The sequence below is a fragment of the Dasypus novemcinctus genome, chromosome 22, assembly GCF_030445035.2.
Source record: "Dasypus novemcinctus isolate mDasNov1 chromosome 22, mDasNov1.1.hap2, whole genome shotgun sequence".
Classification (NCBI taxonomy): domain Eukaryota; kingdom Metazoa; phylum Chordata; class Mammalia; order Cingulata; family Dasypodidae; genus Dasypus; species Dasypus novemcinctus.
This window is the reverse complement of record NC_080694.1, coordinates 19,655,009-19,727,097: the sequence shown is the minus strand read 5'-3', so window position 1 is coordinate 19,727,097 and position 72,089 is coordinate 19,655,009. Positions and strand designations below refer to the sequence as shown.

General features: G+C 40.0%; 1 long non-coding RNA gene across 4 annotated transcripts; it reads right to left on the bottom strand.

Moving 5' to 3' along the window:
- Positions 1 to 16,248: 16,248 nt before the first annotated feature.
- Positions 16,249 to 40,583, bottom strand: LOC131275199 (uncharacterized). 4 transcript variants are annotated; one of them, XR_009182606.2, is made up of 6 exons: positions 40,384 to 40,583; positions 23,104 to 23,245; positions 21,017 to 21,154; positions 20,650 to 20,717; positions 19,555 to 19,668; positions 16,249 to 16,556 (listed from the first exon to the last, which is right to left on the bottom strand). It is a non-coding gene; the product is annotated as an uncharacterized lncRNA (long non-coding RNA). The 4 variants fall into 4 exon arrangements; XR_009182609.2 differs by having other exon boundaries at positions 21,039 to 21,154; XR_009182607.2 differs by lacking the exon at positions 40,384 to 40,583 and adding an exon at positions 38,727 to 38,784.
- Between the last annotated feature and the right edge of the window lie 31,506 nt (positions 40,584 to 72,089).

Sequence of the window (72,089 nt, the reverse complement as noted above, 5' to 3'; positions counted from 1 at the left end):
ACGTATCTGGGGATCATGGTGCCCAGGGACACCACCACACAACTGACAGTTCTCAGGGAACATTGTGGCCACCAGCCTTAAGTGGAAGGGTCCCGCCTCCCCACAGCTTTCAACCTCTGTGCTTGTAACCTGCAATTCTACCTTTAGCAAGCACTACTTCTGTCACTGTCTCTAAAAAACAGACTTCCATACACCACCTGCCTTGCAAGGTCCTGAAACAGCCTGCTCCGGCAAGACTCCAACACCACTTTGCTGCTTCTTTGCAGTTGCACTCACTCAGACACCACCTTGCCCTGCCTCCTCCTGTAGAAGGTTTAATTAACTGGACTTAAAAGTGTAGTGATGGATAGAGTTGATAATAACACAATATAGTGAGTAGTAACTGGATTATAAATGGGATTGTGGCTGAAAAAGTTAGTCTGGGGAAGTAAATGTCAATAGAAAGAAAGCTAAAGAATAACTGAGAGGGAAGCAGACTTGGCCCATTGGATAGGGCATCCATCTACCACATAGGAGGTCCACAGTTCAAACCCCAGGCCTCCTTGACCCATGTGGAGCTGGCCCATGTGCAGTGCTGATGCACACAAGGAGTGCCCTGCCACGCAGGGGTGTCCCCGCATAAGGGAGCTCCATGCGCAAGGAGTGAGCCCCATAAGGAGAGCCGTCCAGTGCAGAAGAAATTTCAGCCTGCCCAGGAATGGCAGGCAGCACACAGCAAGATGACGCAACAAAAAGAAACACAGATTCCCGTGCCACTAACAACAACAGAAGCGGACAAAGAAGAGCACACAGGAGATAGACACAGAGGACAGACAACTGGGGCAGGGTGGGGGGGAGAAATAAATAAATAAATCTTTAAAAAAATAAAAGAATACCTGAAGGACTGAAATACACAGTAAACCCAGAGGCAGTTGAGAATTGTGGTTAAGGGTGCAAATACAAGCAAGTTCTTCTGTGAACTAGAGCAGATGTATATCACTATTGTATATACATGGAAAACTACAATTAGTGTGACCTATAGACTGTGGTTAACAGCAATACTATAATATTCTTGCATAAATGTCAAGCTGTACTGTGTTGATAAAGGAGGTGTATGGAAAAAGTGTGCTAAATGTATCCTATGGGCAGAGGACGTGGCCCAGTGGTTAGGGCATCCATCTATCACATGGGAGGTCCGCAGTTCAAACCCTGGGCCTCGTTGACCCATGTGCAGCCTGGCCCATGTGCAGTCCTGATGCACACAAGGAGTTCCCTGCCATGCAGGGGTGTCTCCTATGTAGGGGAGCCCCATGCACAAGGAGAGCACCCCAGAAGGAGAGCTGCCCAGCGTGAAAGAAAGTGCAGCCTGCCCAGGAATAGTGCCACACACACAGAGAGCTGACACAATAAGATGACACAACAAAAAGAAACACAGATTCCTGTGCTGCTGACAATAACAGAAGCGGACAAAGAAGACACAGCAAATAGACACAGAGAACAGACAACTGGGGTCGGGCTGGGGAAAGGTAGAGAAATAAATAAATAAATAAATCTTAAAAAAAAAGAAAGATAAAGGTTTGCATGACTCTAAAAAAAAAGGATGCTAATCGACCATGATTGGTAGTAATAGTCTGGTCATATTGTCTCATAATCTGTAACAAATGTTCAACAAGGGTGTGGAATTGTATGGGAAATTTACACATCTGTATGATTGTTTTGCAAGTTCACAATATTTGTAATAAAAATATATTTAAAAAATAATATGGGTTGGGGAAAAAATACACCAAATGTAAGATAGGAACTATAGTTGGTAGTAATATTGTGATGATGTTCATGCACAGTTTGTAACAAATGTTTCACAATGCAAAGAGTTGGTGAAAGGGTGATGTATGAGACACCTGTGTGATGTTATGTATGTATATTTTGTAAGATCACAATCTTTAGTGTACATGTTAATGTATGAATGATATACTTCCATAAAATATAAAAAGTTTTTTAAGAATAGAGTGTTCAGAGATGATGAAGAAAGAGTTGTCCTTGCTGATTCTGAAACTTCAAGATTCAGAGAGCCACTTATGCACACATTGTTGTGACTGGCAATGGAAGAAATTGAGCATTGATGTGGAGTAAGTGGCCACAGTAGTTGCTGAGGGCAGGGAGAGAGAAGAAAAGAGGTGATGTGGGGACAATTTTGGGAGTTGGAGTTGTCCTAAATGATATTGCAAGGAGAGATGCTGGACATTATATATCCTGCCATAACCTACTGAATGGACTGGGGGAGAGTGTAAACTAAAATGTAAACTATAATCCACGTGGTGCAGCAGCGCTCCAAAATGTATTCACCAAATGCAACAAATGAACCACAATGATGAATGAGGTTGTTGATGTGGGAAGAGTGGGGTAGTGGGTTTATGGAAACCTCTTATTTTTTTGATGTAATTTGTGATCTATGTATCAATACAATTAAAAATGATGCAATTGGGGTGGGGAGTGGGGTGTAAAGGAACTTCTTATATTTTTTCAGTGTAACATTTTGGAAAAAAATCTACTCATTCCCTATAAATGTGTATTATTTTCATAATTAATTATCTTTAAAGAAATTTTCAATGATATGTTTTAAACTTTAAAAAAAGAAGTAATATTGGATATGAATGGACTCTGTAAAATAAAGCCAAAAGAAACTATGAAAGTACAGTTCTATAATTAACAATGTACCAACCCACCATGTATGGATTAACAATTCTAATACTTCTATGCATTTGCACTGGAATCAAGTTTCATAGATAGTTGACAGATGAGGGAATATTTTTCACACTGTGAAATAGGTGATTATAGATAAGCAAGGGAGGAGACTAGAATGTTCTATATGTTAATAGTTTAGATTTATTAACTCATGTATCAGTAAATATAGAGTGTTGTATGTAGGCATATTTATAAACATGTATATACACACATATGTTTCCTCACACTCTCTTCAGAGAGGCCTTAGAAGGCACAGTACCATGGAACTCAGAACATGGAATTTATCACCATTATCCAATAAGTGTCTTCTTGGAGAAATTGTTGACTCTAGGAGAGAAACATGCAAGAAATGACTGGCACAATTTATAGTACCATAGAGTAAATATGTGCTAAAATAATACTCTCAATGATGGGGTTATACTACAGATAAAGAGTACAGCTGACATTTTACCCCCATGGCCAAAAGTGGAACAAATTAAACAAGAAAAGTAATATTGTATCACTACTAAAAGTATCATATAAATTTCATGAGTTCATCCTGATATTAATAAATAATTGATTAAATAAATACGAAGAAACAAATCTCTCTTGCAGGAAAAAAATCAATAATTTATGTAGATATTACTTTTTCAAGGCCATGGAGAAAAATCCCACTCTTGAAGTATGGGTTTCACTTAGTGACTTCTTCCCAAAGGTGATATAAGGAAGGTTAAAGAAATGAGGAACTTTATGCTGGCGAACCACAAAACACTGCTGAAAGAAGTCAATATCAACAATGATAAGTCATGTTGATAGGATGCACCCTGGTTATGATGGTATGAAAATGATACTTTATTTCTGGTGCATTCTTCCAAAAACCCATAAGCTCAGTCTAATCATGAGAGGAACATCAGAAAATTCAAACTGAGGGAAACTTTACAATATATCTTACCTACACTCCTCGAAAGTATCCAGGTTATCAAAACCAAGAAGAGTCTGAGAAGCTGCCACAATCACAAAGCGACTAAGAAGTTATGACAAATAAATAAAAGGTGTTATTTTGGATGGCAGATGGTACAAACAGGGGAAAGGGGGTAAGAGGTTCTTGGAAACTATCTATAACATCCTTACAGGATTTCTGCAACTCTAAAACTGTTCTAAATATTAAGTTTATTAAGAAGTAAAATTTTTAGTGAAATGCAAATTCCTGGGATCATAAAACTCCAAGATTCAATACCGACACAATTATATGCATTGGAAAATTACTCCGATTTCACAGAGTAATTGGAATAACTAAATAAAATGATAAACATGAAATGACTGACATTATGCCAAGCATTAATAGTGAAAACTTTATGATTCAACCCCACATATGCTAACTCATCACACCTCCTTCCATGCATCCACTCTTCTATTTTCATCCCTCATCATCTTTCCAAAGTTTTTACAACAGATAGAGTCATATTAACCCAGAGAAATCTTTCTACTTGGCAAGGGTTTTCATGAACATCACTCTCTCTAAACCATACACAGACTCCAATAACCTCAAACATAAAGATCCAATTTGTGGACAGAATACAAGGCTCTCTTTTACAAGGCTCATTTTCAACTTTTCATGAATGCCCATCATTGTTCATCAGGTATTCAGAATTATTTCTAAAACTGCACCACATCCTATGGTTATACTGAACTCACATTTGTGTCCCTCTTATCTCTTTTTGTTGTGCTTCTACCTCCACATCCTCATGGAATTATTCCAATTCCTCCTTCAAGGCTCAGTTCAATCATGAAGTCCCATATGATGCCTTCATTAACTCGCACAACACAGGATGAGTCCAAAGTTCTAGACCCTCTTCACTAGGAATTCAGAGCCAGCTCAGGATATTGCATGTACTCATTTCTATGTCCCTTAAATTGTTTAGATATAATCTTTTATAAAAGAAACAATGTGTCGCTCAATTCTTCATTCCCAAATTCATATTTAGTTCTTCATATTGTTTGATGACTAAATGTCATGTGTTGAACCGGATTCTTCCCAAAATTTTAGAAAAAGAAAAAGCAGTGAAAGAAAAATCTCTATCTATGAAATTATGTTCCACTGTGTGTCTTCTCCAGTGTATCTTCATGAGTGAGTGTTCATTTATATAGGACACCAAGGGGGCAGGGACTCAACCATGAGTACCGCCAGTGATATGATCAAATCAAAGCTCTAATCTTGATTTAATTAAGTAAATGTAAAAAAAATGAATTTAAATCAATCAAAGGGTATCATATACAGAGGAACAGACCAGTTTACAAACATAATTGAAATCTCTTCTTGGAATTCATAAATAGTATCAACCTGCCACAGAGACCTTTAGGGATTTCATTCCCATGAAACTCATTAATGAATTATTCTTTTGTCTCTCTTCTTGATAAGATACATACTTCTCTGGAGGGAAGAAAGAAAACCACAAAGCAAACTCGTGCCAGTTTTGAACCTCAGAAGACAGATAAGGAGAATCATGTCCATCTCTTATCCCACTGAACACCTTCCTTCCCTGTAGGAAGTCACCTTTCTTTAGATGTGAACTCTAATATTACAAGGTTTCCCAAAATGGTTTCTCTATCACTGATAGTAAAAAAGATTCTGGGTACACTAAAATATCTTGTTTCCAATCTGTCTCCTTTGGAGTCATGGGACTTCCCTCTCTCAACAAGATTTCCTTTTCTCTCACTTCTTCTCCATTCTCCCGAAAACTTAGCAAAATATGTGCAAATCACTTAATCATTTATTTCTTAATCATTTGACAAATATTTATTCAACAATACTGTATGGTAAATAGTAAGTTATATTCTGGGAATGAATAGAAGAGTGAGATATTTTGCTTCTGCTCAAACAGCTCACAGACTTTAGAAGGCATGAGATAAGCAAATAAGTAAATGCAACATAATAAGATGGTACTGGAATCCTCCTGGAGTATATTTCCATATATCAGGATCAGCTTTTCCATTTCTGCTAAAAAGGCTCTTAGGACTTAGATGGGAATTACATCGAAGCTATAGATAACTTTGGGTAGTACTGACATCTTAACAATATTAATTCTCCCTATTCATGAACACAGAATACCTTGCCATTTACTTAGTACTTTTATTATTTCATTCAACTCTTTTTTTGAAGTTTTCACTGTGCATCCTTTTTAGTTAAAGTTATTCCTATGCATTTTCTTCTTTTAGATGGTATGGTGAGTGGATTTTTTTTATTGTCCATTTAAGAATGTTCTTTCTGTTGTATAATATAAAACTTTTTTTTCATGTAAACCTGATAGGTTTCATTTGGTTGAATTCATTTATGATCTCTAGGGTTTTCTTGGGGCAGCTTGTCATGATATAGATAAGGATCACCACATTTCTTAAAACAGATGATTTTACTTTTTCTTTCTAAATTGGGTAGACTTTATTTAGTTTTATGGCCTAATTTCTTAACTTCCAGTACAATACTGAATAGCAATATTGAAAGCAGTCATCCTTGTTTTGTTCCAGATCTCAAAGAGATAACTTCCACTCTTTCAGGATTGAGGATAAGATTACCTGTGTTTTCTTATATATTTTGTTTATTCTGTTTAGGGAGTTATTTATATTCTTATTTTTCTAAGTATTTTTATCATGAAAAGGTGTTGGAATTTATCATTCACACTTTCTTCATCAATTTAGATTTTCATGTGATTTCCTTTTCATTGGGTTAATGGGTATATTACATTGATTTTCTTAAGTTGAACATTCATTTTGAATCCCATTTTGTCTTAGTGGGTAATTCTTGTAATATTCTCTTGGATTTGACATGCTAGTATTTGTTAAGTGCTTTGCATCTATATTTATGAGAGAAATTGCTCCTTGCTTTACTTTCTTTGATATGCTTTATGTAGTTTTGGCATCAAAATAACTTTAGTCTCATAGAATGAGTTTGGAAGCTATATGTATCTTGACTTCAAGTTGGAAGGTTATGAAAAATATTGTCATGAATTCTTCTTTGAATATTTCATAGATTTCATTTTGGAAGATGTCTGATCCTAGACTTCTAGTTTTGAGAAGTTTTTGATAACTAATTGAATTTCTTTACTCATTATGTTTTTGTTGAGATCTATTTCTTTTCAGTCAATTTAGATAAATTGCATGTTTTTAGGAATTGGTCCATTTCTTCTATTTTCTAGATTTCGGTAGACAATTATTCATAGAATTAATTCATAATCCCTTTAATGTCAGCAATATTTAGCAACATCCCTGATTACATTTTTTATTTTGGTAATTTACATCCTCTTTCTTGTTTCTTTTTCAATCTAAAAGAACCTTTTCTATTTTATTGATCTTTTCCAAGAAACAATTTCATTGGTTCACACAATTGATTTTCTATACTCTAGTTCATTTCTCTTCACTGAAATCTATATTGTTTTTCTCCTTCTTCTAGATTTAGGTACAGTTTGCCCTTCTTTTTCTACTTCCCACAAATCTGTAGTTAGGCTTTTTAAAAAAAATTTTCTCTCCCCTTCCTCCCTGCCCCCACCCCCCAGTTGTCTGTTCTCTGTGTCTATTTGCAGCATGTTCTTTGTCCGCTTCTGTTGTTGTCAGCAGCATGGGAATCTGTGTTTCTTTTTTGTTGTGTCATCTTGCTGCGTGAGCTCTCCGTGTGTGCGGTGCCATTCCTGGGCGGGCTGAACTTTCTTTCACACTGGGTGGCTCTCTTTATGGGGTGCACTCCTTGCGCATGGGGCTCCCCTATGCAGGGACACGCCTGCGTGGAATGGTACTCCTTGCATGCAATAGCACTGTGCGTGGCCAACTGGACACAGGTCAAGGAGGCCCTGATTTGAACCGCAGACCTCCCATGGGGACCTCCCATGTGGTAGACAGATGCCCTATCCACTGGGCCAAGTCTGCTTCCCTGTAGATAGGTTTTTGATGTGTTATTTTTTAAAATATGAGGATTCACACCTACAAATTCCCCTGAATATTTCAAATTCATCCCAAATCTGGCCTAACAGAATGAATTAGTTTAGCCACAAAATAAATAATAAAATGGACTGTGATGTGTAGTGGATTTCAAATGCCAGCTGCAGTTTTGAGAGACTGTCCACATTAAGGAATTTGAGATTCCATATTACTAAATAAGTTCTATATGAAAATGAATTAGAAAATTATCCTAAGTGGGAACTCTGGTAAGAGATTCCTGTATAAAAGATGGATCCTTAGAATTATAGTTGCATTGTAAAGGTTAACAAAGTATAAATACATTAATCAAGTATGTGTATGAAGAGACACACTTCTCCTGACCATGGTGCTACAAGTGCCAAAGCTCTCTGAATGAGGATCCAGCATGCAGTTTGAAATCACAGAAGCTTTGTGACCTTAAAGGCTCAAGGTGCACAACTTAACATTAAATTGTTTTAGCTTGCTAATTTCCAAATAATGTAAAATGTGAATCCTCTCTTTTCCACTGAGACCTCCAAGAATTCACACAAATATGTCCTCAAATTAAACAGCAGAATTTTAATACTCAGTATATCAATGGATAAATTCTTACATTGCTAGAATCACAATAAGTCCATAGTAAGATACCAGTAAGTCTACTTTAGTCCAAATTTCATTCCCCAAACCAGAGGATTCTGGGATGGTGATGTCTACTCCACATCTAATAGAGAGGGGCTGTGATCCTTTAGAGCTCATGGATGGGAATATGTTGCTTGCAGTTTTAGGCTTTCTTTGTTACTTGTTATGTAGTTGTCCATCATCACCCCCTTGCCTGTTGTCTTGGGTGAAAGCAATGAACTGGAGAGTAAGTGTTGCAAATCTATTGGGGTTCAGGGCCCAGCTGGCACATGGGCAGCCCCCAAACTTAAGTCACTTGTACATAAACCTACAAACTCTAGTACTAATTACAAGTACAAATGAAAGGACAGAAAAGCCACATGTAGGGAATCTGAAGGTAGTGGTCACTGGAGGTTCTGAGGGTAGGAAACAGTAAAAAGTGTTATAAGACAGGGGCATTTTTTGGAATTGGGAATTGTCCTAAAAGACATTGCAATAACAGATGCAAACCATTATATATCTTGCCATAACCTATGGAATTATGTCGAAGAGAGTGTAAACTACAATGTAAACATTTGTCCATGCTTAGTGGCAATGCTCCACAGTTTGTTCATCAATTGCAATGAATGTACCTCACTAATGAAAGATGTTGTTCATGTGGGAAAATGTGGGAAGTGTGGGGAGTGGGGCATATTAGAATCCCCTATCTTTTTCATATGATATTTGTGTAATCTAAGTATCTTTTCAAAGATTAAAAATATCTATACAGACCCTAAGAAAGCAAGTTATCATGACTAAAAGACAGAAAAAAAGACAGACAATAGGAATAAAAGCTTTTAAGTTTTTCAGATTTTGAAAATATTCAGAGAATATGAAACAACACTTTTTAATGAGTTTTAGAAGATTAAAAAGAATATTGCAATTATATTAAATGGTATATTTCAATAATTAAATTAATAGATCCTCTGAAGCTAAAATGTACAATGATGAAAATGTAAAATTTCCAAGTAGGAATGGGAGAAATTTATCTACCATGGGAATCAAAGACCCACTAATCCTGAAACAGAAATGGAAAATAAACCAAATTTATATCTGTGGACCTACTACACTTGACATTTTATCCATGTCCCTCCATTTACTGCCAGTAAAACATTCCCTTTCATATTTTCTTTGCACAGTGAAACAGATCTACAGGTTGATTTCAGTGATTTATTGTTCCACTGATGTTTTCCTTCTTGGATAATAAATAAATACAAAATATTTTCATTCAGGAAATGAAAAATATATATATATATATATATATATATATATACCACACTTAGGATGATGTATCTCAGAGCTATTACTATGCAGGTGCTTCCAATTCTTCTGAGAGGGATGATCTGGAAATGAGGAGAAATGGGAAGTGTGACATTGGAGAAAGACATTAGAATGTGAAATCCAGGACCTTCTCATTCAATACTGTTACTCTAGAATTTGCTTCTCTTGCAAACTCAGTTCTTGGCAGTGGAGGGAGGAGTAATTGCTCCTATGTTTGAAATATACTCACTTAGGCATGGGCTACCTTATTACAATGCATTATAATAGGTAAGCGTTCTGTTACAGTTTTCTACTTTCTCTTGGTTTAAATGATGTTCCTTGGACCTGGGTGTGTTTATTCTCACTTCCCCACTCTGGACAGTAAATCTTCAATTGGCAGTATTCATCTTTTCTAAATTTCTCATGTTAGGGTCCCAAAGTATTTATTCTACTCATAAAACATTCAATTAAACAGAACACAGATCACTCAAAATATATCTTGCCCTCCTTCTATGTAACATATATTTCATGGTTTTCAGACAGCAAATAAATCCCCCACTTATCCAGGAAAAAAAACAGTTTTTCCCTCTGTAACTTGGTGTTTATCTCTCACTGAAATTATGGAAGTGTCTTTCGATTAAATCTATATTTTAGGAACTCTCTGCAAGGTTTCCCTTTTTAAAAAAACCTAACTGTACTTAAGTTTCACTGATAAAAACAATATGATGCTTTTTTTCCTTTATAGCCATTTATAGACTCTTAAGGAAAAAACTTTCTTTTACATGAGAACAAATTTTACCCTCAGTTTAGAGTGAATCATTGTTTTCACATATTTTAGGATCCTGGAGAAGAATAAAATTCTACTGACCAAACCAGGAATACTTTTTTATTTTAAAGGAAAAGAGAAGATGCAGGAATGGGGAAATAAGAAAAGATCTTTGTAATAACATAAGTTCGAGGAGAATATAATAGAGTTGAAAAGGTCTCCATCACTCACATATGATATTTGCTTAATAAAAATGTTACCTTATGAATCAGTGTACCAGCTAAATATTTAGAAAGGAAACAGGAAGTTTCTTAGGGGATTTTGAAAGATACCAATCACCTTCTCTTCATAAATACAATCAAAGTGTAAGTTTGGCATCCACAACTGAGTCTTCTTAGGGTGTGACTTCAGTAGGGTAGGTTATTCTTAGCAGTCTTTTCTCCCTCTTTCTGGTTTGTATTCCTGTCCTCCAGATGGGGAAACTGCAGGTGGTGGTGCCTATTTAATCAATACTGAAGACATGAGCCTCCTTCTCCCTGACTGCAGAAAGGGGGCATATTTGTGTGGTCAATAATTCCAGTGGAGTCTTCTTGATTATACAGTGTTCCTGATTATAACAGAAGTATCACCTTTCTTAGCTGGACTGTTTTTCACTCTTTTCCATACTTCCAAATATTGAAAGACATAACTCTAGTTTCTTCAGTAACATGAGTGTTCATGACTACCACGTTTTTTCTCAAGATTCTTTTTCAAAATTTTCTTAATGTTTTTATTTTTAAAGAAGCTTTAGATTACATAAATGTTACATTAAAAATACAGGAGATTCCCATATGCTCCAGCCCCTCAAGATCCCACACTTTACCACATTAACAACTTGTTTCATTAGAGTTGTACATTTGTTAACATTGAAGGACACATATTGAAGCATTGCTACTAACCATGGACTACACTGTAGATTATAGTTTACCCTCAGTCTCAGACAATTTTATAGGCTGTGACAAAATGTATAATGGCCTTGTTTCCATCATTGAAAGGTCATGTAGGAGAATTCTTATGTCTCCAAAATGTCTCCATATTACTCCTTATTCTTCCCTTTCCTCCCCTCAGAACCTCTGGTGGCCAATGCCTTTATTTCAATGATAAAATTCTTTAATTACTATAATAACACATCTATAGTAGAATAATAATATCTAGTTATTATAATGTACAATGGACTAAAGTAAAAATTCTTAAAAGCTTTTATTTGGAAAGAGATTTCTGCTCAAAAATAAGCCTTTCATGTAAACTATTTTGTACCAGAACTGATTACAAAATAGCAGTCTTGCAGGGTAGCAATTGGGAACTGATACATCAAATTGTTGGGAGTGAGAAGACCACTGACACTATTTCCATGTGGTAAATGTACATAATTGCTCTTGTATAGCTTGGAAAAAATGATTCACAATATATTGTTTGCAGTAACATTTAAAGAAAGCATGTAGGAAAGGTATTGACAAACTGGTTTATGTGAAAAATGATTTTACTGAGAATCCTAATTCAAGTTAATATGGAATAAGGTGGGGCTCTTACTTGCACTGGAGAGAATTCCAGAAAAAAGTGACAAGGTGAGGATTTTTAATTTTCAGATTAAGGTGTAATCAAAACATAGACATTTTATAAAACTGCATGAATGAAATATCTTTTCCTGAAAATTTCAGTTCTGATAAGTGTATGACTCACATCAGAGACTGAACCTGTGTGTCAATAAATTACAAGTGAAAATGAATTCACAGCTTTGCCGAAGAATTTGAAGTGAATACAAATATGTAAGCAATTATTAACATCTTCAAATATGACCATTAGCTCAGAGAAATCATTACCTCCAAAATGCCACTCTGGTTTGCCATTTGTAGTGATGGCAAGGAAATCAGTTGATGAATGAAGCATTCACCTTAGTCTACCCAGAAGAAAAGAGTAAGCCTACATAAATGTCTGAAATTATGTCCTAATATCTGGGTTTAATATTAGAATAAGATATAGTAGGAAATGCAGAAAAACACATATTAGCTTTTTATGACCCATAAATGAGGACTATTGTCATATGGAGTGCTGAAAGAAATTTCCAGATAATATCCTTCAATATGGAAATATTTTTTAAAGGGCAAATTTATGTCCCTGAAGAATGATAGAAATTATTGGAACCAGCATTGTTTGAAGAATCAGGGATTGTGTTGCTGATTACAACCTCACTTGAATTATGATTTTGAAGGTGCAGGAGAAAGGCACATTTTGGAGATGGATTGTGGATTACTATAAAGCAGTCAGATGACATCGCCAGTTCAGGATGTGACCTTTCAGGAACTAATGAACAAGCTTTGGTAGCTGGTACAGAGCCTTTGCTAGGAGAGCTTACTTTTCACTAACACCATAAAACACAAGCAGTTTCTTTCATCTGGGAGTGACTGCAATACGCTTTCATCCCTCCAGCACCTGCTATAATTTTATATATACAGAATAAACTGAATGAAATATTTTACTGCTGAAAATCCAGGCAGCAGTTTCGATCTTCAATCCTGATTTCAGGAATACAATGAGAGAACACATGATGTAAAATAATACAAAAGAAATAGGAATCCATGATATACAAATATGAAAAAAATATAATTTTTTTTAGGCAAATGCTGGATTATCTCTCTATACACTTAAAAGTACCTAGATTAAGATCTTCTCTAATCCATATTTTATTCCTCTACCTTGTGTACCCTGGGATGGTGATGTCCACTCCACCTCTAAATTGAGAGTTGGCTTAGATCTCACATGGCTGAAGGGTGGAATTCTCCTGCTTGCACTTGTAGACTTTCTCGGTTCCCTGGTATGGTGGTTGACCATCCTCACCTCTCTGTTAGCTGACACTGGCAAATACAATGAATTGGAGAGCAGGTGTTGCAATTCTGCTGAGGCTCATTCAAGTCTCCTGACCATACAACAACCCCAGCACCAACAACAGGTCAAGTAAAAGTGACAGAGAGGTATGTGTAGAAAGATCACATCTGAGTCCAACTCCATCACACTTCAGAGTACAAATTCCAAAGTAGGGCCTACTGGCAAGGCACAGAACTCCAGAGCCATCTGCCATGACCATAGGAATGAGGTGTCTCTGTAGTCCTCAGGAAAACCACTACCTGGGGTAGTATCTACTTAGGCTGTCTCTGAGATTCTGCTGAAAGATGCATAAGCCCAATTCATCTGATGACCTCCTGACTCATTTTGAAGTCTCTTAGCCATATGAACTCATTTGCCTTTCCCATTTCCCCTTTTTATTCAAGGTATTTTTCTAATTGTATCACCAGCTCGTGCTTGGTAGTAATTCCTCAGCATCAGGGATTCTCAACCCAGGGGATATGTCCCATGCTGGAGGGACGGTAATGTTGAGTTGACCTAAGGAGTGGTCACATTTGAGCAACATGGAGGCTCTCAGGAGGTTACTCTTAGGCACCTTGCAGCTCTAGATCTAGTTGAAATTTCAAGCATACAGGCTCATAAGCATAGTCATCAGTATCAAGGGCCCATCATTGGACCATCCTTCTTCACTGGTCTTTGTTCTTGCACTTGGGGAATAGTTGCTCCTCAATTGGGGAGTGCAACAGTTTCCCAGAATAGGAACTCAGCACTTCCTCAGTTTTCATGTCATTCTCTACCTACTATGACAATTAATATCCAAAATATATTTATATACGCTGTATGAATGTCCTGAGGAAATACCTCCTACTCATGCATCCCCCATCAATGACATCCCACACCAGTGCTCCTGCCCTGCAATTGTTGAACCACTCTCTGATCCAAAACTTCTTCAAAACTGTATGCTAATATATTTCTTTTTTTAAAAAGATTTATTTATTTATTTAATTCCACCCTTCTGCCCCCATTGTCTGTTCTCTGTGTCTATTTGCTGCATCTTGTTTCTTTGTCCACTTCCGTTGTCATCAGTGGCACGGGAAGTGTAGGCGGCGCCATTCTTGGGCAGGCTGCACTTTCTTTTGTGCTGGGCGGCTCTCCTTATGAGGCACACTCCTTGCGTGTGGGGTTCCCCTATGTGGGGGACACCCCTGCATGGCAGGGCACTCCTTGCATGCATCAGCACTGCATGTGGGCCAGCTCCACACGGGTATATTTCTAAACTCAATTAATAGGAAAATGAAATAGTAGTGATAGGTTTAAAGATTAAAAATAGAATATTTTTATTCTATATATATTTAAGAAAAACTAAAATAAAGTAAAAAATAAATCGGGGTATTAAAATGCAAAATATCATAAAATATATTTGACATTTTGCTTTCCTTTTATCACTGTAATAGGTGTTGCTATGTATGTACAATAGAAAAGCTATCTCTCCCATTCTTTTCTCAGGGTCTTCATCCTTTGTTTAAAAAAATTATTATGTCTTCAAAAAAGTTTTAGATCACAATAAAGTCACATATACAATATAGGGGAATCTGATATGCCAACATCAAACACTTTTCTCTCTTCCCATGCAATTATCTTTTTAATGTGCATATATTTGCTATAGCTGATGCACAGATATTGAAACATAGATACAAACCATGGTTTCACTATGGTTTACATTATGGTTTATAATTTAGATTGTACAATTTTATAAAAATTTGGTTGTATTATGGTTTACATTATGGTTTACATTTAATTTTTTGGTGAAATTTAACAAGGCCTATATCCATCACTGCATGATCTTGTGGAACACTCCCACTGCCCCCAGTTGTCCCCTCTTCCATCTATTCTACTCCTCTCTCCCCCACCCCTTGGGACCCACAGTGACAACCAAGCTTCACTGCTTGGAGCATAAGATTCACAGATACTTGCAACAATGCTGAGGATTTGACACACTAGTCTGTCTGGAGACAGTGGCCATGGGAGTTGCTGAGTGCTGGGAGAGGGAAGATGTGTGATATGGAGGCATTTTCAGGACTTGAAGTTGCCCTGAATGATATAGTAGGGATACATGAAGGACATTACATATCATGCCATAAGCCATTGAATGGACTGTGGGAAAGTGTAAACTACAATGCAAATGATAATCCACACAACCAGAAGTTGTTGGTGTAAGAGGAGTGGGGGTGGGGTGGGGAGTGGTATATATGGGAACCTCATATTTTTAATGTTACATTTTGCATTATCTATGTATCTTCAAAAAAAGACAACAAAATATTTCATTTTCAAAAAAAGAATCTTCTAGTGTTTGATCTCTGTTAATCATGAGCACTTTTGTAAACTTGAGACAAAGTATCCTTTTATAGACAGAATGTTTCCCAGCTTTTTAAAGGCCTGCTTTATGTCCTTGTTTCTAAGACTGTATATAAAGGGGTTCAACATGGGAGTGACTGCCGTGTACATCACTGAGGCTATTGCATTTGCCCTTGAGTTTTGGGTAGCAGCAGAGCTAAGATACACTCCAAGACCTATACCATAAAACAAGGTCACTACTGAAAGGTGAGACCCACAAGTAGAAAATGCTTTATATTTACCACGAGCTGTTGAGATTCTCAAAATTGAGGATATAATTTTATAGTAAGAGAAAAAGATCCCAGTGAGTGGTATAACCCCCAGAAGTCCACCTGCAAAATACATCACAAGCTCATTGAGGAAGGTGTCAGAACAAGCATATCTGACTACCTGATTAAGTTCACAGAAAAAGTGGGGCATTTCCATCTCTGTACAAAAAGACAATTGCAAAACCATTAAGTTATGCAAAAGAGAGTCCAAAACACTCAATAACCAGAATGCCAGCAGTAGGAGGCCACAGAGCAAGGGGTTCATGATGACAGTGTAGTGCAGGGGGTGACAGATGGCCACGAAATGGTCATAGGCCATTGCAGTGAAGAAGGAGTTATCTAATTGTCCAAAAAGCATGAAAAAATACATCTGGGTGAGACAGTTTTCAAAAGTTATGATCTTGTTGCCTGTGTGGATGTTCAGCAGCATCTTTGGTACTGTTGTGGAGGTGAAACAGATATCAGTAAAAGACAGGTTGGAGAGGAAGAAGTACATGGGTGTGTGGAGATGGGAGTCCAAGATGACAGCCAGGATGATGAGCAGGTTGCCAGTGAAGGTGACCAGGTACATGGACAGGAACATCCCAAAGAGGAGGGACTGCACCTCTGTATCTTCTGAGAGTCCCAGGAGGATGAATTTTAAAACATATGTTTGGTTTTCTGTTTCCATGTGGATGATAAATTTCCTGGAGGAGATATTCAAAACAATGCAATTTAGCCTCAAGCCGTAATCAGAAAAATATAATAAATGGTACTGTTTGTATTGTAATTACATTAAGTTAATATTTTTATGGATTTTATAGAGATCTAGTACCCTTTTCTGAAAATGTCAGGGAAAACATATGTTCCTGCTTCTCTTTGATAGTTGTGATGCCTAGAAACTCTTGGCCATAATGGAATACAGTTTGCTAAGGCAATAATTTCTATGATAAATTCTCTCAGACTTTATTTTAAGCAGCAAACATTATGACCAGTTTTCTTTGTACCCTGTGACAAAACAGAAAAGAAGAACAAAGTTGTAGGAACCATGTTATTTGGTTGTAACAGTTATTATAAAAACACAATAATTTAAAAAATTCCTTTTGGTGAAATGGACAAATGATCCCACACAAATGGGTTCCACTGATGTTTCAGAGAGGACTAGGGTAATTCAGTGTAGAAAGTACGATATTTTCAAGAAGTGGTGTTGGAACAGTAGTGAAGCAGGCTAGTAAGATAGGGAATAGATGGATCTGGAACCTGACAGAGGCCACATGGACATCAAAACCCCCTAATGATGGCTGCTGGAGGAATCTCACCCCTAGGATTCTGCTACCCAGAACAAAGACTCCTTCCTGAGAATATGGAAAAGCTCGGATGTTACCTGGGAACTTTATCATTGGGTCCTCACTAAAGAATTGATGGGCAGGGTAATCAATCCAAAGAGCAAACAACTGAAACCCCCTCCCCTGCCATTAGCAAAGTGGTGGAATAATTAGCAGTTTAAAAGCAAACCGTGAGGCTTGAGCTTGCTCTTGCCTAGCTTTTTGCCTAAGGTGTGTCTTGCCCTCTGCATGTCGCTTTCATCATTTTTCCTCTGCCATGTGGCCATGCACGTTACCCTAGGGATTTATAATCTATAATGGGAAATTGTAGCTTGTAAATTAGCCCTCTTCATCCCTTTTCAGCCCCTTCCTCACTACCTGGGACCCTGCTCTGTTATTTTCTCCCAATTGTCTTCCCTCCTTACCTGAATAAATTACTGGCCTAACTCACCTGGCGTGCTCTAGAAATTCACCTCTGCAGCATAGCCAAGAACTTAGAATCTGGTAACAACAGGATGCACTCATGCCAAACAAAAAAGGTACTTAACACTGATTGAATTCATTTCACAAAAATTAAATCAAAATGAATCATACCACTTCAAAGTAAAATGCATTGCAAAAGTGCTAGAGTGAAATGTGAAGAAAATCAAAGGACCCATAGGATGGAAATGAGTTTTTAGATATAGCAATGGAAGCATGTTTCATGAGAGATTAAAATTTATAAGTCAGTTTTTATTCAAATGTAAAATATCTGCTCTGTGAAAGACATTGATAAGGGGTTGTAAGAAAACATACAGATTTGGAAAAACACAAAACATCTGATAAATGATTTGTATACAAATGTAGAAATTAATATTAACACTACAAAATAAGAAAGCAAATGCTGAATTTAAAAATCTGCAAAAGGTATGAACAGAATCCTAACCTAGGAAGAAATTCAAAATAAAAGTACAAAACACAAAATATAAAAAGAAATTCAACTTCACTGGCACCTAGGTATTACTATGAATTGCCAACTAGCAATGCATCTAGCAAAGACCTTGACTAAAAAGGGGAAATATTCAGTGCAGATGAGATTTTATGACTAAGAGATTTCAAAGTGAGTTTGGAGGTCATTCCAGAGGTTATGCTTATGCTGGTCTCAGCAGAATCTCACTAACTGTTATAGTAAACAGTGCCTCATACAGCAGGGATCCTGATGGTTCTAGAGATATCTAGACACTACAAATAGTGCAGAGACTCTCAGGAATTTGGCACCCTGTCAGTAGGACTTACTTTTGAATTTATGTTCCCCAATATAAAAGAGTTAGACTCATTTGTAGATTCCCAACATGTGGCTCTTCTCTACATGTTATTTACATAAAGCCATGCATTGGCACTATCCTTGTTAAATACATGAGTCAGAGCCTTATATTTTTGGTCTGTTCATGTGCCAGTTGAACCTTTAATGTAAGCAGAGTTTCAACTCTTACTCTCCAGTTCATTGGACCTATGCAGCACAACAAATAAGGAGATGATAATGAACAACACCTATCCCAAGGAGCAAAGAATGTCTGCAACTCTAAGCAACAGTTCCACCCAAATACCCCAAGGGATCTAAGCCTGCTCTCAATTAGAAACAGTGGGCATCACCGTCACAAAATCCTCAAGATTGGGGAATCAACAATGGACTAAAGTAGACTTATTATTTTTCTATTATAGATTTATTATTCTAGCAATGGAAGAATGTTTATCATTGATATAAAGGCCACGGCCACCAGAGATTCTGAGAGGAGGGAGCAGGCAGAATAGGTGTAATATCAGGGCATTTTCAGGACATTGGGATTGTTCTGCATGACCTTACAATGATGGATACAGGCCGTATGTGTTTTGTCATTACCTAAAATTGTGCAGGAAAGGCTGTTAACTACAATATAAACTATAGTCCACGGTTAGTAGCATTGTTTCTTTATGTGTTCATCAATTGTAGCAAATGTACTATACTAATGAAAGATGTTACTATGGGAAAGAGTGGGAGGGAGAAGAGGTGGGGCATATGTGGCCCCTCTATATGTTATGTAATCTACATGTTATGTAACATTTATGTAATCTAAATCTACTTTAAAATTTTAAAAATTTAAATAAATAAATGAATAAATAAATAAAAGATTAAAATCTTTTAAAAATTAAACATCATTTGTCATTAGGGAATTGGAAGACTATGACCATAATGATATATGATCACATGCTTATTAGAAGAGATAAAAACTTAAAACTGCGAATACCAATTGCTGTTGAGTATGTGGAGCAATACATCTTTCATTCTCTGCTAGTGAGAATACAAAATGGTTCTGCCAGAAGACAGTTTAGCAGTTTCTTGTAAAACTAAACATTGTCTTACCATACAATCCAGCAGTTTTGTTTTTAGGTATACATATATGTGATATGAAAATTGGAGTCCACACAAAAGTCCACACATGAATGTTTACAGCAGCTATATTTGTAATCTCCAAATCTGAAAGCAAACAAAATGTTGGTCAACCACCACACCAGGGAACAGAGAGAGTCCACAATTGCAAGCAGAGTTCCATTCATCAGACATGAGGGATCTAAGGCCCCTCTCAATTTAGAGGTGGAGTGGTCATCACCATCCCAAGATCCTCAGGATAGAGGAATAAAATAAGAATTAGAGTGGATTCAATGGTATTCTACTATAGACTTATTGTGACTCTAGCAGTGGAAGAAATTGTGTCCCTGTTTAAGAGACAGTGACCATTGGAGTTGTTGAGTGCAGGGAGAGGGAAGAACAGGCTGTGATATGGTTGCTTTTTTGGGACTTGGAGTTGTCCTGAATGATATCACAGGAACAGATGCAGGATATTATATATCCTACCATAACACACTGGACGGACTGGGAGAGAGTGTAAACTATCATGTAAACTATAATCTAAGCTTCGTAGCAATGCTCCAAAATGTATTCATCAAATAAAAGGAATGTGCCAACTGATGAAAGAGGTTGTTAAAGTGTGAGGATTGGGTATTTGGGGAGTGGGGTATATGGGAACCTCATATTTTTTAATGTAAAATTTAGTGTGATCTATGTATCTTTAAAAAAGAAGACCATAAAAAATTTTGCTTAAAAAATCTTATAGCCCATTTATAAAAACATACAAGGAAAACCTTTACCTCTCAGTGAAAATACTCTAATAATGACTGAAGTAATGAATGCACACTTATGTCATTATGGCAAATACAACGAATTTTACGCATCAGAGGAATTGTATGCTTTATTAATATGTACCAATAAAGTTGATTTCTTTTCAAAAAAGAACTATTTTTAAAACCTCACCACAACTTATGATTATATTGACTCCATATTTGTGTTCATGTCATTTCTTCTTGGTGTACTTCTATCCTTTTTTCCTCCTGAAATTACTCTAAATCCTCCTTCAAGTCTTATTACAATTAAAATCTCCCTTGTGATGCCTTCACTAACCTCCACAGGATGAGTCTTTAATTTTTGATCCACTTCACCAGAATTCCAGAGCCACGTATATTGAATGACTAAAAGAAAAAAAAATAAATGAATGCAGTTAAACAGATGATTTCTAAAATTGTAGAGAAAGAAGAATGAGTGAAACAAGGAAACAATGCTTCTGAGAAAGGGAAGACCCACGAGTGAGAGATCAGAGGAGACAGATTGGAAAAAAATCTATCTTAGTTTATCTGCTATTTCCACTCAGGCTTTTTAATAAGACAGACTTTGTGTTTTAAGCTTTCTCTATAATCGTAATCTGTTGATTTCCTTAAAGCTTCTACCAATAAAAGGTGTCCATGGAGCCAAAAATATATTCCCCCAGTACCTGTGATGATTCTGTAACTCACTCTGAAGTTATCAAGGCAGGGTCTAAGTTCATCAATGCAGGTTCTTCCTTGAATGATGAAAGAAGTTGGAGGCTCTGCTCCCAAGAAGAGAAGTGAGATGGAATGAGTCATGAGATCTATAGAAGACAAATTATATTTCTTTGATATAGTGAAGGAGAAGCACATAGAGTATCTGAACAAGTAGGGATTCCATTCCCATGAAACACATTAATGAAGTATTCTTTTGTCTCAATACTCCCTGAGATAATTATTTCTCTGGAGATAAGAAAGGAAAGCACAATGCAAGTTTGTTCCAGTTTTGTCCCTTGTGACAGCTTTGGAGCTCCATGTTCATCTCTTATCCCTGTGGACACCTACCTTTCAGGAGGAGGTCACCCCTATCAAGCAGTGGGCTCGAGTATTGTCAGGTTTCCCATAGTGATTTTCCTCTTGCTATTTTTGTAGAAAGATTCTGAATACACTAAACTATCTTATTTCCAATTTTTCTCCTCTGGAGTTGGCTGTCATGAATGGAGACACCCACTCACAAGAGAATTTCCTCTTGTCTCACTGCTTCTCCTTTCTCCCCCATAATTAGCAATATCTGTTCAACACACACAACCATTCGGTTTCTCAGTCATTCAACAATATTTATTCAGCAATACTATATGGCAAATCCTAAAATACATTCTGGGAATGAAGAGAAGACAAAGGTACTGTGTTTCCTCACAAACTGTTCAAGTTTTAAAAAGCTAAAAAATGAGCACTCACACACTCTCTAGAAGCCTGCCCCTGGTGCACCTTGTGCCAGATGTCCACCATCCAATATCCTAAACCAGTAACCCTTCCGTATTATATTGTCTAAAGTGTTTTCTCAATATTATTCTTTCAACCACGTACCCACCAATCCCCCGTGTTCACCTTTTCCACCCCCAACATACCCACAATTCCATGGACCATCTGACCCAGGGTGTTATATTCATGGGTGTAGACCAATACAATGAGCAGGAATTGTACACCGATAATGGAGAGGACACATCAGTGTTGTCGAATAGAGAGGAGGGTGTCTCTCAAGAGCAAGGGTGCCTCCTAATGGGAAAGGACAGACCAGTGTGTCAAACCCTCAGCATTGTTGCAAGTATCTATGAATCTTGTCCTTCAAACAGTGAAGCTTGGTTGCCAATGTGGGCCCCAAGGAGAGGGAGAGAGAAAGATAGAATAGATGGAAGAGGGGGTAATTGGTGGTCAATGGAAGTGTTCTGTATGATCTTGCAATGATGGATACAGGCCATGATAAATTTCAACAAAAATTTATAAAAGTGTATGGTCTAACATGGTTGGTAGTTATGTTTTGATATTTGTACATGAGTTGTAGCAAATGTAACATTCACATGTAAAAACACCATTGGTGAGGAAAAGGGAGGATGTTGGGTACATGGGAGATACCTATATTCTGTGTACGACTTTACTGTGACCTTAAAATTTTGAAGACATAATGAAAAATAAAAAAGGTGAGACACTGAGGAAGAAATGGAAGAGATTGCCTTGCCACTATATATACAGGACAACACCTATTAGGTGAAGAAAGGCAAAACCTTAAAAAAAATTTATAAAAATTATCATTTTTTTCTTTTTTCTATTTTGTCTTAATTTTTAAAATTATACATTAGGGAAATGAGGTCCCCATATACCCCCCACTCCCCTCACCCCACTCCTCCCCCCATAACAACAATATCCTCCATCATCATGAGACATTCATTGCATTTGGTGAATGCATCTCTGAGCACTGCTGCACCTCATGGGCAATGGTCCACATCATAGACCACACTCTCCCACATTCCACCTAGTGGGCCATGGGAGGACATACAATGTCTGGTAACTGTCCCTGCAGCACCATCCAGGACAATTCCAAGTCCCAAAAATGCCCCCACATCTCATCTCCTCCCACTCCCTACCCCCAGCTGCCATCATGGCCACTTTCTCCACACCAATGCCACATTTTCTTTGATTACTAATCACAATAGTTCATGAATAGAATATCAGTAAGTACAATCTAATCCATACTCTATTCCGCCATCCTTTGTACCTTAGAATGATTGTGTCCACTGCACATCTATATCGAGAGGGCTTAGATTCCACATGGATGCTGGATGCAGTTCTCCTGCTTTCAGTTGTAGGCACTCTTGGCTCCCTGGTGTGGTGGTTGACCTTCTTCACCTCCATGTTACCTGAGTGGGGTAAGTCCAATAAACCAGAGTGTAGGGGTTGCAAGTCTGTTGAGGCTCAGGGCCTGGCTATCAGATGGTCAGTCCAGAGAGTCAGGTCCCCAGGTTATACACTAAAACCTAGCACCAACTACAGACTGGTAAAAGTAACAGGAGAGGCTTGTAGACAAAGATCACATCTGAGTCCAGCTCCATCAAACAGAAACACAAATTCCAAAGTAGGGCCAACTGACATGGCACTGAACTCCATCTGCCATTACCATAGAACCTACGGATCTCTGTAGCCCTCAGAAGAACCAACACCTGGGGTTGTATCTACTTTATCTGTCTCTGGGACTCTGCTGAGGAGTGCATAAGGGCAACCCCTCTGATAACCTCCTGGCTCTTTTTGGAGACTCACAGCCATATAAAGTCATTTGTCCTTTCCACTTCCCCCTTTTATTCATGTCAAAAGCATTTTTAACACCTGGTATTATATGTAGACTGAGATATTCTGTTGATCCGAGTTGACCCTTTTATTTAAGGTCATTTTCTTTTTACATCATTAGCTGGTACTTGGTAGTAATCCTTCGGTGCCAGGGAGGCTCATCCCCAGGAGTCATGTCTCACGCTGGGGGGAAGGCAACACATTTACATTCTGAGTTTGGCTTTGAGACTGGCCACATTTCAGCAACACAGAGGCTCTCAGAAGGTAACTCCTAGGCACCGTGGAGTTCTAGACCTTGTTCTTATTTCAGGTGCACAGGCTCACAAGCATAGTCATTAGTATCAAGGGCTTATTGTTGGACCTTCCTTCTTTTTTGGTCTTTGCTGTTGTACTTGGGGGATTGTTGCTGTTCCTTTAGGGACTGTGATAGGGCTCCCCTGGCTAGGAACTCAGCACTCCCTCAGTTGTTTTTAATTGTAACCACTATGAAAATATTCAAACATTTTTATGTACCCTGGATATATGCCCTGTAGAACTCCCTTCCAACCGTGTGTCCCCTGTCCATAACATCCCACACCAGTATTCCTCCCCTGCCATTGTTGAGCCTCTCTGTGATCCAAAACTTCTTCAGAAATGAAGCCCAATATATTGCCAGGTTCCATTAATAGTAAAATGGAATATAGTGATGAGTTTAAAGGTTAGATATAGAATACATGTTAATTTAGAAAAATTAAGGTAAAAATAAATTGGGGAATAAAAAAATTTAAAAATGCAAAAGCTTTTTTTTTAATTAAAATTATTTATTTTTACGAATTACATTAAAAAAATACGAGGTCCCAATCAACCCCACCGCCCCCACCCCCATTCTCCCCACAGCAACACTCTCTCCCATCATCGTGAAACATCCATTGCACCCAGTAAATACATCTCTGAACATCACTGCACCCCGTAGTCAATGGTCCACATCATAGCCCACACTCTCCCCCGCTCCATCCAGTTGGCCCTGGGGGGATCTACAATGTCCCGTAATTGTCCGTGAAGCACTATCCAGGACAACTCCACGTCCCGAAAACGCCTCCACATCTCATCTCTTCCTCCCATTCCCCAAACCCAGCTAAAGCTTTGTTTTTGATGCTTTGTCTTCCATCACTGCAATAAGTGTTGCCTTGTATGCAAATTGTCAAGGCAACTTCTTCTGTCTTTTTCTCGTGTCTATGTTTTTTTCTTTTTTTCCCTAATTATAAGCTTGTCTTCACAAAAGTTTGAGAGTACAGTAATTCATATATACAATATACAGTACTCCAACATATCCAACAGAGAACCCTTTTCCCTTCCACAGCAATAATTTTTTTTTACATGTTCATACTATATTTACTGAAACTGATGTACAGATACTAAAACAATAGCTTTCAAACAAGGTAACATTTCGGTTCACATTGTGGTTTATATTTTAGACTATACAATTTTCTAAATTTTTAGTTATCTTATGTTTTACTTTACAATTTACATTTTAGCCTATCAGCCCCTATACATTTTTGGTGTAATTTAACATGTCTTATACCCATCCTTGTGTAATCTAGTGGAACACTTCTATTGCCCACACAGTTACATTGATTCCATCTATTCAATATCTCTTTCCCCTCCCCTCAGGGTCCACAGTGACAGTCAACCTTCACTGCTTGAAGGACCATGTTCAGAAATACTTGCAATAGTGTGGAGGGCTTGACATGCTCAACTGCCCTAGTGCCCTGGGAACCACCATTTCTCTTGAGAGATACAATTCCCTCTATTTGAGGGCATCAGTCCCCCCAGGATGTGGGTATACCTTCTCTCTCATTATATGTGTCTCTATCCAATGATATAACCCACTATGGCAGAATGAGCACTCACACACTCCCCCAAAGCCTGTCCTGCATCAGATACTCCCCTTTAAGCATCTTAAAGAGGTAACCTTCCTTATTATATTTTGAAAAAGTTTTCTCAGCATTATACTCTCAACCAAAATAACTGACAATCTCCTATGTTCATGTGTTGTCCCACTCTCCCCCCAATTTCTTGGGCAATATTACCCATCCTCCCATCCCTAGCCTGCCTCAAGCACACAAAGCCCCACCCAAAGGTAACACTATGCCCCATTTTAACTCTTATTTTTACAAATACCTCCACCTTATCATAGATTTCACCCATGTAGGTGTCAGCTTACATCCTTCCTCTACCCCCCAATTTCCTTTAGGCCTATCATCCAGTCTCTAGCTCTCTGAGGCAGCTTGGTTTACTTATTTCATATCATTGAGGTCATGTAGTATTTGTCCTTCAATGCTTGGGTTGCTTCACTCAACATAAGATTCTCAAGATTCATCCATGTTATCACGTGTGTTTGTAGTGTATTTGTTCTTAAAGCTGAGTAGTATTCCATTGCATGTCTATACCACATTTTATTTATCCATTCATTTGTTGATGGGCATTTGAGTTGATTCCAACTTTTGGCAATAGTGAACAATGCTGCTATGAACATTGGTGTGCATATATCAGTTTGTGTCCTCATTTTCAGTTCTACTGGGTATATACCCAGCAGTGGAATTTCTGAGTCATATGGTAAAACTATAGCTAGTTTTTTGAGAAACCGCCAAACTGTCCTCCAGAATGGCTGGATCCTTCTGCATTTCCACCAGCAATGGCTGAGTGTTTCCATTTCTCCACATCCTCTCCCACACTTGTAGTCTTCTGTGTTTTTGATAGCTGCCAGTCTCATGGGAGTAAGATGGTATCTCACTGTAATTTTGATTTGCATTTCCCTAACATCTAGTGATTCTGAGTATTTTTCATGTGGTTTTTAGCCATTTGTATTTCTTATTTGGAGAAGTGTCTGTTTAAGTCTTGCCACTTTTTAAGATGGGTGGGTTGTCTTTTTATTTTTGAGATATAGGAGTTCTTTATATTTGAAGGATATTAGTCTCCTATCAGATATATGGTTACCAAATATTTTTTCCCATTGGGTAGGCTCTCTTTTCATTTTCTTGACAAAGTCCTTTGAGGTACAAAAGGCTTTAATTTTGAAGAAGTCTCATTTATCTATTTGTTCTTTTGCTGCTCGTGTTTTGGGTGTGAAGTTCATGAATACATTTCCTATTACAAGATCCTGTAGATGTTTCTCTACATTGCTTTCTAAGGTCCTTATGGTCTTGGCTCTTATATTTAGGTCTTTGATCCATCTTGAGTTGATTTTTGTATAAGGCATGAGTTGGTAATCCTCTTTCAGTGGGTTTGGTGGCCTTGTGAATATCATATGACTGTATCTATAAGGCTCTATATGAGAACATTCAAATTGGTTCCATTGATCAGTGTGTCTCTCCTTGTGCCAATACAATGATGTTTTTACTAGTGTGTTATGTTTTGGAGTCAGGTAGTATGATTCCTCCAATTTCATTTTTCTTTTTCAATATGTCTTTGGATATTCGTGGCCTCTTTACTTTCCAAATAAATTTCATAGCTAGTTTTTCTAGTTCACTAAAGAATGCTGTGTTGATGTTTATTGGGATTGCATTGAATGTGTAGATCAGTTTTGGTAGGATAGACATCATAATAATTAGCCTTCCTATCCATGAACAGGGAGTATTCTTCTATTTATTTAAGTCTTCTTTGATTTCCTTAAACAGTGTTGTGTAGTTTTCTGCATATAAATTTTTTTATATCTTTAGTTAAATTTATTCCTAGGTATTTGATTTTTTAATTTACGATTGTAAATGGTATTTTTTTTCTTGATTGCCTCCTCAGATTTTCCATTATTGGTGTACAGACATGCTACTGATTTTTGCGCATTGATCTTATAACCTGTAACGTTATTGAACTCTTTTTTATGTTCTAGAAGCTTTGTTGTAGACTTCTTTGGAATTTCTATGTATAGGATCAGATCATCTGCAAATAGTGAAATTTTGACTTCTTTCTTTCCAATTTGAATGCCTTTTATGTCTGGTTCTTGCCTCAATGCTCAGGCAAGTACTTCTAACAAAATATTAAATAGAAGGGGTAATAATGGGCATCCTTGTCTTGTTCCTCATCATGGAGGAAAGATTTTCAGATTCCAAAATTGTAAATCATGTTAACTGGGGGTTTTTCATATATATCTTTTATCATGTCCAGAAAGCTTCCCTCTACTCCAATCTTTTGCAGTGTTTTTATTAAGAAATAGTGCAGTATTTTGTGAAATGCTTTTTCTGCATCTATAGATATGATCATGTGATTTTTTCCTTCAATCTGTTTATGTGGTTTTTACATTAATGTATTTTCTTATGTTGAACCATCCTTGCATACCAGGAATGAATTCCACCTGGTCATGGTGTATAATTAATTTAATGTGCTGTTGAATATGATTAGTAAGTATTTTGTTGAGGATTTCCACATCTATGTTCATTAGAGAGATTGGTCTGTAATTTTCCTTTCCTGTGGTGTCTTTGTTTGGCTTTGGTATTAGGGTAATGTTGGCATCATAGTATGAGTTATGCAATGTTCTTTGGTTTCAATTTTTTGGAAGTTTCAGCAAGATTGGTGTTAGTTCTTTATGGAAAGTTTGGTAGAATTCACCTGTGAAATCATCTGGCCAAGGGCTATTCTTAGTTGGGAGGTTTTAAATGACTGATACTATAATTTACTTGTGACTGGTTTGTTGAGATTTTTTATTTCTTCTTTCATCAATGTAGGTTGCTTATGTGTTTCTTGGAATTTGTCTATTTTCTCTAAATTGTCCCTCTTGTTGGAATACAGTTTTTCAAAGTATCCTCTTACGATAGGCTTTTTTTCTGTGGGTCGGTGGTGATATCCCCTTTCTCATTTCTTACTTTCTGTATTTGCCTCTTTTCTCTTTTTTTCTTTGTTAGTCCAGCTAAGGGTTTGTCAATTTTATTGACAATTTTATTGTCAATCTTATTGAACTGGCTCTTGGTTTTGTTTATTTTTTTCAAGTGCTTTCTTATTTTTTTTTCATTTAGTTGTGCTCTTTGTTATTTCTTTCATCTTTCTTTGGGTTTAGTTTGTTGTTGTTTTTTAATAATTCCTCTGACTGTGCAGTTAGTTCTTCAATTTTAGTTTTCTTTTATCATGTGTTAATTTATGACTATAAATTGCCTTCTCAGTACTACTTTTGCTGCATCCCATAAGTGTTGATATGTGTGTTATCATTTTCATTTGTTTCAAGGCAGTTATTGATTTCTCTTTGAGATTTCCTCCTTGACCCACTGTTTTTCTAAAAGTGTGTTATTTAACTTCCATATCTTGTTGCCACATCTGGGTCTCTGACTATTGCAGATTTCCTGCTTCATTCCTCTGCAGTCAGAGAAATTATTTTGTATGATTTCAAACTTTCTGAATTCATTGAGACTTCCTCTGCAACCTAGCCTGTGGTCTGTCCTGGAGAATGATCCATGTGTGCTTGGGAAGAATGTATATTCTGCTTTATTTGGGTATAACGTTCTGTATATGTTTATTAGGTTCAGTTCCTCTAATATGTTGTTCAAAGTCTTTGTTTCTTTACTGATTCTCTTTGAGATGTTCTGTCCAAAGGTGATAGTGGCGTATTAGTCCCCCACTATAATTGTAGAGACATCTATTCCTTCCCTTAGTTTCTCCAGTGTTTGCCTCACATATTCGGAGGCACCCTTGTTAGAAGCATAAATGTTTATAACTGTTCTTTCTTTTTGAATGATTATCCCTTTCACTAATACGTAGTGTCCATATTTGTCTCTCATAATTTTTTTGCATTTAAAGTCTATTTTGTATGATATTAACATAGTTACTCCTGCCCTTTTTTTGGTTATTATTTGCCTATAAGATTGTTTTCCAGCCATTCACTTTCAACCTCCTTGAATCCCTGGGTCTAAGATGTTTTTCATGTAGACAACATATATATGCATCATACTTTCTTATCCAATCTTCCAGTCTGAGTCTCTTGACAGGTGAGTTTAATCCATTGACATTCAGTTTTATCACTTTCAAGGAATTATTTATATTAGCCATATTTTCTTTGGATTTGTGTTTGTTATATTTTGTTTGGTTTTTTACTTTTTTTGTCTTTTTAGCTGTTCTTACACTCTCCTCCAACTGTCTCTCCTGTGTTTTTCTTTCCTCCTATAGAACTCCCTTTAGTATTTCTTGAAGGGCAGGATTCTTGTTGGCATACTCTATTAATTTCTGTTTATCTGTGAATATTTGAACTTTCTACCATATTTTTTGTTAGTTTAGCTGTATAGAATATTCTTCTTAGGAATTTTTTTTTTTCTTTTAGTATCTTGACTTTGTCATACCACTTCCTTCTTGCCTCCTTGGTTTCAGATGAGAAATCAGCACTTAACCTTATGAAGTCTACTTTGTATGTGATGGTTCTCTTTTCTCTTGCTGCCTTTAAAATTTTCTCTTTGTCTTGAGCATTGGATAATTTGACAAGTATATGTCTTTGGGTAGGCCTGTTGGGATTTATGCTATTTAGGGTGCATTGTGCTTCCTGGATGTGGACGCTCATCTCCCTCAATAAGTTTGGGAAGTTTTCAGCCATTATTTCCTCCAACACCCCTTCTGTTCCCTTTTCCTTCTCTTCTTTTTCTGGGATGCCTATAATGCATGTCATACCACTGCCTTCTTGCCTCCATGGTTTCAGATGAGAAATCAGCACTCAATCTTATGAAGCCTCCTTTGTGTGTGTGGTTATTTTCTCTTGCTACTTTTAGAATTTTCTCTTTGTCTTGAGCATTGGATAATTTGACAGGTATATGCCTTTGGGTAGGCCTGTTGGGATTTATGCTATTTAGGGTGCATTGTGCTTCCTGGATGTGAACGTTCATCTCCTTCAATAGGTTTGGGAAGTTTTTATCCATTGTTTCCTCCAACACCCTTTCTGTTCCCTTTCCCTTCTCTTCTTTTTCTGGGATGCCTATAATGCCTATGTTTTCACATTTTGCATTGTCATTCTGGTCCCAAAGTCCCTGTTGAATTTTTTCCCTCTTTTTATCTATCAATTCTACTATCTGTTTGATTTCAGATGTACTGTCTTCCACATCATTAGTTCCTCTCCCTCATAAAATGTGCTGTTATTTGCTGAGAGTGTGTTTTTGATTTCTTGGATTGTGCTGTTACTCCCCATCAAATCTGTTGTCTTTTTTTTTTTTTTGCATGATTGCAATTTCTTCTGTATGCTCCCCAAGTCTTTTCTTCCTATTCTTATTTCTTCTTTCACCTCATTAAATTGGCCCCTATTAAATGTTTTGAGAGCTTTAATTACTTGTTAGATATTCTACTCTTCTTCCTATTTTTTAGTTTGTTCATTGGATTGGGTCATGTTTTCCTGATTATTGGTTTGTTTTGTAGTTTTTTTTTTTGCTCTCTGGTCATCATTTTATCTTGCTAGTTTGATTAACTTCTTTGTCTAGTCTCAGGGATAATTAGTTGTTGTTCTTGCATACATGTTAAGTCTTCTCTTTGCCATTTTGTACTTCTTATTCTATTTCCTTGCTGTTGGCTCAGTTCACTTGAAGGAAAATATTAGGGCAATTGAAAGCAAAACAAGTAAGAAAAGAAAAAAGTAGAATAGTAGTATTGATAGTAAATGTTAGCAGAAGAACCTTGTAAGATCTAGGAGAATGGGTATTAGACTCATGTAAGCTGTGTAGAGTTAGAACAGTAAGAAAAATGGAGTATGTATAATGAGACAGTAAACTGAATATGGTGAGGAATATAGTATGAATTAAAAGAGCAGTGTGGTCAGGAAAGTGGGAAAGAGAAAGGAAAGGACAATAATATAGAGAGTGAATAAAAGACAAAACAGCAGAAAGATATTAGAAATAAAAATTGAGGGCTAAATTAAGAGCAGTGGAATGTAAGAGAAACACTAAATGATGGAGGATAAAAAGATGTAGAGGAAAGGGGTTAGCATTGGAGGCCAAAGTCAGTACACACAGAAAAGAGGAAATCGAGGATGAGGAAACACAGCAAATGTGAATCAATTCCTGCCATACCTAATATAAAAAAAGAAGAGAAAGGGAAAAAAGGGGGTGAAGGGGGAAAATGGGGGGTAGAAATGCAAGCAAGAAAAACAGGAAGATGAAGAAGAAGAAGAGGAGGAGGAGGAAGGGGAGGAGGAGGAAAGGGCTGTGGGGGTATAAAGAGGAAGGAAAAAACGAGAAAATAAACCAATAAAAAAGACCAAAGTTTCAAGCAAGGAATCCTTTTTGCATTTAAATAAAATGCTTAGGATTCTGACCTTCCCCCTTTCTCCCTTTCTCACTTCCCTCCGAGGGCAGCAGTGAAGCTGTTTGAGGTGTCCAGTAGGAGATTCAAGTGGGCCTTGGTTAAACAAATCACCAGAGAAAAAAAAATGTCTTAATTTCCAAAGACAGAGTGCCCACACCTCACCAGGAAACCCAAATATGCTAATGGAAGTTTTCAAAACACATCTTACAGTCCATCTCCCTTAGGTGTGCTACAGGAGGGCTAGTTGATTTTCTGACTCAACCTTCTCCCAGACCAAGTTTTCTATCCCAGCACTTTTAGGTAAATTGGGCTTTCTAAGCAGATTCACCTCTTCTTTCTTCCCCAGCTTTCCCCAAGCCAGCTGGTATGCTCCTCCAAGCTCAAAAAAAAAAAAAAAATGGGGGGCACGGGACCTGAAAATTGAACCCGCACTCACTTGGCCCCTCTGCACCTTCCAACAAACCCTCCAAGTCACAGAGTCAGTCCAAAACTGAAGGGCTAGTGTATTCCCTTACCACAGGGAGTGCTGGATTTGGGAGTGGGAAGTCTGGGATATTGCAGACTTGGGGTATGTGGGTCTGTGGAACGTCAGCTGTGGTGGCTTAGGGGTCATGGATCTGGGGACCATGCTTCTGGGGAACACAGGGCTTGGGAATGCCACCACACTACTGACAGTTCAGGGAACGCCTTAGGGGGAAGAGTCCCACCTCTCCACTTCTGACATCAGTGCTAGAAACCTACAATTCTACCTTTAGCAAGCATGATTTCTATTGCAGTCTCTCCAAATCGATGTCCAAACACCTCCTGCCTTGCAAGTCCCCAAAACAACCCACTGCAGCAAGATTCCAACCCTACTCAGCCGGTCTTTTGCAGGAGCAATTATGAAGTACATTCACTCAGATGCCATCTTGCCCCACCCATCACCTATCATCTTTTAATATCTCCATTTGTTCCTCCCAGCTTGTCCTTAAAGGGAGAGTACATCTGCCTCATTATCTAATAAAAGATGAAGAAATGCACATGCTAGTTGTTCTTTAATCCTCCCCTGGTTAGCCATGTATATCAATCTGACTGCTTAGATCCTCCCAACAGTGAACTCAGACACTTGGTCTTACTGGATTTGGGGAGTATCAGGTCTAGAACCTAATGCCAGGTTGCCTAAGTTTGTTTTTGCATTACTTTTTTCCTCTGGGTGGTAACACTAGGAAGCATTTCTACCAACAGCAAAGCACAAGACAGAAAGTACAGTGAAGAGAATGCAGCACATATACAGAGTATGATGGAAATCCCAGGAACCCCCAAGCTCACTGACTCCAGGAACTCAGACTGGATGAAAGCAGCTTCAATTGAGCCTCTACAAACCCTTCACACACCTTCCATCCTGTGCAAGACACCTGGTTATTCTGGGAGAGGTTTGAGGATAAGTCAGCCTGGTTGTTGTCCACAGCCACACTGCTAAGGCCAACAAGGCAATCCTTAATATTGTCTTAAAGTTCTTGAGAATTCCAGGGGTGCCATACTAAAGAACTTGTCAAACAGCTGCTGGAAATCCTGGTGTGCCTGTGCTCCAAGTCACTTTACAGGATGGGAAGGACAGAAAACCTCCCAGCATGGGCTCAGGGCTCCTGCTCCCACACCACGACTGGCCAGAACAAGCCCACCACACCTGAGCTTCCTCCCACTGTGGCCCTCAAGCTTGTCCACTTCTGGTGTGGGCACAGGGTGCCCTGGTCCACTGTGACCTTCACTTCTGTGGAAAGCATCACCTCCAGTATGGCTCCTACACTCCTAGGTTAACAAGAAGCCCAAACCATGGCCAGTGATAAAGTTTTCAGGGTTTGGTACTGTGAAAATTGGATAGCTCTTTGGGTTAAAAATAAACTTGTATCTTCCCACTTCATTGTAGACAAAAGAAAATTCTGGATGGGTTTTAAAAGGTAAGTGAAAAAACAGCTCTAAGGGCTTTCTAATCATCAAAGCAATGGGGAGAAATCACAAAGAAAATAACAACCACTTTGACTATATGTATTAGTCAACAAAAGGGGTACTGACGCAAAGTAGCAGAAATATGTTGGCATTGACAAAGGGGGTTTATTTTGGGTAGAAGCTTACAGTCACAAGGCCATAAAGTGTAAGTTACTTTCCTCACCAAAGTCTGTTGCCACATGTTGGAGCAAGAACGCTGCTGGTCTCTGTGAGGATTCAGCCTTCTTCAGACTCCATGGTCCCAGCTTCTTCTGGTCTTAGCTGTAGGCTGGCATAAAGCTTGTCTCTCTGTCTGGGGCTTGTTTCTTTATGGGCTTGGCTGCTCTGGTGTCTCCACAAGGTCAGCTGTAGACCATCAGGTTCTCTCCCCAGGCCTCTGCCAGGTCTATGGAGCCATCTCTATTCCTCTGTGTTCTTCTCCTGTGTGTTTACTTCCCCAGGTTCCAGCATCAAAACTCTAACTATTTCTTTGCCATGTCTTTTTCTCAGTGAGTACCTGCCCACCAAGGGAGTGAAGACTCAATGTCCTACTGATATGGGCCATTTGAACCCCTGATCATAATTTAATAAAGTAAAAGTGAAACCTCTGAAGTTAATATAATCTATTATGCCCACAGGAAGAGACCAGTTTACAAACATAATCCAATATCTATGTTTGGAATTCATAAACAATATCAATGGCTACACTATATAAAAATTAAAGATATTTGAATTAAATCAAATAAAATCCAACACTTTAAAATATATAATACACCATGGAGAGATCACATTAACTTTAACATACATAACATAGGATGTTGATTGGCCAAGAGTCACCTCTTGCTGGCAGTGTTATGTCCTCTTGAAGGAAACTTTGTAGGTAAGCCCCTAGACCAGAAGGCCCTTCAGGAACCCAAGGAAGCCCAAACACCCCACCCACTCTCCTGGGATGATGGAAGGTCAATTCTCCAAAGGAGGAACTTGGTCTCCTGTCAGGGAAAGTTCTGGAATCCAGACCCTCCCCTCTGAGGTTCAGAGTTACTGCCCAGCCCACTTGAGGCCAGCTGGCAAGAAAGAAAGATAACATGCTCCCCATCACTCACACCACCTCCATATGCCCAGTAAATTAAGGACTTTCAAGGAAGCTGGGCTCCTGGTCATTCTGTGGCTTAAGTTCCTCCTGACCAGCCCACCAGTGAAACACATGTGTGGCTGGAGAAGAGCCACAGGGTCCAACACATAGACCAGGCCTCCAGACACCTGGTGGAGAGGTGGGAGGCACCTTCCTCTCTCACACCTGAAAGCCTGGTGCCAAAGGGGATAGGGCAGCAGGTCAGCCAGCAGAGGGCAGCGCTAACAGCAGGGGAACAGGGAAAGGGAAGAGCCTCATGGAAAAGGCCCACTTGTGCTTTCCTCTGACCCTTGTGAACTGAGTAAGTCCCTAAGGATCTTATTCTGAGAGGAAGATCCTAAAGGGTAGGAATGAACTCAAGAACAGAACATGCAATCACCCTACACTGAATGTGAGAGCAAATGGCACTTTATTTTGTTCCCTAAGTTGGAGAAAACCAGCATAATAGAGTTTGATACGCAACATGACAGAAAAATGCCCATTTCTTCTCCTTCTAATCAGTCCTAAAACTCTCTTTAAAGTAAGGATGAGTAAGCAGCAATGCCTGCCTCCCAAGCCTATCATAGCTCAGAATAATCTTCCTTAGCAATGTTGGTGGATGTTATCAGAATCTTAGACAGCTTTTCTTTGTGGGGATTTCATATACTCAGAACTTTTGCAGAACAAAATGAATTTTTCAATCACAGAAAAATAAAGAAAATAATTATTCATCACCAGCCAGCCTAGGTTAGTAACATGGCTATCCATTTCCAACAACTAATCAAACTGAATAATCTGCTTTTCCTTGATTTGTTTCATCAATTTTTCTTCTTTCTTCTTTTTTTTCTTTCACTACTTTATGGATTGAAGCAGAATGTCATTAATAAAACTGATCCAGATTTAGATGCTACCACACAATGGAGCTTCTGGGTTTATTGGTATTTCATTATTACCATTCTCAAGAGATTTCTTGTTTCACACAGGGTGTTGCTTTTAAAACACAAAGCAAAACAAACCCTATTTACCTTTCTCTCTGGATGTTCATTTGGCTCTTTTGTGTTTTGAGTATTGTTGAAATTCAGTGTTTCCTGATACTGGTTTGGCCCTTGCTGTCTACCATCAGTTTTCCCTCAGGAAACAGCTGAGGTGTGAACAAAGTGGAGGGCGACACAGAAGGAGGGTTGCTGAGGTCGGTGGGGCTGGGGGTAGGAAGGAGAGGTGACAGCAGAGGAGATCTTCCTCCTGCAGGTAGAGCTGCTGGCTGAGAAAGGGCACTTGGTAGGAGAAGCAAGGGTTTCCCAGCAGTGGAAAGTGGAGCCAGAGACCCAACCCCAGAGGGCTCTTCAGGATCAGCTGAGTAGTAGAGGGCACCAATAGTCAATTCTCCTCCACTCCTGGCTACCCACAGAAGTAACCATCCCTGCTCCTCTGTTAAGTGCTTGCATGTGACCAAGGAGCCATGTGCGACTCTTCAGGCAGAAGCACGTAAGCACCCATGGCCAGCAGCTCCAGAGACTTCACACTGAAAAGACAACAGCCTGAGTGGTGGCCCTCCCTCCAGCTGGGCTCCTGAGACTGGACTGAGAAGAGCCTACCTGCCACATAAACACACAGACAGACAGACAGACAGACAGACACACACACACCCCTTGGCATGGGAAGTCTATCTTTACTTTTAGCCACTGTCTCAGTTTGTCAGGGCTGGTCTAACAATGCCCCAGAACCACTCATTTAAGCCCCCAGGTTGAAGGTTCTAGCATGTGCATCTCTGACAATGACCAGATCAGGAAGGAAAGGCTTGGCCCTGTGGATGCAATCCTTAGCAAAGGGCACTGACCATCACTAGCCAAAACTAATTAGTCTATGGGGTGCAGCAGTGCTCCAAAATGTATTCACCAAACACAATGAATGTGCCACACTAATGAAAGAGGTCGTTGATGTGGGAGGTGTGGAGTGAGGGGGGTGGGGATATATGGGAACCTCGTATATTTTTTGAATGTAACATTTTTTGTGATCTATGTATCTTCAAAAAATATAACTAAAAAATGATTGGGGTGGGTGGTGGGGAGTGGGGTATATGGGAACCTCTTATGTTTTTTAATGTAATGTTTTGTGTGATCTATTAACTTTAAAAAAAGATAATTAAAAAATTAAAAAATTAAAACAAAACAGTAATTAGAGCTCCACTGACCCAGGGCTTATTGTGAGCCACTGTATGCATGCTAATTACATTCATTCTCATAAGTGGTCCATTAGGTCAGTTCTGTTTGATCTGTCCTAGAATGCCAAAGTGAGACAGAGAGGCTGTGACTTGTGAAGGCTCCACCGCTAGTCACCATAGAGCTGATACTTCCACTTGGGGCTCCTCACCCAGGGCTGCTAACCAACACACTGACTACTGTTAACCGTGCTCCAAGGAAATTGACTTAGGAAGTAATTTGATCAGCTTTGGTAGGGCCTGAAATAACTTGCAGTGAATTTTGGGGCAGTTTGGTCCTTCAGCAAACCTGTAGTACAGAATTCACCCTCTTTATGACCAATGATCCCAAGGTCAGAGGAACTGCTCCTGGAGCCCTGGAGCTGATCAGATACCATAATCCCAATATTATGGTGTGAACATTGGTTCAAATAGACTTTGAAATGCCTTTTGCTGTTCTTGTTGCTTTTAAGGCTCTTTTCTTTAGATTTTAATTCATATTTATTTCGGTTGCATCATTTCCTTTTGGCATGTACAAAGCTCCAGGACTTGAATTTGCCTGTAACCTCAGCTAATCAAAACTGCCCTGAAATGCTTTAAATACAAAATCCCATTTGAATGAAAGTATTCTAAAGACAATTCCCATATTCTAGGGGGCAGTAAAGCATTAGAGCAGGAGTCAGCGACTTTGTCTGTGGAGGGCCAGGTGGGAACTCTCCTGGCCCTGAGGGCTCTGTCACTATCACTCAACCCCAACATCCTAGACAGAGATGATAGAGAAATGAATGGGTGTGGCTGTGTTCTAATAAAACTTTGTCAAAACAGACAGGGGCCAGGTCTTAGTTTGCCAACCCTGTCATATAGAAAGGCATGCTTATGTCTCATTCCTGATTTCCCTCCAAGGGGCAGAGCCCAGGTCACTTCCTACCTCGAGTCCCCTCTCCAGCCCTTGTTCAGTCAGCGCTGGAAGGTGGGGCCACTTATCAGACTGCCAAATTCAGGAAGGAGACACTGAGTCTTCAGGCTCACTCTGCCCTTCTCCCTCTTGGGCATGGCCCACAGGGTGCAGGGGTTCTGCTCTGCTTTTCCACCCCATTTGGGCTTCAGAAGCCACAAGCCCCACTGTGCAGTCCTCAGTGGTACCTTCCATCAGTGGCACCCCATCGAGAAGCAGTCTACAGTCCACCTTAGGGTGCTGTGGAAAGGGACTCCTCAAAGGTACAAACAAAATGGTGTAGCATGAACTCTCTTTGTTATTCTGAAAATCCAGATGAATTTTATATTCTCTCAATAAAGAAGCATTGAACAACTTCACACACAAAGAGTCCTGGCTTTTTTACTATTATCTCACGATGGCCATCAAGTCACTGGTAGTATCATAGGTACCGTAGACTCAAAATGTAAACCCCACTTAATAAGTGAAACTATTTACATTTGTTCAAAAGCTATTGCTCACAGGAAGAAAACAGATGAGGTGTGTGTTGGGAGAAGGTCGGGATCCCTTCTGTTTCACCCCCCTCCTGTTTTAATGGCCAGCAGAGACAGGTACCTTGTCAGATGGCCCCGGAAGTCCCCTTCCTCCATCCAGTCCTTCCACACACTAGAAGCCAGGCAAAGGGGTACCTCAGATTCAAGAGACATCCCGGGGGGCAGGCTGAGGGCCATGGTTGCTTCAACTGGAAACTACACTTCTGTGTGTGAAGTGAAGCTCATGAGACTCAAGAGGCCTCCCACCAGTACTCCAGCGAGAGTTGACCAGAACTGGGGACTTATTTGGGCACCACTAATTGTGGGTGGCTAGGAAAAGAGGAAGGAGGCATTTTGTGGGATTATTTTATACACCATTAACTTCCTTTCCAAGGGAATCTGTGTTCCACGTTATGGGTTGAGCTGTGTACCCCAAAAAGATACCTTGAAGTCCTAATCCTGGGTACCTGGGAACACGAACTTTTTGCAAAAGCGTTATTGCAAGCAGAATCATTTAAATTGAATGAGGCTGACTGCAGTGGGTGGACCCTTAGTCCAGGATGGCTGGTGTCTTTAGAAGGGGGGTGTGGGCACAGACAGAAGAGGGGGGTGCCATGGGAAGAGAGACAGAGCAGGCCATAAGGTGCCTGAAGAGACAATGAAAACCCAAGGCTTGCTGGCTAAGGAAGAGGCGCCCCAGAGGCCAGGATTGACCCACCAGCAGGGCCCACGCATTTGCGGCTTCAGCCTGCAGGGCTGAGAGAGCGGTTCCTGGTGTTTTTAGCCACCTAGTTCATGGCACTTGTGACAGCAGCCTGAGAAAAGTGAGGTGTCCTTCTTCTGGCAGCCCTATCCCTCCAGGAGGGCTGAGGGATAGCCCAGGTGCCCAGCTGTCCGCAAGGCTGAGGGTCCCCAACCAAGGCTTTTATCTAATCAGATGCCCTGAGGAACGCCCTGGGGACGGACAGAAACCATGTTGAAAAGAAAGGAATGGGTGACCTGGACAACTGTGAACACCCTTCTCTTCCTTCCTTCCGCCCTCTCTTGGGGGCTTCGGCTGCTCAGACCCTCGCGCTCTTCCCACCAATCACATCTTCCCAGAGGGGCCGGCCCAGACGATGCAGACCTATTCCTGGTTCTCCCTGGTGAGAAGGAAGGCAGCCTGAAGGTTCCCGGGGCCCAGGAACGTCCACCTGTCTGCTTATTCACTGCCCCGGGAACCACCGCACATACTGCTCAGGGGGCTGCACCCTGCACACTGGATAGCCTCGGGGCGCCCTTTCTAGATTGTCCGCGGCCGCGAGGCCCCTCCGGCTCCAGCGGGGACGGGTGCATCTGTGTCTCTCAGTACTAGAAGCTCTGCTCTTTCGGGGTCCAGGTGACCGTCCCACAGAACCCGGAGAGCAGCCTCTGCCCTCTGCCCCCTCCAGCCCCGTGCGCTCCCTGGAGTCTTCCTCCCTGGTGAGCACTCCCCCCCCCCCCCCCCCCCCCCCCGCCACTCGACCTTCCCAGTAGCCCTTTCCCACTATGATGTCCTGCTCCCACCCCCACAGAAGCATCCCCCACCCGGGCCCACCCCCACGCCCTCCTTGGCCCCCAGACCCCTTCCACGCGGTACCGCTGGGTCTCCAGTCCCCGCTCCGGGTGGCACAGCCCCGCCCCAGCCCCTCCCTGGCAGGGGACCCCTGCCCCCAGCCCCGCCTCACCCCCGCCGCGCGGTGCCGCCCGTCCCGCCTCACCCGGGCCTGGCGGGAGAAGTAGCTGCGCTCCTTGGGGTCCAGGCGCCGTGGCGGGACGTAGCTGAAGGCGGACAGCGCCGAGATGGGCGGCGGCCGGGGCTTGCCCCGCAGCGTGGCGGAGGCCATCTCCTCGTCCCCCAGGCCGCCCGCGTCCACCTTCTCCTACGAGGCCATGTCGGTCCCACCCGGCCGGGGACCCTGCCCGAGTCCGCCTCCTGGTTGCCCGGCGCCCGCGTTAGGCAGTTGCCGGGGAACCGCGGCCTCGCGTCACAAAGCAGGGCGGGGGCACAGGGCTGGGGCGCAGGGCCAGGGGCGCAGGGCGGAGGGCGCAGCCTGGCTGGGGATGGGACCGTGCCCTCCCGTCTCCTTGCGGGTCCCTGGAGCGCCCACTTGGGACGGGAGGAGCCGCGTCCGCTGGACTGGGGGCCTGCGCCGGATTGCCCTTGCCCTTGCCCTTGTGCTCGCGGAGGGATCCAAGCGGGCTGTCTGGGAGAAGTACAGGCCACCCCAGCGCAGCATCTGAAACCCTCCAGGAGCCGCGGAACAGTAGTGGAAGACTCGGGTGGAATACGTTGCCATCGTAAATTAACTCAGTGTGTCCGCAGCAGCATCGTGTCAACGTGCAACGAGTCGATTTTCAGCGCCTCGGTCACCACGAGGGGCCACCGCTCAGGGTACTGGCAGGTGCGAGTGTGCAGCGGCACGAATCGAATCCAGCCAAGTGGTATCTGGGAAAACTGAGCTGTTCCGCAGCGCTCTGCTGTTTCTTGATGCAAATGCTGGTTCAAGAGGTGCCTTCCTTTTGTCGAAAATCCACTTAATTCTAAAGCCTGGGATGTGTGTGTGTATCAGTAAAAAGGAGAAGGAGAACTAAACAGGCCTTGGGAATACTTTAACCAGGGCGGCTCTAGGAAGGCTGGCTTGAAACATAAATGATAATGAGGAGCCAGACTTGTGAAATCTGGGGAACAGTTGGTCATTCCAGGCAGAGGGAAGAGCATCTGTGGTGACCCTGAGGCCGAGCCCATTGATGTGCAGGTGGCAGAACGGGAGGACAAGGGTGGTGCAACTTTCAGAAGGGGTAGGCAGCAGGGAGTGCAGGTGGACAGGCAGGCAGGGGAGGGGTTGCTCTCAGGCCGGGACCAATGAGCACCCCTCTCAGGGGGCTTCTTGCCTGCAGGTCCTTGATTCAGGCAGAGGTTTTAGAGATTTTTCAGTACCATGTCCTTGATGTTAATTAACAAAAACAATAACCACACGTTTACAGTGGCACCCCTAGAAGTAGAGCACCCTAGAAGTATGACACCCCTAGAAGTACAGCACACACCTAGCAGTAGGGAACCCTAGAATTATGGCATTCCTAGAAGTATGACCCCGCAAGCCAGTCTGTGCTCCTCCTACACCTCCTTACACAGGGACACAACCATTCTAAGGCCCACAGGACTGAGGAATAGAGTATGGATTGGACTGGACTTACTGATACTCTATTCATGAACTATTGTGATTAGTAATCAAAGAAAATGTGGCATTGGTGTGGAGAAAGTGGCCATGGTGGCTGCTGGGGGTGGGAGTGGGAGGAACAGATGTAAATGTGGGGGCATTTTTGAGACTTGGAGTTGTCCTGGGTGTTGCTGCAGGGACAGTTACTGGATATTGTATGTCCTCCCATGACCCACTGGGTGGACTGTAGGAGAGTGTGGGCTATGGTGTGGACCATTGGCCGTGAGGTGCAGCGGTGCACAGAGATGTATTCACCAAATGCAGTGAATGTCTCATAATGATGGAGGAGGTTGTTGTTATGGGGAGAGGAGTGGGGTGAGGGGGGTGGGGGGTATAGGGTGGGGCAGGGAGGGGCAAGAGAGCTCACAGAAGGCAGAAGTGACACTGGGCTTGATCTCAGTAGCGAAGAGGGACTGTGGAAGGGTTTTTGTGACATAGTATGATCCAGAATGGGGCTCAGGCTCAAAATCATGAACCGCTCTAAGAATTGTGAGACCACTTCACAGGTTTCCAAGAGATGTGAGAATCCTTTTTGCCTGGCCCCCAGGTGAGCGGCAATTCACTTGGGTATATGAACACATCCGAGTCAATTGCAGCTCTCTCCTGGTCAATCTTTCATTTGCTTCTATTTATCTCATTCCTTCTCTGCAAAGAAGCATAAAATTTAAAAGTGAACTTGGAGCTCTAGAACTCATAGAGTTTCAATAACCTATGCTAAAGATTAAAAAACCTTAAAAAGTAAAGATAAAGAGATCTAAAAAGTTACAGCATGATAGGGTCATGTCATGGTTAATTACCGTCCAGTTGGTGCTGAGTCATTGAATGATGCAAGCCCTGGCCTGCCAGTGTGAGGGCATTCTGTAGGTAGCTTTAGACCATTAGGCAGTTGGTTGCAGCTATGGCTAATTACATCCACAAACAAGGGTGACTGCCTTCAGCAAGGAGGGGAGTCCCATCACCCCAGCAGCTGAAGGTCTTAAAGCAACACCGAGGCTCTCAGCAGTCGCACACACATAAGAATGGAAGCTCCTTGAGGGCAAAGTCACAGCTATCTTACTCAGGTGCTCCCAGAGCCCAGAACAATGCCAAGCACATAATAAGAGCTCAATAAATATTTGTTGGTTAAATAAGAGGGATATTTAAAGAAGTATCAAGCATGATTCCTGTCCTCAAAGACACAATCAATACTAGAAGTACGCAACAAGCCAGAGCAGAGTGTGTGAAGAAAATCAGTGTTCCAGCCCTCAGAGGGGGTCAGGGTTTTAGGTGGTGGAGAAAGAAGAGACCTGGGTGGGGTGCTGCTGAATGGACAGAATTTAGTCACGGGGAGATGCTGTCTGGAGGGAGAAGGGACACCTGGGCAAAGGGAGCAAGGCAAGAGATAATGGAGTGGGTTAGGTGGGAGGGAAGAGACCACCAGCTTGGAGCCAGGTAACAAGGTGCAGCCTGCAGGGGTCCCAAATGTCAGAGCAGAGGAGGTTCTACAGTATCCTGTGAGTAGGAAAGAAATAAGGTTTCTGATCACAGGCTGGCATGCTGAGGGTTTTCAGAAGATTAGTCTGGGGTGTGCAATATGAACTGGACAAGAGTAAGCCAGACAGGAAACCAGGGCGCAGACTAGCACCAAAGCTTAGAGAACTTGGGAAACTCATCTACATTCTAGTCCCTCATCATCATAATGCCTTATTAAGTAACTTACAAAGGAAACAATAAGGTCTTAGGTATTAGGGAGTGATGAAGATAATGGTTTTAGGGAGTCATCTTGTCTATTCTTACACTTACATCAGGAGGAAATTAAAACAGATATTCCAATAATTTAATAACTATAAATCAGAGTTGAGCATAAATTATGAAGAATATAGGCATATTCTGCTTTTGGAAAACTGAAGGTCAGAAAATTCTGTATTTCAAGGGAAGCGGACTTGGTCCAGTGGTTAGGGTGTCCGTCTACCACATGGGAGGTGTGCAATTCGAACCCTCCCGCCTCCTTGACCCATGTGGATCTGGCCCATTTGCAGTGCTGATGCACAGAAGGAGTGCCCTGTCACGCAGGGCTGTTCCCCACGTAGGAGAGCCCCACGTGAAAGGAGTGTGCTCCATAAGGAGAGCCGCCCAGTGCAAAAGAAAGTGCAGCCTGCCCAGGAATGGCGCTGCACACACAGAGAGCTGACACACAAGATGACGCAACAAAAAGAAACACAGATTCCTGTGCTGCTGACAACAGAAGTGGACAAAGAAGATGCAGCAAATAGACACAGAGAACAGACAACTGGGGTCAGGGGTGGGAAGGGAAGAGAAATAAATAAAATAGATAAATGTTAAAAAAAAAGAAAATTCTGTATTTCAAAATATAAGCCAAAGATTTATAAAAAATATCAAGTACACTGAAAAGCCTAATGAACAAAGTGGGTACTTCAATTAGAGATATAAGATTCTCAGTCCACTGGGCTAGCAGACTACTTAGGACCCTGGAAAAAGCAAGTATGAATTAGGGATTACTTTGGGGGGTGGAGGGAATGGAACCATACCTGGAAAACTTGATAACTAAGTAAATGGAGTTGCCATTGTTTAATAGCCTCTTTTCCTAGTAAATTTTTGCTGTTAAAACAAACTCTTTTGGGGCCATTAATGCATGGTGCCACTCTGAAAAAAAATCAAAGAGAAATAAACTTACTTTTTATAACAATCCAAAATATTCTTATTATTTTTTTGGCCAAAGTATACTCAAGATTTGGCTTTTCCTAATGGCCAATACTCTCACATCAATCATGAATGTGTTACTTTTTAGTCTACTGAAAAAGTACTTGGCTTAATTAATGATGCTGTTAATAAAATCTTACAAGGAATTTCCAAAAAACATATCCGGAAATGTACTGTTAATTTCTGGAATCATCTATTTTTCTCACCTTTTTATGAAAATGATCCTTTCCTAGTCACCTCAACAGGCTTTTAACGTAAAACTACAACAATTTCTTTATCATTTGTGTACATCTTCATCAACTGTAAAAGGTAATACAAATCCTTCTTTATCTAATTTAATTTCAATATTTGATGAGATAAGAAAAAAATCTTCATGTGATACCCTCACAAACACTATCTTCCTTTACTTCTTTGTAATATTTTTATTTCTTCCAAACTGTATTTGTCAATAGGACAGAGGGCTGCAAAGTAATGAACACAACCAAATGAGGGTGAGGATGTTCACTCACTCAGCTTCAGGAACAAGCCTGTCAGCCTGAAATTAGGGAGGCTTCCTGGGCTAAAGCAAGGAGTAGGACCTCAAATTAACAGGGGAGCAGTAGGAACCACACACTCTCTCCTTCTCCTTACAAATGGCAGCACACTTTCAATTCAGACAGTGAAGAAAATGTTCTAAGTTCAGAAAAATTAGGCAACTAAGCAGCTCAACACATCCATCTCTTCCAGTGCCTCCTAAGAGCTAATGCACCCCATATCCGTGGCACCCCATGACTACAACATGTGGCCAAGGGGCATGGCTAGAATTCCCTTCCCAGCCCTCTGGTGTATGCCATTCCTTCTGTATAAAGGGCCATGAGAGCAGGAGAGGTGGTACATGTGACCATTTGAAGCCTATCAAAGATGGTTCTCTTTGAGATGACTTTTTAATTGATGAAAGGAAGGACGTGGACTCTAAGTCAGCATAGTCCAGCAGCTATTTCTGGAAGGATTTGTGTGCTTATATCTGTGCTAATGTGGTACCCACCAGCTATGAGAGGCTTTGGAGCACTTGAAATGTGATATATGATTAGGGAAATGAATTATAAACTTTACTTATGTTTAATTTAAATTTAAGTAGCCATCTGCACTAGTGGCTACTATACTGGACAATGCAGGCCTAGACTATAAGAGCAGCTAAACAGACATGAGCACTTACTGTGTTATTCCCTCATTTATTCCTTCTTACCATAGGTGTTTGAGGTCAGTATTCTTCTTACTTACATTTTACAGATGAGGAAGCAAACAGAAAAAGGTTAAAAAGGGTAAATACACTGTGCAAAGACACTCTGCTAATCTGTGACAAGCTGGATTCAAATACGGCTGTATATTCTATTCTACCATCTACACTCTAGAGCCTCATGCAGGGCAGGGAAGATTCCATTTTGCATTCTGTGGTTACTAAGCTCCACCTGTCTCCCAAAGAGATAACAACCACTAAGGTTCTGTAAATAAATCCCCTGGTACTTACCTATTATATACCAATAGGGTATTAACATTTTGGAAGCAAAGTAGCATCTTGCTCCTAAAAGGTCGATCAATTACATTACCACAGATTTATGAAAGTGAAAATCCACGGGGGTCTCCAGGGAATGGTATGGAGTAAAAAATGATTTCATTTGATATTTAGGAAGGAGTTTGGGCTCCTAAAAATCATATATTCAAACATGAGAGAGAAAAATAAGCTACAAAACCAGAGAATAAAATGAAGGTAGTGAGTTACCTATGTATAAAAGTTTGATACAAAATTCCTTTAAAAAATGATATTTTTCTAGGACTTAGGACTGATATCATTCTTAACACAGCAATGAAAAATATTCTTGTTATAGTTAAAGTCTAATAGCTCAAAATATCTTTAAAATGTGTTTTAAAAGTAGTCACTGTAAAAAAGAACAATAAACATCATGACAATGCTGTCAAATTCAAGAAACATCTCTGAAACACTCAGAATTGCTTTAAGGACCTGAAGGACACTCAGCTAAAATTTTTAATCCAAGAAGAAATGATAAAACTGACATCTCAATTCAATAAATAAAGGATTGCAATGGAACAAATAGTGATGGAAAATTGCTTATCTATCTAGTAAAGAAGAGTTAAACTCCTACCAAACATCAGACTATGGGCATATCTCCTTTTACTGTGTTTTGCTTTATTGCACTTTGCAGATATTGTGGTGTGTTTTTTTTAAATAAACTGAGGGTTTGTGGCAATCCTGTGTCAAGCAAGTCTATCAGTTCCAGTTTTCCAACAACGTGTGCTCGCTTCATCTGTGTCACATTTTAATTGACGTATATACATTCACAAATAAAAATAATGCTTTTGCATGCTTAAAAGACTATAGTATATGTGCACTGGGAAACCAAAACATGCATGTAACTCACTTTATTATGGTGGTCTGGAACTGAACCTGCCAAATCTCTGAGGTATACCTATATAATAAATCCCAGGTGGATTAAAGATCCAATGGGGAAAAATTAGTAAATATTTGCACTAACACATATTTGGTGAAATAATCTTATGCATGATGGGTGAGTCAGGAACCATTAAAAGACAGGTAGATTCAGTCACACAAAACTTAAAAACACAAAGCAGTAGAAAGATGATTAGGGAGCAGGAAGGCAAGTCCTAGGAAATACAAATGGCCAATAAACATTTGACAAAATGCTCAACTTCATTATTCCTCACTCAAATTCAATTTAAATACATGACAAGACATCCTTTTCCACTGAACTGAGTGGCAGAAGCTAACAGGACTAAAAAACTGTGCATTGGAGGTGGGGGTGACACAGCCACCTTCACTCAATGCTGGGGAGGTGTGACATCTACCATTCAGAGTCACTATCTACTGACATTACACCAGTGATCCCACTCTTAACATTCTAGTCTGCAGCTTAAAGGAGCATGGGCCCCAGTAGAATGACATGCAAGGGTGTTTATTACAGCACTGCGGATAGAGGCCAAAGGTGGAAAGAACCTGAAAGACCATAAGCTGGGGAACTAGTAAGTCCCATAAAATACTGCACCACTTTGAGAAAGAACGTATTTGATCCACACACATTGGCCTTAAGGAAGTTCTATATATACTGGACATAATGATAATTTGTATGATATACTGGACATAAAGAGAAAGGAAATTGGTTTATATATTTGTGTATGTTAGGCTTAGAAAGCACAGAGTCAAATTTGCTATTTCAGGGAAGGGAGGTGGTTGGGGTTAACTAATTTTAGTGTTTATATGCCTTGGCATTGTTAAAAATTTTTTAAAAGAAAAGAGTAATGACTTTCCATTTCTTTACCTTATACCAAGAATATGATCCTGAGTCAAGTTTGAAGGACAAAGCAGAAGGTGATGAAGTCTGGTGAGACTATTTCCAATCACACAAAAAGGTGTGCTGTGAAGTTTATGAGAGTGAATCTTTATAGCACAGACACCACCTAAACCAAAGTCTACGAGAGAAGAGTGAAATTTCTGGCTTGGTTTAAAAATGCACTCAGAAATAATTAGGATTTGTAGAGTTCAGAGATTCAGACTTTTTAATCAAATGGCTATTGTGCATGCTAAACCCTTTAAAACCCTTGAAGTGAATCGAGGAATTCTAAGACTCATACACTTCAACACTTAAAACCATTTAGAAATCTCATACAGCAGGAACTGGTCCTATAGGACAAGACAGAAATGGGGTCAATTTACCAAAGAAAAGGCTAGCTGTTGCACCTAGATCCAAGTAAATGAAAGTTTTCCCTTTTAATAAAGTTATTCAGACAGGTCAAAAGAGAAGTGACTTAGTTTTCAGAAGGGGCACAAGAAAACTGTTTGCCCTCAGTGAAATAATGCCATACACTTTTTGTTTTTACCATATAGAAAGGATATTCTAGGACTGAGGATAAGTACAGTTGTGTTAGTTGTGATAGACTAAATATGTCCAGATATGATTCTTCACCTGAAATGAAAAGCATCCCAATCAGTTACATTTGAATTTTAGTACATGTAATGAAAAAAATCATAAACATACAGAACTAATTCATTCATTCCAAAAGTGTGATGGATTTTTAAGTGACATTAGGAAATGAACTTGGTAGAATTATGCTCTCATGCTTGCTTAACCAATGACATCTCATTTTGACTTCTATGAACCCAAGCTCCTAACTTCTGCCCCTTGGTGGGATTCAGGCAGCTACAGTGGCAGACCCCTGCTAATGGGAGCATCTTGATGATCCCCCACAGGAGCATGAATGGCCCATTGATGTGCTGATGTCTTCCACCTATGGGAAGCACATCCACCAGCCCATCAAGCCACTGAACCCTGACCACAGCTGTGGCAACCACGTGAGGGCTGACTTCTACAGGAAGAACGACATCCCCAGCATCAAGGCTCCTGGCTCTGGACACTTTTCTCCAGTCTGAGGTTCGCCCCAGGCCCCAAAGTCCCAGGGGCTCCTTTCACAGGGAGTGGGGAACCTGCGGACTTATATCCTGGTTGTATTGACTTCTAGAAACTGCAGGGATGCCCCCATCTGGCCTTATGGTGGGGACAATGAAAGACAAGCAGCTTTCCTAAGGGGCCTTGGTCAAGAGTCTGGCAGACACCTTTAGGATGTAGGTACATCCAGCAGGTGGATTTTTACATGAGACTTTCAGATTACGTGATGCTGGTGACTCATTGACTGCAAGCACCTTCACAACATTAAAAATATCCCCCCACCTTAAGTGACTGGGATTTTTGTTCATGGATTCTCTGCATTTGTATTTGGGGAGGGGTGTGCAGTTATTTTCCTAACAGTCACAGAAGCCACTACTACCTGACATTATCTCTAGTGTACCTAAAACAATGCTTGCATTTTACTTTCTTCAAGAGGAAATATCAGGAAAGTTACATTTTTAGCACAATTGAACTCTAGATATACTGCAGTGCACTTTCTCCCCAATGATCTGAACTGCTAATAATGGAATTTTGTTCACTCGAGGACAAAAATCCCTAGGCAGGATGGATGGCCCTGGTGTCCAGTGTTTTCTGTTGTCACCCTGAAAGTGAGAAGCAGCTGAGGTCATGAAGAAAGCATGGGGCTTGGCATTCACCAGGGTTGGGTAAAATTCTGTCTCCTCCTTTTTCTAGCTCTGAGGTCTCTCTGAGCCTACATTCCCCCATCTTTACAGTGGGGGATGCTAACCTCATCTGTCTGAGTCTGGCTGGTCAACTGTAACATATACCATAGGCAGCAGGAATTCAGTGTCTCAGGGTTTGGAGGCTAGACACCAAATCAAGGGATTAGCAGCCACACAGTCCTGCAGGGGGGCATCCTGCTGGTGGCTCAGCCTCTGCTCATCACATGGCCATCTGAATCCTGTGGTCTCCACTTCTGCACAGGAGTTCATCTGTCTAGATCCTCTCCTTATGGGGTCTCCAGTCCTGTAGGATGAAGGCCCTCCTGGCACAATTTGGTTTTATCTTAATAGGATCTTTGAGATTCTTCCAAATAGCTCCCACCCACAGCACCAGGGACCAGGATTTGAATGTGTCTTGGGGAATATGAGTCAGCCCCCATCACTAAGTCTGTGGGGGGCTTGGTGAGCTCCCAGATTTGGTCATAAAACAGGTGGCCCTGTGGTACACCAGCCTGATCATCAATCGTGGTGATGATCATCAACTTTGGGTGTTTTTTAAGCAGTCGCTTTTAACCTCACGTGGAAATGTTTACTTTGGATAGAATTTGAAAAATTGTTTGAGTGTTAAGATACCATCTATATTTTTAATGAAGTGATCCCTTGGAAGAGATAATCCCTCATCTTTTGTGATTAAATTCTCCAGTTTAGTAGTGGATGGGTAGGTGATTTAGTTGATTTCAACCCTGATTCCTCAATCATTGGTTTTATTGTTTTGAAGACCAGGTCATTCTCAAAGTACCCATGACATTGAATTACTGGTAATTTCAAGGCTGAGTGACTTCTAAATATATCTTTATTAATTAGAAACCAGCTTTTTTTTCACAATATGTGCCTTTTATTTTTTTTCAAACAATTAACAATATTTTATTCAGAATGCCTTTGGGTCCATTATATCATATTGGTAATAACATAAAAAATATGTAAATTTTGGGTTATAGACATTTTTATAAATAACTCTTTCTTCAGTCTAGATTACCAAGAAAAACAATGCATCTGTAGGAGATGCCTTCATCTGAAAGTGAAAGCAATAAATTAATTTCAAAGTTAAGTTATTTTCATTTAGTTTAAAATAGACCTTTAACCTTTTAGTGCTTACTTTTAATAAGCAGGGTTTGAAATGGGCAAGATTTCAAAAGCTCTCATGTTTGTTAGACGGCTAGGGAAATTAAGTGTATTTCTGTAGATGAGACATTTTCAACTTAAATGTGTTAAGTATGCCCATTAAAACCATATCAAGCAGAAACATATTCTAAGATTAAAATAATGTGCTTTACTTAATCAGATTTCCACCACTAGTCGAAAATGATTTTTCTATTGTTATACATATCTGGAGCAAGGGGAAGTGGAGTGGTTGCTGCCTTTAAGAATTGCACATTGAGTTTGGAGAAAGAATAATATAGAGGATTCAAGACAAAGCCTAGTAATTTTTAAACAGATGTTTTGAAATACTGGACTTTTAAAGGGTGTGGGCTTAAAGTGTTTGTGTGTTTTCTAAAGATTTTATTACTTATTTATTCATTCATTTATTTTATTTATTTATATATTTCTCACCCTCTCATTATTTGTACTCACTGCCTGCTCTCTATGTCTAGTTCTTTTTTTTTAGGAGGCATCTGGAACAGAACCCAGGATCTCTCATATGGGTGGGAGGTGTTCAGCCACTTGAGCTACATCTGCTCCCTGCTTGCAGCATCTTTTGTAGTGTTTCCTCATTGTGTTGTCTCATTGTGTCATTTTGTTGTGTCAGCTTGCTGCACCAACCCTTTGCATCAGCTCTCTGTCTTGTTAGTTTTCTTAAAGAGACACTGGGAACTGAAGCTAGGACTTCCCAAGTGGTGCCCAACTGCTTGAGCCACATCTGCTTCCCCTAAAGCACTTTTAATGAAAGAATACTTCCTACAAAGCTTAAGGGTTTAGGAGAACTTTGAGTATGGGCATTTTTACTCACCTATGGATGTCAGTGTTCATTGGCTTGACAGAAGTGAACTCCAAGGTTTCTGATTTGCATTTTTAGCTCAGAGTTGTTTTCAGTTGCCTGAAGCTTTGGGTAGGTTTTACTCTGTCTTAGAATTCAGGGAAGAGGCAATTTTCCATTCCATTCTTGCCTCAGCCATTGGCTAACTGTGAAAATTTGGAGAAGTCCCTTATCCTCTCTGCAACTCAGTTTTGTTTTTGTAAAATACAGGGGCTGGTCTAGTGCCTGGACTCTCAGCCACAGGGTCTCAAGATTGACCTTGAATCAGAGTCTCCTGGACAACTGTTAAATAAAACAGCCTGCCCCATCCCTGGAGTTTCTGATTCAGCAGGTCTGGATCTGGGTCTGAGAATTTGCATTTCTAACAAATTCCCAGGTGATGCTGTGGCTGCTGGCAGGTGGGTTGGGGGAACCCCTCTCAGCCAGGCCCTTGTATGCACAGAGTTTCATCAGGTAGACTCTGATCATAATGCTGATTGCTTTTTAGGCCTATTGGTTAGAAAGACTGCTGATAAAGCCTCAGGAAAGAAAAATCTTCCTTTTGTGCTCTTTTTGCCATAAACCCCAAATTGAGATAATCTCATGGGAGGACATGGGAGGGACCATATTTAAGAGAATTTAGCAATCACTGGCTGTGGATAACTGAAATTAAAGCTGGGTGAATTCAGTCTGAAAGTATTATTTAAGTGTAAATTCTAAACTAACCTTTCCTTTGTTTATGGTTACTTCAAGCCTAACCTCACCCCTTGCCTTTGCCTATGGTTATTTCATAATAGCTTCTGCCCCTACAGGCCAGAGAAGAGCTGGGACATCACTGTCTCCTGTCCTGGTATTAGTAACCCTTTCTCTCATGAATTCAAGTGTAAATTGAATAAATTACTGCCTAATGGCATAAGGTTAAATGACCACTGGATTTTTATTATCTCCAAAATTAAAAAAAAAGGCGGGGGGGAGGTGGAGAAGTCTCCTGTCCTGTCAGTTTTCCTAGGAGTGGCAATTCATGAGAGAAACCAGTCTGTCTCCCTGAGGCTTCAAATACCCTCAGTAAATATATATAAAATTAATCTTGTTGCTTATCCAAATTTCTGCTAAATTCAAAGTAAAATATAAAGTTCTGAATCAAAAAATGGTGCTAAAGCATTGAGAACATTTTGATTACAATCCATTAAATAAGAAAGAAAATTCTTGTGTAAAACTGCAGTCATAGTGCAAATTAAGAAAAGTTTCAGGAGTCTTTGAAATGTTTTGCAGTCACACTTGTTTTGTAAAGATTAGAAGTTTAAAGTAACTAAAGTTATGTTTTTGTGTCAAATTATTTATGTCTGCTTATTTGCTTAAATTGTTGAGGTTAAATATGCAGTTATATAAGTAATATATATTTCTGGACCCCAAATTAAACTAAACAGTATATAAAATAATGCAAATTATAACATCAATGAGTTGTGTTTCTGTGTCTACTTCTGTGTCTGCCCATTTGCTCAGTGTATATCTTCATACATCAGGATAATAATATCAAATTAACAAATGAAAATTCTTAAAAGAGCTCTATTCAAATTGTTAAAATTAAATATGCAGTTATATATGTAAATAAATATTCTTAAAGCCCAAATTAAACTAAGCAGGATGAAAAAGTCGTATAGAAATCTGATTATAGAAACAATTGGGAAAGGGCCTCCTTTTGCAAGAGCTTTAAAGGCAGATTAAACCTATCTACTAGGCTAGGGAATTAAGAATCAGTTTGCCCTGTCATTTCCGAGTTTAAACCTTTTATCAGCCATAAAATGTAAAAAAAAAACAAAAACAAAAACAAAGATTAGGTTAGTTTTCACACAAGGGGAAAAAATGTTGATTGGTGTAACCTGGTGGCCTGCTGCCTCAGTCTCCCACTCCCGGGTTGGACAGCAGTGGAGGAGACCAGTTTAGGCCAGTCCTATGGGCAGTGGAAGGATGCCCAAAAAGGAGCTAGGTCGGTGCCATTTCAGCACTAAATTCTATTCCTTATCTGACAAAGGGGAGCAGGTAAAAACTAAAATGGTTAGAATGTGATAGAGGAAGCAGTTAAATCACAAACTTTTGTGCGGGAAGGTTAGATCTTCTCAAATAAACTGTAACTTTAGAAGTATCCAATCTATAGAGAAACAGAAGAAAAGCTTGTGTGCTAGGCTTAAGGATATAAATCATGTCATTTTTCTTTGTTCGGGGCACCAGCCATATCTGGTTCTGCATCCCTTCTTGCAAAATTGAGAATAAATTCTTTTCTTCTCCACAATCTGGTAAGCCTTATTTTCTTCCAGAAGATTTCTTTCCAACAAAAAAAAGGCAATTAGTGGCTCTATTAACAAATTTCAGTCAGTAATAATGAAAAGTCCATAAAAACTATGGAAAGATCTTTCCTGGATTATGATTAAACAAATTAAGTAATTGTGTAATGTGTTTTAAAACCTGGTAGTCAGTATGCTTTTAAATTATTCATTTTCATAACTTAAACAAAGAAAAGAAGTTTTTAGCTTCCTGTAAGGGAAAAAGAGAACATTCCTTGCATAAACTATAATGGTTTCAATTTTATTTAACTTGAGTATAATCTCCCATAGTCAATTTATAAACTAAATTAACATTATATGAACGAAATCTTTAGAGTAATGAAAATTGTAAGTTCACATTGGTGAGGCTAAAGGAAAAAGATTGTAGATAATCTCTCTTAAATAAATTGAGTCAATTTCTTTAGTTGGTAATTATAATTTAAAAAGTTTATTTAAACATGAGGTGGCTAGTTAATGTGGTTATAGTCAATTATAAAGAGTTTGTAAAACATCTTCCAAACTGAAAATGTTTAAATTGTTCTAGTTCTAAAAGTCATTGTTAACTAAAAACTTAGATTGGTATTGGTTGCAAAAATAGCTCCGAGATAATAAAATCTGTCTGAAGACCACCGCAAGGTACATATTTAAGTAAATGATAATAAAAAGTTATCTTGATTCTATTGGAAATCTTCTGTTTTCATTTTAACAATGAAAAATATTTTTTTTCCTTTATCACTGAAGTAAAGTACCTATTGTTATCTTCATAGTAAAATTGTGTAAGTAAACACTCATTTGATATGTGTTGCATTAAATTGTTTAAAATATATATAAAAACAAGGAATAAACATTAACATTGTCAAACTCTTTTGTGCATTCAAACCAGGCCTTGAATACATGACAGGTTGCCTCTCCATGTGAGTTATTGGCTAGGCTGGTCACTGACCACTCAAAAATATTTGCTATATCAGCCTCTGGTTCTGCTCCTGAAGTCGATGGAAACTACGTTGCAGTTTCAAGCTCCTGCAGCAGTCAATGATGACTCGGTACAGCCAAGTGTACAATGGATATTGCCTCCAGACTAGCACTGTTCCATAGTGTCAGAGAGCACTATGCACCAGGCTAGTAGAATACTAGAAAATCTCTCTAAGATCAAGGATGCTGCAACTTGCTCACTGCATGAAGAACATGCTAAGTGGAGCCATGATACCAGGATACTGTAAGTAAAACTTAAACACAATTGGAATTATGGCCTGCTCTCATGGAGAGATAACATGTAAAGTATTACAAACCTGAAACTTAAAACTATTAATTGCAACTCTAAATCCTTTGCATTAGGTAATAATACATTAATTAATATCAAGTGCTGTACTCTTATCCTGTACTAAATATATGCCTAATAATTATAACATTATCTTTTCTATTTTGGATCAAGTGCGAGAGTATATTGGACATGTTAAACTCCTAGTGAATTCATTTTCTAAACAGTTAATAAACATGTCTGTAGAATGGGGTGGCAGTCTCAGCCAGGCTCAGTCAACTTACTATATTCTACTGTACTCTACTGTGTAGCAAGAGTGAGGCTTGCTTGCTGATGGTGAGTCACCTATTTCACAAGTCAAAATTACTAGAAATTGTACAATTAAAACCAAGGTGTAGAAAACCTTTATTCTGTAGTTCTGATCACTCCCACAGCTGAAAACTAAGGGAATTTCCAACTTGGTGCTGTAATCCTGAATGAAGCCAGTTGCCCAGGGAGGGCCAGTTCACCAGGAGCATCTGACAGAGTGAATGAGTGCCAATCATTGAACAGGTTAGAATGTGTCTTCAGACAAAGCTAAGTGTCTGTTGCAATTTCTCTCTAAAGATAAATAACTTTAAAATGTATATATATATATTGTTCCAACCAGTTTTTTAAAAAGGAGTGCCATCTTTATAAGCACCTAACCTTGTCTACCTCTGTAATCCAATGACCTTTTTAAAAATGGGTATTCCAAATTTTTAATTAAGTTTGTTTCTTTCAGAATAAACATCTTATTAACCATATGAAAACTTCATCCAACTTCATACAGAATGCCAGCTCCATCTTTCTCCAGTTAAAATAAAATAAGAGTTTTGCACCTTGTTAGGCAATGACTACAGCCCATGGCCAACAGGAAGCAGTTACAGAAAAGAGATCATCTCCGTTCAGCACCCATTTTAGATTAAAGGTGTAAACTCTTTAAGGGTAAAATAAAATTAATAGATGGACCTGGAACCTGACTGGAAATCTGCGTGAGCGCCGGTGGCCCCAGGATGACTACAGGGGCCCACGCCCCAGGATTCTGCTCTCCAGAATAAAAACTTCTAACTCCTAAAAACAGTCCTGGATGCTACACTGAAGATTGATAAATAATCAATTAAAACAACAAACAGGCATCCACCTCATAGCTCCAACAATATAATGCCAAAGCTTAGCAAGTTAAACTTTAGCAAAAGGGGGAAATGATGTGGGCTATGGGTGGGAGGCTCTTTGTCTCTTTAGAGATAACCTAAGCTGTCTGACTTGTGGGTGTGAAATGGTAAGAGCCTGCAGTCCTGCCCTTGGTAACAATGGCAATGACTCCAGTCCCAGGAAACAGTTTAACAATGCAAGGTCTGTAAACTTTAAGCATTTAGGGGAAATGCAAACAAAATATGCTAAAAGCTTATCTAGAATATATGAATCCATGATAAAAGCTTACCTAGGATGTGGAAGATATATGCTAATTCAAGCCTATTGAGAACTAAAACAAAGGGACCATTTAACGTTTCCTCTCTGTATAAAAGGGATTCAAAAATCTTGTTTGGGGCTCAGGATTGAAACAGAAAGCTCCTGAGTAGTCCGTCAATAAACCATTTTTCCTTCTCAAAATCATTCCTGAGTCCTGGCCTCTCTATACACAAATAATTGAACCTCTATCAAATTCTACAACAGTATAATACTATTTTCTGTCTTTTTACCATTTATTTTACCATTTGTAATAATCTTCATTTCAACACTATTCTCCAAGTCTCTCTTTTTTTCCCTTTCAGGATGCAGTAGTTCCTTTTGTATCTCTTGTAAGTCTTTTGGTAACATATTCTATTAGGGTTTGTTTTTTTTTCCTATGAAAACTTTGTACTCACCCTCATTTTTGAAGTTCAGCTTTGCCAGATACAGAATTCTTGGCTGATGGTTTTTCTTTTTAAGTACATTAAGTACTTCATACCACTTTCTTCTCTCCCCATGGTTTCAGATGTGAGGTCAGCACTTAAACTTACTGAGGTTCTATTGTATGTGATGCTTTTCTTTTGCTGCTTTCAGAATTCTTTTTATCTCTTATGTTTGTCATTCTGAATAGTAGGTGTCTCAGAGTAGGTCTATTTGGATTTACTCTACTTCTGTTGCATTGTCCTTCTTGGATTTTGATATTTATAACCTTCATTGGATATTAGGATCCTATCAGATAAATGGTTACTAAATATTTTCTTCCATTGGGTAAGCTGTCTTTTTACTTTCTTGATAATCTCCTTTGAGGTGCAAAATGTTTTAATTTTGAGGAGGTCCCTATTTTTTCTTTTGCTTTTGTGTTTTGGGTGTGAAGTTCATGTAGCGATTTCCTATTACAAGTTCCTGTAGATGCTTCCCTACATTGTCTTCCAAGGTCTTTATGGTCTTGGCTTTTATATTTAGATCTCTGATCTATTTGAGTTGATGTTTGTATAAGGCATGAGTTGGTAATCCTCTCATTCTTTTGCATATGGATATCCAGTTCTCCAAGGACCATTTGTTTAAGAGGCCATTCTTCCCAGTTTAGTGGGCTTTGTACTTTCTTGAATATCAGATGACTGTATATGAGAGGATATATGTCTGAACTCTCAATTCAGTTTCATTGGTCAGTGTGTCTATCCTGCCAATATGAAGCTGTTTTGACCACTGTAGCTTTATTGTATTATTTAACATCAGGTAATATGGTTCCTCACATTTCATTTTTCTTTTTCAAAAGTCTTTGACTGTTTGGGGCCTCTTTCCCCTCCAAATAAATTTCATAGTTAGACTTTCCAATTCATTAAAAAATGCTGCGTTGATTTTTATTGTGTTTGCATTAACTGTGTAGATGAGTTTGGATAGGATAGTCATCTTAATGATGTTTATTCTTCCTATTCATGAACGTGGAGTATTCTTCCATTTATTTAAGTGTTCTTTGATTTCTTTTAAGAATATTGTGTAGTTTTCTGTAATATAAGCCCTTTACATGTTTAGTTAAATTTATTCCTGGGTATTTGATTTTTTAATTGGTATTGCAAATGGTATTTTTTTCTTGATTTCCTCCTCAGATTGTTTAATATTGGTGTAGAGAAATCCTACTGATTTTTACACATTGATATTATACACTGTGACTTTACTGAACACATTTATAAGTTCTAGAAGCTTTGTTTTAGATTTCTCATGGCTTTCTATGTAGAGAATCATGTCATCTGCAAACAGTGACATTTTACCTCTTCCTTTCCCAATTTGGATGCCTTTTGTATCTTTTTCTTGCCTCATGCCCTACAAGGTACTTCTAACACAATTTTAAATGGGAGAGGTGATAGCGGGTATTCTTGTCTTGTTCCTAATCTTAGAGGGAAAGATTTTACAATTTCAGCATGTATATGATGTTAGTTGTGTGTTTTTCATATATATCCTTTATCCTGTTCAGAAAGTTTCCTTCTATTCTTATCTTTTGCAGTATTTTTATTAGGAAAGGGTGGGTATTTTGTGAAATGCTTTTCCTACATCTATAGATATGATCATGTGATTTTTATTTGACCTGATTATATGGTGTATTACTCTGATTGATTTTCTTATTTTTAGGTTTCCTTGCATACCAGGGAAGAAACCCACTTGGTCATGGTGTATAATTCATTTGATGTGTTGCTGAATATAATTAGCAAGTATTTTGTTAAGGATTTTAGTATTTAGGTTCATTTGAGAGTTTGGTCTGTTAATTTCCTTTCTTGTGGTGTCTTTGTTTGCCTTTGGTATTATGGTAATGTTGACATCATAGAATGAGTTACACAATGTTTCTTTTATTTCAATTTTTTGTAAGAGTTTAAGCAGAATTGGAGTTAGTTCCTTCCAGATGTTTGGTAGAAGTCACCTGTAAGGCTGTCTGACCCCGGGCTCTCCATAGTTGGGAGGATTTAATGACAGATTCTTTCTCTTTACTTGTGATTGGTTTGTTGAGATCATCAATTTCTTCTTTTGTGAATGTCAACTGCTTATGTGTTCTTGTTGGTATATAGTTTTTCAAAATATCCTCCTATGATTCTTTTTATTTCTGTGGGTTTAGTGGTGATAGCCCCTTTCTCATTTCTTATTTTGTCTATTCACATCTTTGCTCTTTTTTCTGTGTTTAAAAAAACACAGGAAAAAGGTAAGGGTTTGTAAATTTTATTGGTTTTCTCAAAGAACTAGCTCTGTTTTGTTTATTTTTTCTACTGCTTTCTTATTTTCTTTTTCATTTAGTTCTTCTCTGATCTTTGTTCTTTCTTTCTTTCTTCTTCCTTTGGGGTTATTTGTTCCTTCAATAATTCCCCTAAATGTGCAGCTATTTGTTTGATTTTAGCTATTTTTTCTCTTTTGATATATGAATTTATGGCTATGAATTTCCCTCTCAGTACAGCTTTTGCTGCATCCCATAAATTTTAATATGTTGTGTTATCATTTTCACTTATTTCAAAGTAGTTGCTTATTTCTTTTGAGATTTCTTCCTGGGCCCACTGTTTGTCTAAGGGTGTGTTGCTTAACTTCCATGTCCTTGTGCCTAATCTGGTTCTCCAGCCCTTGCAGACTTTCAGTTTCATCCCACTGTGGTCAGAGAAATTATTTTGTATGATTCCAATCTTTCTGAATTCATTGAGACTTTCTCTGTGGCCTAGCCTGTGGTCTGTCTTGGAGAATGATCCATATGCACTTGAGAAGAATGTATTTATGCTGTATTTTGTTGTAGTGTTCTGCATATGTCTATTAGTTCAGATCCTCTAATATATTATTCAAATCTTTGTTTCTTTATTGATTCTCTGTCAAGATGTTCTGTCTAGTGATGATAATGGTATATTAAAGTCTCCCACAATAATTTTGGAGTCATCTATTCCTCCATTTGGTTTATCCAGGGTTTGCCTCATGTATTTTGAGGCACGCTGATTAGGTGCATAAATATTTATGATTGTTCTTTCTTGATAGATTACCACTTTTACTAATATGTACTGCCCATTTTTGTCTCTCACAATAGTTTTGTTTTTAAAGTCTGTTTTGTCTGATATTACTATAGCTATTTTTGCCTTTTTTGGTTATTAGTTACTTGTAAAATTATTTTTCAGCTATTCACTTTCAACCGTCTTGAATCACTGGGTCTATGGTGAATTTCATATAGACAGCATATAGATGGGTCACATTTCCTTATCCATTCTGCCAATCTGTGTCTCTTTATAGGTGAGTTTAATCCATTAACATTCAGTGTTATTACCCACAAGAAATTACTTCATTAGCCATATTTTCTTTGAATTTGTGTGTGTCATATGTTGTTTTTATTTCTTTTTTTTCTTTTTTTTTTGGTCTTAAACTGTTCTCCAACTCCGACTTCTGTTTTTTTTCTTTCAAGCTACAGAATTCCCCTTAGTATTTCTTTTTTTTTTTTTAAAGATTTATTTATTTATTTAATTTCCCCCCCTCCCCTGGTTGTCTGTTCTTGGTGTCTATTTGCTGCGTCTTGTTTCTTTGTCCGCTTCTGTTGTCGTCAGCGGCACGGGAAGTGTGGGCGGTGCCATTCCTGGGCAGGGTGCTCTTTCTTTTCACGCTGGGCGGCTTTCCTCACGGGCGCACTCCTTGCGCATGGGGCTCCCCACGCAGGGGACACCCTTGCGTAGCAGGGCACTCCTTGCCGCATCAGCACTGTGCATGGCCAGCTCCACACGGGTCAAGGAGGACCGGGGTTTGAACCGCAGACCTCCCATATGGTAGACGGACGCCCTAACCACTGGGCCAAAGTCCGTTTCCCGCCTTAGTATTTCTTGAAGAACACATTTATTATTGGCATACGCTGTTTGTTCCTGTTTATCTGTGAATATTTTGAGCTCTCCATCAATTTTGAATGCCAGTTCTACTCAATAGAGTATTCTTGGCTGGAAACTTTTTTCTTTTAGTTTCTTGACTATGTCATACCACTGTCTTCTTGCCTCCATGGTTTCAGATGAGGAATCAGCACTTAATCTAATTGAGCTTCCCTTGTGTTGAATGGTTCTCTTTTCTCTTGCTGTTTTCAATATTTTCTCTTTGTCTTGAGCATCGGATATTTCACAAGTATGTTTTGGACTAGGCCTTGTGGGATTTATATTGTTTGGGTTGTGCTGTGATTTCTGGACATGTACCATCCATCTCCCTCAGTAAGTTTGGGAAATTTTCAGCCATTATTTCCTCCAAAAAACCTTCTGTCCCCTTTCCCTTATCTTCTCCTTCTGGGATGTTTGTGCATTTTGTGTTGTCATTCAGATCCCTAAGTCTCTATTGGATTTCTTCTATCTTTTTATCAAATAATTCTACTCTTTTTTTGATTTCAGATGTATTGTTTTCCACCTCAATAATTCTTTCCTCTGCCTATTCAATTCTGCTCTTATTTGCTTAGAGTGTTTTGTGATTTTTTTTATTTCTTGGATTGTGCCATTCATTACCCACAAATCTGTTATCTTTTTCCATATATTTACAATTTCTTCAGTATGCTCTGCAAGTGTTTTCTTAATATCATTAATCTCTTCTTTCACTTCTTTATACTGATCCATGATATTAGTTTGGACATCTTTGTTTAGTGTTCAATGTTCTGCTTCTCTTCCTGGTTTTAAGTTTGTTCATTGGTGTGGGCCATGTCTTCCTGATTATTGGTATGTTTTGTAATTTTTTGTGGCTCTCTGCTCATCATTTTATCTAGATGGGTTTCTTCAGTTGTTTATCTCCTCCATGTAGTCTCAGGTTTTATTTAGATGCTGTTTTTGTGTGTGTATTATGTTTTCTATTTTACACTTTGTTCTTCGTATTCTATTTCCTTGCTGTTGTCTAAGTTCCCTTGAATGAAAAAGTTTACATCTAGGGGAAGCAAAAGAAGTAAAAAAAAAAAAAGATTTAATAGTAATATTGATAGTAAATGTTAGCAGAAGAATCATATAAGACCTAAGAGATTGAATATTAAACTCATGTAACAGTGTAGAAATACAGGAATAAAAAAGTGGTGCACCTACAAGGAAATGGGAAACTGAATATCAAAAAGAATATAGTGTGAGTTAACAGGTCAGTGTGATGAAGAGAGAGGGAAAGAGAAAAGAAAGGATAAAAATAGAAAGTTAATAAAGGATAGAAAACAGAATGGTTAGAAATAAAAAGTCAGTAAAATTGGGGACTAAACAAAGGTAATTGGAATGTAAGAACAACAACAGAAGGGGGAAGTTAGAAAGATGCAGGAGGGAAAAGAGACAGCATTGATTGCCAAAATAAGTACACAGAGAAATGAGAAAATCAAGGAAGTGGAAACACAGCAATCAAGAAACAAGCTGGCAGCATCGAATTTTAAAAGGGAGGGACAAAAAGGAAAGGTAAGAAAGAAAAAAAAAAACCAAACAAATCCACAAGCAAACACTAAGAACAAACCGACTTCCCTCTTAAGCCTCTGTGGAACTTGTCAGGCTACAGGTGTTTATCAACCAATTACTCTGCAGTTTTCTCCCTGCAGATTTTTAAGTGAGTTTTAGTCAGTGTACTAAATTAAATTATATAACAAAAGTAACCTTTTTTTAGGAAAAATAAGAGACCCAAGGGAAGCTAACACAAGGGTACTTTCTCTGCTTTCCCTGTCCTAAATTATCAGCTAGATGTTTCATATCCCATTGAGTCGCTACTCTAAGAGGAGCCAGGAATTGAAATACAGACCTTGTATATTCAAGCCTGAAACTCCTCCATGGAGACAAACTTTCCTGCTGGGCTGATTAGCTCTTCAATATTGGGGAAGGATTGTCTCTTTGGAATTGGATAAATTGCAAATTAGGAATCTGTCCTTGTCCACCTTTTTTTTTTCTAACTACTTTCTCTCCCAGGGCAGCATTAAGCAAAAGCCTTTGTGAGAGTTCCCTTCTGAAATTCAAATGGGACCCTGTTGACTTATCTCACCACAGGCAAAAAAAAAAATGACTCAGTCTCTTTGAAAGAGAGCACCCACACCTTCCTGGGATCCCTAAATATGCTCATGGAAGCTTATTAAGCACTTCCTACTGTCCCCCTCCCTTAGATGAGTTGCACAGGACTAGTTAATTGCCTGGATCCTCCTTCCCCCAGACCAATTTTCCCTATCCCAGGGAGGCTAGGTAAATCAGACTGCCTCAGCAGATTTACCTCTTCCTTCTTCCTGGTTTCTCCACAGGCCAGCTGGTATGCTTCTCAAAGCTAAAAAAAGGGGGGTCCAGACCATAGAACACACACTCAGGGGATCCCTCTCCACCTTTCACCAGAACCCTCCCACTCTCAGAATTTGTCTCTTCTATCTGACTGACTGGCAAGGGTCAGGGAATGCTGTGGCTCCTGCCCTGAGGGAGGGGCTCAGCTGTCCAAGAGCTCCTGCCTGAAGCATCAGAAACTCATTGCACAATCACTCTTTTTGTTATGCTCTCTGCAGATGGATGCCCTTAAGCCTCCTGCTTTTTGGGTTCCCAAAACAGCTCAATCAGGAAGGATTTTGCTGCACTCAGTTGCTTTATTCAGGAGAGATGATGTAGGTGCACTTAATCTGTCACCATCTTGCCCCTCTCTATTTTTTTGTTTTCGTGATTGAATTCTTTATACAAAGGCTTTGTTAATTTCAGAAGAAAATAAGTTAATATAGGAAGGAAGAAAAGGTGGGAAGAGTGCTGGTGAAGGAAAGGATGGGTCTGTGTGAAGGGACCTTTGTGCAGGAATGCCAGACCCAGCAGGTAGACAGGGTGAAGGATATGTCACTGCTATTTGATAGGATTTGTCACCTTGTTGGTGAATGAACTGCAATTGCTTACAGAACTTTATCATATCACAGTTTACATAATGATTTCAAGTACTTTTCACAAGATCAATTTTCTCAGTTTATTCAACTATTTTAAAAGCAGAAAGCTGGGGATGATACTTACCCTTTTCCCCCACATACCATCTAACTCTGTAGGGTACAGCTTTCTACTGGGATTCCCTCATTTTTGCCTGGAGCCAGAACCCTCAGCCCAGATGAGAAGTGGCTCTTCTCATTCAAGACCCCCAGCCCTTGCCCTCTAAATTTGAGTCATTTTCTGGTTGCATAGCAAACAGGAAACCTGCTTCTCCTCCCTTGGGTCTGACCAATGCCACCAGACATTGAGCAGTGGGGCCAGGGCTGATGAGACCACAGTAAGCAGTAGCCATGTTTAAGGGTAAAGAACACATGTTGAGTCTGGACCTCAGAAATTCAGGGTCACCCCAATCCTCTCTGCACCCCACGTTGATCTGTAGGCAACATCTTCAGACTATCACACATAGCTTCAGAGAGAGGGAACCCACACCATTCCCCACAGACAAAGCACAAAATTTCAGCAAGAGTAGGGGTCCTGAATGTAAAAGAGAGCACAGTGCTGACCCTGGTTCTTCCTTGCCTCTTCAGGTTTATGGGTCTTGGTCTGTCCCTTTCCTTCACATGGCCTCAGTGTCCCCATCCCTAAATGAGGACCTAGAGCACACATGTCAATTGTAGAATTGGAATAGAGCCTGAGGGAGCTTTTGTTGATTCACTATCTTTTACCTAATCTATCCTTGAATAAGCCAGGATATGCAAACTATGTCTAGAATTAAATTCATGATCATCTTTGGGAATGGTTATTATGAAAAGGAAAATAACATTTTAATCACAGATATTTCTTTGTTTAAAAATTATTTCTAAACTGTTTTGACTCTTGACCCCTAACTGAAATCCTAAAATGACTGGGTATAAATAAGACATTAACAGAGTAAGGGATTTATTGTTCTTTTATTATTCTCCCAATTACTATGAACAATTAAAAGAATCAGGGAGTTATTGTTAAGTAAATACAGTTCAGGAGAGTGGCTGTGGCTCATGTGTTGAGTGCTTGCCTCCCACATGTGAGATCCTGGGTTTGGTTCCTGGTGTCTTCTAAAAAAACACAACAAAAAAGAAACACCAAGGAAACAAATGCAAAAAAAAACTCAGTGGTTAAGTGATGGTTTCTCACTTAAAAGGTCCCAGGTTCAATCCCTGGCCCTGGAACCTCAAAAAAACCACCACATCACAAAAATTCAAAGCCATTTACCTGGTAGATCCAGTCACAGAAATTCCTCTATTGCTTTATTTTTCCGTGAATAATATAACACCAGTTTGTTATTTCATTTATATACCAAACTCTCCTAACTGGCTCTCCTGTTCATAGAATTCCTTTAAATAAAATACATACCAAGAACTAAAAGCATCTGTAAGTAGTTAAGATTTCTACTTTGAAATCGTCATCAGGACTAACAGGGATGCCTAGGCCCGCCATGACCCTGGACCACCACATGGCATTAATCTGCATCTTCTGCCCACAGGATCAGAGCTGTGAAAGGGGGGCTGTGTATCTGTGGGTCTTGGGCCCAGGAGGAACAGGACTCAGAGAAGGTGACCACTCAGGGGATGGCTGGTGGGGAAAGACAGAGAATGAGCAGGATTCTGCTGACCAAAAATAGCATTTGTCCTGAGCTTATGGAGGGATGGGAGAGTTAGGGAATATATAAAAAGGACAGGGAGTGGGAAAGGAGTTGTCTTAAATTGCCATGTTTCCATGCAAATAAAATCATGTACAATTGTGTCAAAGCACCCGTAAACAGAATGATACAGAGGCTATATTGTGTACTTTTAAGTTAATATGCATAGACATATCTAAATATGTAGACATTAATACTGGTGTGAATGTGTCTGTAGGTAAATATAGCCACAGTTAGTTTGGCCTCAGTGGGCCCAGGGCCTATAGTCAGCCTTATTTAGGCAACTGTCTGGACGTAGGGAACAGGGTTGTGGTCTGTAGATCAGGACAGAAAGTGGTCATAAGAGACCCAGGTGGGACTTTGCCTTGATTTAGGAGTCCCCACGAGAGTTTACTTTAAGAAAGTCAGTTGACTTTAAAAAAAGAATCAGGAAGCCATTATAAATGGCTTGGCCTGGAATTGTCTCTTAATAAACAAACATCTATCTACTGTTATAGGTTAGTGATATTGACCAGACTCAGACTTTGAATAAAGTTCCAATTGAGAGCTTTTTTAGCTGTGCTGCGACTGTCTCATCCTACATGGAGGAGAGAGCAGCCCTGAGTTAAGGGAAGAGGTGTTTTTATAGCCTTTCAGGAGTGGGGGTTACTAGCAAGCAAGCAGGCACAGAAGCGGAACACTGTGGTTAGCTGAAGATAGCATATCTATTTTTTCTTTTTAAAAAGCCCTTTCTTGTGAGCAGTCCCATGTTATTTATTGGTCCTTTTCTTGGGGACAGCCCTAAGTTATTTATTGGCATTCTCCTTGGAGACAGCCTAAGTTATTTATTTATCTGAAGGCACTTGCAATTCCTATTTCCTAATGTGGTTCTATTCCTATTTTCCCAATGTGGCCTTACCCTTACACTACCAAGAAATGAAAGGCCTTCCAAATGGTGTGTTTAACTCTCATGATGATTGTCATCCTGTGCACCAGCCCTTGGGGATGCATCCCTAGGAGGAGGCTTCCCTAGGAATCCCTCCACATTGAAAGCTCTCAGCACAGGGTCAGGGACAAATCATTTGTGGGAGGGGCTTAGCAGTGTTGGGAATGCTGATGAGTCATTTCAGATATAGTAGCTTTAAAACTCTCATGACTGGCTTGCCTCACTGTCACTTTTGCAGAAAATCCTCTTGAGAAATACCTGTGAAGAAATAAATTTATTTTGAGATCTTTAGGGCACAGCTAAACTAAAATAATTACACTTGCAATTGTCTTAAAATTAGCCCAATAAACATGTTTTAGCAATTTAGCATTAACTGGCTTTGCATACCCCAGGAAACTAGCCCAACATAGGCTCTCAATTTGTAGGTAGGCAGGGATGTTTATATAGTCCCAAGCTGCCTTGGCACTCTTTGCCCTGCTTCCCCTTCAGGGAACTCCTTCCCACCTGTGGCCTTTGGAAGCTTTTCTGTAGGGGTCAGTCCTACAAAACAGTCAATACCATGCCTGATGAATAGATTGTCACTGCCATTTGGTGGTTATGTCTTCTGGGTCAACAACAAAATCCTCCATTTAAATTCCCCACAGTTGCACATCCTGCTAAAGTGCTTCTTGTATTCCCTGAGCATGTGAATTGTGGAATTTCCTTTCTGACCCCGAAGGGTCTTCACCTGGTGTTCCACTGCTTTTTCCTTAGCTGCCCCAAGGGTAGAGAAGGAAGCTGTGGAAGGGGAGCAGATACCTGGATCCTGGCCCCAGATTTGGACAGGAGGTACGTCCCAAGTGGGAAACATGTCATGGGGAGTCAAGAAGGAGGAACAGGTGCCAGAGAGCATCCTCCCTTCACTCAGACCCTTCTGTCCATATTTTATCCCAGCTCCAGCTGTCACGCCCAGGCTCCGATTGTAGCACCGGGGACATCTTGATCAGATATATGTGATGTTACACTGGGGCACCACTTCACATCACCCTCCTTCCCCCAGGTACTTGGCTCCCTCCATGGAGTCCCCACCCTCTCAGAGCCCTCCCTCTCTTATGCCCATCAACTCTCTGCTGTGTCCTTTTAGGAAACATCCACAGAGATCTAGAAAGTTCATCTGGGTAGAAGCTAAATGTCTGCCTCCCTGCCAGTGATTCTCTAATAGGGCTAGGAAAAGTGAGGGATGGGATTTGCCCCAGACTGGGGAGTTTCCCAGAGGCCCTCTAATTTTTAAACTGCCCCCTGGTGGGGGGTAGTTGAAAGAAGCCTGTGGCTATATCCCATATTGCATTTACACTGATGCTTCTAGCTTTCAGAATGTCTGCATTTGAAAGAAGTGATTGAAATCTGCTATGGGTTTGGGAGCAAATGTAAGGGATTGTATCTTTTTTTTTCTATCTGGTGGCACCATCCTCTTTTTGGTGCTTCATTTTGCATGTGGGGGCAGGGGTTGCACCTCACTGCACAGGTCTGGGATGCCTTTATTTTTTAACAGGAGGTTCCAGGAATTGAACCTGAGTCCTACATATGGTAAATGTAAGCTCAATTGCTTGAGCCACAGCTGCTTCCTTAGGGTTGCATCTTAAATGATCAACCAAGCCTGAAGCCATCTATAGGAAATTATTCTCAGATAACTAAAAGAACTTCATTAATGCCACATTTGGGAACCTGCACTAAATTCCTGTGACAGGTGACATCCTTCCATCTAAGCTCAGAAGCTTCCTGTGGAATAACAGTGTGAGGACTGGTCTCTAAAGACAAGTTAATTCTTCAGCTGAAATTCAATGGGTGTTTTAGGCAAAGTCCCCATGGTGGTGACACATTTGGGGATGAGACCTTTATCCTGGGACTGCCCTTCATATATCTCTGCTTTGGGATCTGGCTTTGGCTGAGAAAATCCTGGGGAGGCCTGTGGAAGGAGGTTGGTAGGGGAAGACCATAAGATGGCCAGCCAATGGCCACTATATGGGGCTGATACCACTCTTGACCTGAGAACACAGAGACTGCTGATCCCCAGATCTTGGGGAAGGGCAAATGGGAACCATCTGTGATCTTATGTATGCAATTGCCAGGGTTTCTGTTTATTCCAGGCAAGGTATTAAAACATCAATAACAATACTCAACAGACTTCAGCTCCTACACTTTGATTTATTGGACTTACCCCACTCAGCTAACAAGGAGTTGAAGAATGTCAACCAACACAACATGGAGCCTAGAGTGCCTACAACTGAAAGCAGGAGGATTGCATCCAGTACCCATGTGGAATCTAATCCCCTTCTTGGCATAGATGTGGAATGGACACAACCAAGCTAAGGTCCACAGGAAGGAGGAATACAGTAAGGATTACAGTAGACTTAATGATATTCTATTCATGAACTTTTGTGGTTAACAATCGAGAAAGTGTGGCATTGGTGTGGAAAAAGTGGCCATGGTGGCTGCTGGGTGCGGGGAATGGGAGGAAGAGGTGAGATGTGGAGGCATTTTGGGACTTGAAGTTGTCCTGAGTGGTGCTTCACGGACAATTGCCGGACATTCTATGTCCTCCCATGACCCACTAGATGGAATGTGGGAGAGTGTGGGCTATGGTGTGGACCATAGGCCATAGGGTGCAGCGATGCCCAGAGATGTATTCACCAGATGCAATGGATGTGTCATGATGATGGGAGAGAGTGTGCTGTGGGGGGAGTGGTGGGGTGGGGGCAGTGGGGGTGAATGGGGACCTCATATTTTTTGAATGTAATATTTAAAAAAAATGAGTAAAAAAACACAATGCTATGGGAAGTAAGAGCAATAGAAGTGACTACTAGTCACTGCTGTTGGATAAGAATTGTTCCAATAGTCACAATTCTTCAAGGGGGCAGGGCCTGGGCTTTTATATAGGAGGAGGAGCCAGGGACCCCCCCCTAAAGGGGTGTGTGGGCCTATGTAGAGTGGTTGCCTGGGTTTGATCTGTGACTGATGTGTGACCCTCCCTCCTGCTGATAGCTCACCTGGCCCAAGGCTTGCTGGCAGTAGGAGCCTTGGTTGATCCAGGCTGCCTGGTAACATGGGCAGAGGGATTTCCTCACGAAAAATGTTCCATGACTGTGTCAAAGGGGCCTCCCCAAGGCTGGAAATATACTCAGGGTATCTTCTATCACAAGACTCAAAGGAAAGTTCTGTCCATAGCATCATCTCCATCTTTTTATGTAAAAACATGGCCTTATGAATTGTTGGTGGGAATCTGCCTTGTCTATCAGCCAGCTCTGCAGAGAACTGTCTCTCTCCTTTTGTAGGTAAATAGAGGAGGGCCTCAGAGTCTTTAGTGTTAGGACTCAATTACCTCCGTCTCTTTTTTTCAGGGATGAGAGGGGCCACTCACACCCCCAGTTACACTTACCAGGCTGCCCTTTCTCCTCATTCCCCTCTTTTTCCACCTCTTGATGATCATTTTTATTTTTTTGAGGTTTTGTGACCAAGAAAACAGCTGCTTAAAGATTTGTGTACAAGATTGTATGTGGAAATATTTTCCATTCTCTTGAGTAAATATGTACAAGTGGAGCTAAAGGACTATTTGTTAAGTGTATGATTTACTTTAGAAGAAACTGATATTATATTACAACGTGGCTGTTTTTTTTGTTTTGTATTCATATGAGTAAAACATATGAGTTCCTCTTGTTCTGCATTCATGCCACTATTTGATATTCTCATTATTTTCAAACTAGTGGTAGTGGTATCTCACGAGGTTCTAATTTGCATTTCCCTCATGGCTAATACGTAGAACATTTTTTCATATATTATTTCCCATTTATATATATTTTTAAAAAGGTACTATTAAGATCACTTAGCCATTTCTAAAATTAGGATGTTTGTATTCTTATGGTTGAGGTTTTCTTTTATGGTCAAAGAAGAAGCTTCCTTCCTTCATTTTTCTCCCCACTGAAAACAACTGTGACATTCAGAACATAGCCTGCTGCAAACACACAATAAGACATTTAATCATGAGCTATACTAGGTTAGACATGCTTATGATTAACCAGGAAAATAGATTCATGAGTTATGATTCATTGTTAATTCTCCATCAAGGCTAGAAACAGGAGAATATGTATGGTTGAGTTTTGAGTATTCTTTGTGTATGTCTCTAAGGAAGAAATACAAATGGCCTAAAAGCACATGAAAAGATACACAGTTCTGTGGTAACCACTCTGGTCAAGGGCAGTCTGGGGCACCTCCCTGAAAAAAGACCCTCTTCCAAGTCCTAAGCTTATACCGACGTGCTTAGGCTAAGAGACACCGTGTGTTCCCATGAGAGACACAGCTGGAGATGGATGAAACAAAAGGCTGAGTGAGTGTTGTGCAGTGTCAACACACAGAGGAAACATGGGAAGTGCACAAAGTAGGACCCCATTATATTGTATGCTGGAAAAACTTTGCCTGACCTTTCCATGAAGATGTGGCATAAAGTTCTAGCCAGGAAATGTTAGAATGCTTTTTGAACTTGAATGGCTGACTTTTGGCATGGGCTGGCCCCAGGAAGGCACGTTTGACACTCAATCATCCGTAAAGTCCATGACATGTTAGCCAGAAAACCAGGGTGCTCTGACCAGTTCCCCTATATTGATGCGTGGCAGGACACTGTGAGTCAAAGTCCGCCCTGGTTAAGGAAATGTATTACAAAGGAAGCCAGGATTTGCCTGATACAAAAGCCCACAGGTGCGGTCTCAGGAACCAGGCCAAACATGTGCTTGCAAAGAGTCCAGAGAAAGTAAGCCCCAAATCTAGTGCCAACCCACCCATTCTAGAGGGGCCAGATGAAGATGACCTCCCACCACCTTATGTGATTGTTCCTACAGTGCCAGTGCTGAGGAGTGGGGATGAGCCAATTTTCCCAAGCAATGCAACCTCGCTGCCCCCACAGTCATCTCCACTGCCGTCCTCCCTGAGCAGCATGACCTCGCTACCCTGACAGCTGTCTCCACTGCCATCCTTCCTGAACAGCGTGACCTCACTGCCCCCACACCCACCGTCCTCCCTGAGCAGCACTTCCTCGCAGCCATTCCTGCAGCCGCTTCCACAGCCATTCCCACAGCTGATTCTGCAGCTGCTTTCTCCAAGCAACACAGCCCAGCTGCTCCTACAGCCACCCCCACAGTCCTTTCCACAGCCGGTTCAGTTCCACGGCCGCTTTCTCCAAGAAACAGGAGTCAGCTGCTCCTGCAGCTGCTTCCACAGCTGGTTTCGCAGCTGCTTTCTCCAAGCAACACAGCGCAGCCGCTCCCACAGGATGTTCTGCAGGCAATTTCTCCAAGCAACATGGCCCA